The following is a 69,623-nucleotide window of genomic DNA, read 5'->3' on the forward strand; positions in this document are numbered from 1 at the left end:
AATATCAACAAACATACATTCAAGATGGCGGCCGTGGACGGCAGTACGAGCACAATGATTTTATAATAAGACGGAAGCGGGATGGCAGCTTAGCAACGTCCCGATGCAAGAGAGGCGAATGACCTACATTGCTGCCTAGATGCAGACGCTACAGTTTTAATCCGTGTAAGTAGGTATCCGAATTGAGTGAGCTATTATACTCAATTTACAAACAGAAAGCCACTCCGGGATCTGGCAGATTCCTAACAACTATCCACACTTAAAATGCATATAGCGGGTTATCTCAAATACTACGATCAGCTTAAAGATACGCCATTAAAGAAGTCGCTGAGATGCCCTGCAAGGATGAATACAGCGTTCAGAACCACTTAGGAACCCGAGGATCATCTTTTTTGCACAAATAGAGGTAAGAGAGAGAAAGCACTCATACAAACCCGCAGGTTTGTATCATGGATATAAGATTGAGCATAAGGTTTTTACCGCGAGATGTAGATTACTAATTCAAATCCGCATATTTACATATATAGGAGTGCGTCCAGGCACATGGCAAGACCCACCTATATCGCCAGAAATTATTGTACTGCAAGATCACTCAGCAACTGATATCAAGAACTCACGACCAAGTTACTTCTTATTAAGAGGTAAGGTCTAGTAGATATTCAATCCACAATGCGAGTGTAGTACATGTAATAGTCATATTCAGTATTTAATTAAGAATATACCTTTTCAGTAATTGAACTGAACCAATCAGCACGCGAATGATCAACCCAACGCGACAGGAGAAGAGAAAACTGATGGCATGTAACGTACTAGGAGAAACCTAGGTGAGTCCATACGAGTTGATATATTAAGCCCATGAGTTTTTACCTGAATGCAGTTGGTCTACTAGTGGGACACAGCGCTTTTCCCACTGGAGACCACTTTGTTGTAAATAACTATATCATAGTAATATAGTGTTTTTTACCTACAGAACTGGCACATGAGTACAGTCACAGGAGTGAAGGGCCGCTATACCTGACTGGCCCATTACCCCAGGTTAGTGCACAAAGACCAAGTGATCCTTGTAGCAATAAGGTAATATAACAACAGAACCATAGTTAATATACTCAAACAGTATTCTTTTTATTTATATTTACAGAATAGTACTACTCCATATATCTATACCTGAAGAAGGGCTAGTGAGCCTGAAACACGTACTAGCAGATAGGGGACATCCGTCCGTACAATTGAAACAACTCCTATTGAGATATCCGGATTAACAATATTTAAATCACTTACATTTTGGAAATGTGTTTGTAATAGGAAGAAAGTAGCTTCAACACACATGAAATATCTGCTAAATGTAATATTGTTGAACAACAGTGAGAATGTACTTTGAAATTGTATACACAGTAATGCCAATGCTCTGTATGATTAATTTATGAATTAGAAAAGAAACGGTACTCTTTATGGACTTGAATTCCCAATATAAAACTTGTTATGAAAAGATTGCCTTATTTGATGAGAGTATTTAAAGAATCACAACAATTGTATTGGTTAAGTGTGTGCCCTTGTTTGTCCCTCGTTTCACTTCGGGGTACCAGCTTTTTCCTTATCTATCCAATCTGGTAGCACGGATTTAACAAGGAGCACCTGTAAATTATTGTAATCAGGTAGTTATTATTGTTTAACCTATTAAGGTCAAGAGGAAACTGAGTGCACCTCTACACTTCACTATCACTTCTGATAAAGCCGCTAACACAGCTAAGGGTTGGGAATGATGCGGAAAGATGCATATCTAAAACATTGTGGGCTATACAATCGGCGAACAACCCATTAAAATATACCAAATACAGTATGGTAGAACAACGTGCATGGGTCCCCCTAAACTGACCGATGAGGATTGAGACTGTAGATGTTTTCATATGTATTTGCGCTTATTTACAGGAAATAAAAAATTAACACCGGATGGAAAGCGATTAAATTAATGTGACACTGCCATTGGATGTGTACAGCAATTATTGCTGGATTTAATTAAAGAGCATCTAAGAACTATATGTCCAAAGATGTTGTATTATCTGGAAACACTGCAGGAGGTATACAGTCTTATATGTAGCAATCTCCTATGTATCGCAAACATATGACAAGCAGCAGCCACCCGTTAATGAACAGCTACTGGCAAAAGCACAACAAAGGGGTTTTTGGCGATTTAAGCTCACCGGTGGGGTCATCATTGAGACTGAAGGCGGCCAGCATGCAACACAGTTTCTGATGGATACAGGACAGTGGCTGTTTGACAAGGTTCTTCATGAATTTCTGTCAGTCTCGTTTCTCAATGATGCTTGTTTTCTTATCGACGCAGTGAAAGACAATCTGCCTATGAAGTAATTGCTAATAGTGCAAAATTTGTAGCCGAAAGGATCGTCATGCAGCATCTGATAACCCAAACTATTTTAACGTGATTAAAATCTGAATTTAAATTGCTGTTTTAAATGCTAATAAAATCTATTGTATATACCACCTGGTTGTGTCTTTGTGTTCAGCTGTTATGTATGAACATGACTAGGCATGAACCTGTCAAAAATATATTGTGACTGTAAGGAAGGCATGGCATCAACAATAAAACAGACACAAGGGACCACAGTTCAAGGGTGTTTATTGAAATTCAAAAAGGGTTTGCAAAAAACGCCTATCCAACCCTAAATCTATAGATGGGAGCAAGCTACGACCATCAGGTAATAATAATGCAGTCCTAGTGATGTCTTGTCAAAAACCTATTTCAGATCCTTGCCTCAAACACAAATAGTGTGGGGAAAAGTGTTACAAAAAAGAAAGAGATATTCACAAAATGATATGTCAGGATGTTCAGGCCGTTGGCCTGCCTTCCCCACGTTGGCAGCACAGGACAAGGCAGTACACTCAAGCTTAGCACAGTCTCTGGCTTCACCAGCACGATGATACAGTTCAATCATTAGCATCAGGGCCTTATGTGCCCAAGTCTCTTTGCCTCTCAAAGTCTCTTCCTTTAGAGGGCCTGATACGACAAGCAAGCAGTAAGTTATTTTCCTCTAGGGATTTCACAAGTACTCAATTTCTCAGATGATTCCCTATTCAGCTTGGATCCCCCTCAGCTGGGCTCAGATCCTCTTAACAAAATGCTCGTAGAATATTTATGCATCCAATGCTTGTAGGATATTCATGTATCCAATTTCTCGGGTGATTCAGGGCTCAACCCGTATCCCCCTCAGCCGTGCTCATATCCCCTTTAACACAATGTTCAATTAGTCTCCCTCTGCCGGGCTCGGACCAATTTCAATTTTCAATTTAACTTTTAACACAACTTGCTTTAACCAAAAGCTCTCAACTGATCTCCCTCTGCCGGGCTCGGACCAACTTCATCTATTTCAATACAACTTTCTTTCTTTACTAGCATCAAAGACCTTCAATTGTGCACAGGGTTTTCCTTGACCCGTTGCAGGACCCAATTCGATTTTACAATTCCTTTTGCAGTCTTTCTCTTTTTTTTAATCACCTTTCTGTTGGATACCTTACAGAAGCTTTCGAATGAGCACCCACGTGGTGCCGGACCACTCTGTCTAAGGTATTGTATTTTGACTTCAAAGTTCAATCACTCATCTGTTGTACAATTTTGCTCACATTGATTACCAAATACGCCTCATACACTATGCGCTTCAGCTTTCATGATACAATGTTGCCGCTTGCAACTTTGGCTTCAACACAGACCAGTTTGGTATCAGTCTCCCCAACTCACCGGCTGTGCTGACTTCACTGGCGCTGCTTTGTTGCAACAGCCAAGGACAGTACCACCGCAGCAAGCGATTCTCCCTACCTTGACTATCGATGCAGGAGAGCCCCCCGTACCTCTGACACACAATGTAGGATTCTTCAGCCTTGATTCCTGGTCTTACGTTTCCTATTCTCGAAGGTACATGAAAGTAACAGTCTTTCGTTGAAAAGGTCAAGGGCACTTCCCTCCTTGGATCCCCTTCGGTTTTGCCATCTTTCGCCTTGTATTAAACTGCCATCTTGGAACTGCTGCTTCCTCGTGTGCTTTGCCTTGCTCAGAGTGCGCTCTCGTGCTCTGCCTTTTATCCCTGTGGGGAAGTGTAAGGGAAGTCAGGTGTGTGTAATGATCAGTAATTGCCTGACCCTGCCTGACCAGTGTATTGGGACATGCCACTTATACGGCTTGGGTGTTAGTCCGTTTTCACTTATAGTGAGCTGTCTGTGAGAAAGTGTTTGTGTCGGGAAAGGGGGGAGGGTTGAGTTCCCAAGTATCCTACCTGGTAGGGTGGGGTAAAGCTGTTACAGGGAAGGGGATACCGCGCCTTGCCATTCAGTGTCCCCCTCCCCGAAGGCCCCTCACCCAGGTGATCCTCCCGCACTGGTCTACCCCCAGGAACTGGATCCAAAAGCGATGGCCGTGTCCTGACCACCTGGATGACAGATCCCCAGGAACTAGCGGGTGAGACACCTTCAGGTTTCTCACATGACAAAGGGGTGTTAAGCGAGTTAAGATAATATAAAAATGAAAATAAAAAGTGTACATTTGAAACAACACCATAGCGACAGTTCTACTCAGGGCCAGATTCTCAAGTGGGTGTTAATTACCGAAAATGTCCTAAAAAGTGTTAACGACATTTTCTGTAATTAACACCTATTCTGAAGGTGGCACATTCTTCCGAAGTCGGACTGAATGCACCACTTTCAGAATATGGGTGCTGGTTTCTAGGAAGGGCTGAAAACCAACCTAGCAACCGGCACTTTCGTTATCTCTCCTTTTGCATGGGTATTCTTGTGGCACTCCTCCAGTTTCGGAACTGCCTGAAATTGGGGCCGAAGTACGGTACCAAATTGGTGTCGTACAGGAGGAGTGTCACAAGAAGCACATGTATAGGAGGAGTGCCACAAGAAGCACACAGCTGTTTGGGTGTGCAGATGGTGGCAGGTGGGTCCTACACTGCATTTGTTTATCTTTGTTTGCAGAAGAGTGCATACTGCCATCCATGGTTTTACCACCATCTGCACACCCAAACAGCATGTACATTTTTGTTTTCATCTTGGCAGCAGTTTCGTTAAATAACGATTCCCTCGTTATTTAGTGAAAGTGCTGTCGAGACTCTGCAATCCACCTGTTTCCATTAGAAACAGGCAGATTACAGCGAAAGCACTGTCGTGCGAAGATGCCCAAGCCCACATGAGAATAACAGTGGTGCCTGGGCGTCAAGAAATGGCGCAGTATCTGCCCCCGCTTCCAATAAGGCTCCATCGTCGGGGCCCGCCTCCTCACCGGGAACGTCCACTTTCTTAAAAAAAGATTGGTTGCGGGTGATTGTCCCTCGTTCATTGGCCATGGTGACCATGGTCCCCTTCACGTGGGTAACAGTCCACGGCTGGGGTTCATATGGTAGTGGTAGCTTCCCTTCAGGTCGACGATTCCGCACTAACACCGAATCACCCACGGCCACCTCCTTGTCTCGCAAACCTCTCCTCACGCTCTCCTTCATGTTGCGTGCCGCTCGCTCCTCCTGGACTTTTTCGTTGTCGATAACCCAGGGTTCTTGGCCCTCTATCTCGGGTATCAAACCTCTCGGGCAGCGTCCAAACAGCGCTTCGGCTGGGGCTACCCCCGTGGACTGGTGGGGCGTGGTTCTGTATTCCCTTAGGAACTCGACCAATTTCTGCCGTAGATCACTCCCTCCATCGGCAGATATTCTGAACACTTTATTCGGGGTCCGCATCATTCTTTCAGCTTCACCATTCGCCCGAGGCCAGATAGGCGAGACCTTCCGATGTTGGATGCCTTTTTCCTTCAAGTACTCCGCAAGCTGGTTTCCCGTGAATGTGGGTCCATTGTCCGAGCACAACATTTCAGGGAAACCATGCGTGGCAAACATTCTGTCCAACGCCCTGGTGGTGTGTTCAGTCGACCACCCCCAAAAAGTACATACCCCTTCCCGTTGATCCAAAATCAGCGTGGATGGTGCCCCATGGCTTCTCACTCCTTTCCATGGAACTGATGGGCGGAGCCCTCTCAACCGGACTAGCCACTTGGCACGGTAAACACCTTTTCACATACAATTCCACCAGACTTTCCAGATCGGGGAACCATACCTTGGGTCGGAGCCGCGCCTTTGTCTTGGCGACACCTTGGTGCCCCGTATGAGCCAGTTCCAGGACACGGTTCGTCAGGGCTTGTGGAATGACGATTTGCCTTCCCCGCAGCAGTAGTCCATCTTCCGATATCGATAGTTCGTCCCTCACCCTCCAGAGCGCCTGAAGGTCCTTCTGAGCCCTCTGTTCCCGCCTGGAGTTGTTTTGGAGCACCTCCTTCCAGTCACCACTTCTCACGCCGCCTTGACAATCTGGAACACTTCATCCATCGATGACTCCTCGGCCACGGCCACCGTGGATAGAGCCATGGTCATCGCGCTCTCCACCACGTGGCACACCAACTCTTGGCAAACCAACACTTCACTGGGGCCTTCCGCCCGCTCGTGATTTGGGTGGCGTGAGAGGTAGTCCGCTGGATTATTAGTCCCCGGTCTGTAGACTAGCTTGACCCCGTACTCGATGAGTGCTAGCATCCAGCACTCTATCCTTGGGGGAGGCTTTGACGACACGCCCGCCAGGATGGGCAGGAGCGGCTTGTGGTCAGTCGCAACTGTAACTGGCTTGCCCAGAATGTACAGACGAAAGTGGCGACAGCCCCACAGAATGGCCAACGCCTCTCTCTCGATCTGCGAGTAGCGCTTTTCCGTGTCCGTGAGAGCTTTACTCGCATATGCAATGGGGTGCATGTCTCCTCTGTTATCAGCCTGCATAAGAACAGCCCCCAGACCCACCGGGCTGGCATCAACGACAATCTCCGATTCAGCGGTGGGGTCAAAGTATGCCATTGTGTCCCGATCAGACAGAGCTTTCTTGATCTCCTGAAACGCCTCCTGCTCTCTCCTGTCCCACACCCAGACAGCCTCATTCTTGGTCAATGCCCTGAGAGGCTCGGACAGGGACGCCAGCCCTTTGATGAACCGCCCGCAGTAGTTAACCATCCCCAGGAAGCTACGTACCTCCGTGGGGGACTGGGGTGCCGCCGCTTCGCGGATGTCTTTGACCTTTTCAGGATCTGGCGAGACGCCGCTGGCATGGAAGATGAAGCCAAAAAACCCAATCCTGTACTTGAAAAACTTGCATTTATCACGGTGCAAAGTAAATCCCAACTTGCTCAACCTTCGCAGGGTGCGCTCCAGTCTCTTTATGTGTTCTGCCTTGGACTCTGCAAAAACCAAAATGTCATCACTCATATTGAGTACCCCTTTTATGCCAGCCAGCGCACCCCTGATGGCATTTTGAAAAACTTTCGCCGCAGAGGAAATGCCAAAACTCAGGCATTTAAACTGATAGAGACCATCGTGTGTGGTAAATGTTGTAATATACCTGGAATCTGGGTGGAGCTCTAGCTGGTGGTAACCCGACCTCAGATCCAGGTTTGAGAATACTCTGGCCCCTTGTAGTTCCCCCACGATGTCATCAAGGCTCGGTGTCAAATGTCTTTCACGTTTAATGGCGGCCTTCGGGAGGCGCATGTGCACGCAGATGCGTACAGCACCCGGCTGTTTCGGCTTCAGTGCCACTACGATGGGTGAGACCCAGGGCGTCGGCCCCTCCACCCTCTCAGTAATGTCCATTTCGACTAGAAGTTGAAGCTCCTTCTCTACTTGCTCCCTGAGGTGGAACGGGATTCGTTGATGTTTGAGGGCGGTGGGCCGGATGGTGTCATCGATATGAAGACGCACTGGGGGACCCTTCAGCTTGCACACTCCCTGAAAGATACCGATGAACTTGGTCAGCAGTTGGTCAATGTCCACCTGGTACACCTCAAGGGCAAAGTGCACAAGGTCCAACGCCTCTGATGCCGCGCAACTGAGTAGTGAGTGCGGGCTGACGTCTGTGATGAAAAAACGTGCCTGGATGGTCTTGTTTCCTTTGGTGACAGGCGCCACAAACACCCTTTGAATGGGTAGCGGAGTGTCGCCTCCAAAGGTGAAAATCTTTGCCATTGACACATCCAATGGTGGTGGTCCCTTGATTGCCATGTAGTGGTCGGTGGCAAGCACACAGACAGAGGCGCCTGTGTCTATCAGTACCTGTGTCGGGACACCTTGAATGTCAACCACACACTTGGGCTGCATCTTTTTTCGTGCTCCTGTCGCAAGGTTCGAAATGAAAAAAACCTCTTCTTCCTCCTGCTTTTCTTCTGCGATATTTAGTCTCTGGACATCTTGCTCCAGTGTCGCAATACTACGTTGTCTCCTAGGCCCGCCGCCACAGGGCCTTGCCGTTCCTCTTTGCATGGCCACTGTTGCAGGGGCACGCCACATCCTGGCATAATGGCCAGGACCATTGCACCTGCCGCAGGTTCTCGATTTGGCGGGACAGTCGTCGGAGTGGGGCAGATCATATCCGCAGTACTGACAAATGGTCGCTGATCCGTGCGCTGGAGCTGCATACTGGCATTTCTGGCTCCATCACGCTTTCAATGAAGCTTGCCTCCCCACTGCAAATGCCTCTTCAGACTTTCCCGGGCTCACAGCTGCATCCATCTTTGCGCCTCTCGTCTCAGCCAACTCATACACTCTGCCACTGTCTAATATCTGGACAAGAGACAATCCCGGCTCCCGCAGTACCTGTCTGCGCAGTTTACCCAAACTGCACCCCTGAATCACTTGATTGCGGACCATACCCTCTTCATTGTCCCACCTACAAGTGGTAGCCATCTGCCGCAGACGTGCGCAGAACTGATCAAGCGATTCCTCATCCCGCTGTTTCTCACCACAGAATAGAAATCTGTCGAAGTCCACTTTGGATAGAGGAATAAAGTAGTTCTTGAGAGCCGTTTTAACAGTATCATACGTCACCACTTGCAGGTTTAGAGACTCATATATGCGGAGAACGTCCATTCCTGCCGAATAGAGCAGTGTCGCCCTCTTGGCGTCGTCATTGGTCTCTCCGGTCGCTGCAAAATACATGTCCAATTTTTTTATCCACAGCAACCATTATGGGCCCGAATTGTCAAATTCCTGCATTGGTAACAATGAACCCTGTTGTCTGCGCACCACCGTTTGCGTCGCCGATGCTTCTCCATCACTGTCTGTCATCTTCGCCGGTCGCACGGGCACCTCAATGCCGGATTAGAGGCTGCAAACCTGACTCGGACAGATTGTTGATGCACCTGGTCCCACACGCAGAGGTGACACGGTGCTGCGACGATGTTCCAATGCCTGGCTGCCTTCTGTGCTTAGATGGCCATGCAGTCCTCTTGGAACGAAAAACTACGGAAGCTCCAAAATTTGGCGTTCTATCTTCCGTTAGCACGTGGGCAGTGCACAAGCACCCTTGCGGGCCGCTACTGCCTTCTGCACTGAAGATAACGATATCGCCATCGCTCGCGGCGGATTCGGGATGCCCAACGAAGAAAATGCCCGTGGTTGACTCGTCGGTGCGTGTCAAACTGCTCACTCCGTTGGATCCCGCCTCGTCGCCAATTTGGTGGGCGAGCCGGTGCCTTGGGCCGCCCTGTACTAACACGCACACGCACACAATAACTGAGACATGACACATGCGTCCATGCTTTCCAAGGCCCAGGCAGCAACTGCCGCACGGACGTTCTTTATTCAAAACGCGCATGCGCGACCCAAAACGAGGCTTGCGCATGCGCCGTGTACACTGACGACGTCACAGTTGGGTAGACCCTGTCCTGAAATTATGCACAGATTGGAGAGTTTTATATGGCAATGGCAGAAACATAGGGTACCCTACAGGGTTTTGATACTACCCAGAGAGAAGGGGTAAGGGATGCCAGACATGCGTTTATATTATAGAGCAGCACAGTCTTGGGCGCTGATTCCGCACCTGAGAACAGATAAGCATAAACAGTGGGTGCAGATTGAGCACTACCTGCTGAGGCCAGTAACGGGGTAGGAGAGCGAGAGTGGTTGTGGGCACCCTTAAAGGCGATCCCGTGGAAAGTAAATCAGCATTGCATACTGGGCACACTGTGGGCACTTTGGAGAACTAAGAGGGAAATGACAGGAGTTCCGACGTGGCCTTCACAGCTGAGCCACATATGGGCGCCCCTGATACAAGATGGTATTCCGGATCACGCTCGGTTTCAGAAGTGGTATGATGCAGGGCTGGAAATGGTGGGACCAGTAGTGAAGGGTGAGGAGTTTGTAGGCCTGCCTGAGTTGGAAGAGGAGTTGGGTATAAGGTTGTTGTCAGTGTGTAAAAACCTCGGCGTTAATGAGGCCCGAATGGAAAGGGGCCCTACAGAGGGGCTTGACGGCCACCACAGAGATATTGGTAACGGAGGTCACTCTGAAGGGTTTTTCTCCAACCTGTATCAAGCATTGCTAGCGGCCCAGGGGGTGGCATAGAAATGTATAAAAGAAGGTGGGAGAAGGATATGGGGTGGAATTGGGGGCTGAGCAGTGGGAAATGCTATGCGACAATGCTCAAAGAGAGTCGATTGCCTGTCAATACAAACTAACTGCACAGCATTAAGTTATCACATAGGTGTCAGTAGGACCAGGTAAGATTGTCTAAGGCGTATGCAGGAATAGACCCCAAGTGCTGGAGGAGATGTGACCAGAGGGCGGATTATTGCCATATGTGTTGAAGGTGCAGAAGTACTGGAAGGAGGTCCTAGGGTGGATAGAGTCCCTGGACAGCATAGAGAGCATAGGGAGACCTCTTGTCACCAGGTTGGTGTTGTTTGAGGAGCGGAGGAGGCTTCCGCATATGGTTTATTTTCTACTGCTAGCCACGGAAACGTGCCTGCCGGGGCGATGGAAGAGGGCGTTGCTCCTTATGGAGCGACAATGGGCCTTGAAACCCTGGGACAACTATGAGATAGAGCTGCTCACTGGACAGTCACATGACCAGAGGCCATGTGCACTAGAGTGGGTACCCTTTCTCAAAAGGTATGGTCCCAACCAAGGACCCCCAGGATGAATGTGAGGAAGGTTGGGGAGGTGGGAAGAGAGCTGCCTCAGTGTCCATGGAGAGGTAATTGGGGCCATAGCGCCGGACGCATGACCTGCAGTAGTGGTGCAGACCCCATTGCGAAGGAAGACATAACATGTCGCGGTGTGTTTAACTTAGGATAATTGTAATCTGCCGTGTATGCTGCTTTGGGGATGTGGGTGAAGTTAGAGGGTGTGGGGGAAGTAGGGTGTGTTTGTTTTTGTTGGAGGAAGAAAAAATGAAAAGGGCATGTTGTTGGAATATGAAAATATGCTATTTTGACATGTACGTTTGTGCTATGTGACAACTGCCAATAAAAATTTAATTAAAAAAACAAAAAACATACAAACTGGTTTTGTAGGACCGGCGAGTTGTTGAGCCCAGCAGGCAGCCGCGCCCTCCATCAAAAGCAAGAAGAAGTCTTATTCATTATTAAACAAGTGCTCATTTCTTCTATTGCCCAACATTCTTGAACAAAACAAAAGATCAGTTTTGGACCAATATTGACTAACCAGACGCGAGCGAATGACAGCAACTAATAAGCTTGTCTCCGTTTCACAACTCGTTATCATTCCTGAAAGTTATTTTTAAAGTATTGCTATTTAAAATGTTTTACTTTACATTAACAATTGCACGTACCCTCCCAGAGCCGGTTTATTTCACGAGGCTGAGCGCTAGAATCTTTTCATTTAGGCAGCCAAATGTCAAATAACATTCGCAACATTTAAATGAGACTGTTGCCGATTTGCTTTTTCTCATAGACTGTCTGAAGCCTTGGCAATATGATATATTTTCAGCCTGTTCTTTTAGCGTTACGAATTTTGCAAATGATTGTGAATGATTTGCGATGAAGCCATTTTGGCCAGTAGTAAACAGTGACCTGAGGCAGTAACCGGCCTTTTAATTGACCTCAATATCAAGAATTACAAGTGGCTTAAGTCAAAGAGGTGTATTTTCAGGAAAAGAAATACTAAGAGACCACACAATTTTTGCCTTCTCTGTTGTTGAATGTTGGCGACAGTCTGTCTTCGGTCTGTTGACAGAAACCTGCACAGAAAATCTAGAAAAAAGTAACATAAGAGATCTATAGGTGATCTGATTGGAATGAACAGTTTGTGCAAACTGCACACTTCAGGGCAGCTAATTTTGCAAACGTTTAAGGTAAGCAATGTTTGTACTAGATTCTCAATACAGTAATTGAACACAAGCAGGACATGACATGATAAGTTATTCATTACGGGCTTAATACCCAGAGGTTTCTAAGTGCGGACCGGGGATCGAACCTGTGTTGCTCCGTGCTTCCTTGCTTCCAAGGCAAGCACGTTGCCGCTCAGCTATCCTCCTGAGACGCATGGACATGCTTGGCAAATGAGAGCTTGCTCCCCATAAGTCACCATGAACAAGTGGGGTATAATTGTTTACTTCAACCACTAGCACACAAAGGGCTATACCGTAATCAGTGCAATATTGGGAATCTCAAAGCCTTCACCACAGATTCCAAAACTCCCAGACTTCATGTCAGAGCATGTGGAGCTGGGACCTTTTCACAGCATGGGAATATCAGATCCCAGATTTTAACATTCCATCTGATGTTAATACCGCAATGCATGAAAAGAAAATTGACAAACCAACAAATACACTTTAGACACAGTTCAATATCTCAGTTTTTAAAAGCTTAACCATTGCTAAATGCCACACACTGTTCGCAACATACCTCAACACTACTTTATGGAAAGTGATCACGGAAAGTGTTAAATTATGTATGGTGCAGACCTTGCAAGGTGATCGTACAATACATTATTTTCCATACAGTATCATTTTGATGCTCTTTGACCCATTGTCCAGAGGCTGTAAGAGTGCAAATTCCCACACATAACCTGCAGACAGGGGAGCCAAGTAGCTTTCCTCCTCTTCATTATCAGAGGAGCAGTTCTAATGTGTAAAGAATGCTCCCCATTAGTCAGCCAATGCAAACATCTTTGGGGACAATTTCCATCTCTATGGAAGAACCGTATTTTGAATTTGGAGTGCACTTCCTGCAGACACAGCTTGCCAGGTGCAGGCCACCCTCTGATTTGAGAATGAAAAGTATTGGGGTTTCTTTTCGCACCATGAATCAGACCACTTTCAGAAATCAAGGGATGACAAAGAGGAGGATGGGGAGTACTGGAAGTGAGATCAATCTGCATACACATAATATGAATTATGAAATTTGAGTGACGTCACCACCACAAAAGCAATGGGGGGAAACAGACCAAAATAATGAATAAATGTGTAGCCAAGGCATGTGCTATCTCAACCTCAGAAATGAGCAAAATGCAGGTATAGTGGGCACATGTGGGAAAACATTAAGGAAAACGGATATAAAGGGGGTAAGAATGAATCCAGAGCTGAAGTGATGAGACTATTATTTATATCATGTCAGCAATATGATGACTACACATGCACAACTCTCAATTTATCTTCTTCAGAGTGAAGTTGTTTAATGAATATGCAGAACATCAGCTTAATTGTAGCCCAGAAAAATGCATTCCATAGTTTTACGGTGTACAGCGTAGCTTAAAATTTCAAGATACCAAACTTGAATTGACATTCTTCAGGAAGGTTCATGATATCATGTGATATGGCATTTATAACATGCCTATACACAAGTGTTTCAAGGCACGACAAGACAAGGGAGTGGAAACGGTGGGAGGACAAAAAACAGCCATCTTACAAGGCCTAGTGACATTCAGATTGCGCAAGTGCAGGGGAGCAGGTAGGGGAGACGTGCTGGGGGTGTGTGGGAGGATGGACAAGTGCAGCACAAGGAAAAACAGGAAAACAACAAGTAGTGCAGGCAACGGGTGGCAAGTGTGCCTGATAAGTGCAAGAGAGGGGACTGTAGGTTTACAGATAAAGGACACAAGTGCGGGGGTGGCAAGAGGCAGTGCGGGTATGCAGCTGGACAGGCAGGAACCTGGGCCCAAGATCAGAGGGTTGCCAGGTGACCAGTGCATGTAACAAGCAGGAGATCAGCAGGGGAGAGGAAGGCAGAAGCAAAGCGGGAGGTCTTGAGGTGCTTCTGGAACCGGAGATGATTCTGCTCAAGATTCATAGAGGCAGGGAGGCTGTTCCAGAGGGACGCAGCAGCCGAAGAAATATCTGTCCCCAATTGGTTGCTTGGAGAAGCGACTGACCCACAAGGAGTTGGAGTTGGAGGAGCGAAGAGTTTGAGTAGGATGATATTTCGGTAGAGAGAGTTTCAGGTATTGCGGTCCCAGGCAGCCTTGTGACGATGCAGAAGGTCTTGAACTTGATCATTGCCGCTACTGGGAGCAAATTAAGAGATTTCAGTGCTGGAGAGATACGATCCCTGGGCTTGAGGCCAAGGACAAGTCTTGCAGTCCTGATCTGGATAAGTTGTAGAGGATGGCGATTAGAGGCAGGTAGATTTAGAAAGAGGCTGTTGCAGTAGTCCAGCCTAGAGAGAACCAGAGCTCTGGAGACATTGAGCTTCTGGGGGAAAGTGAGGAAGGGAAGAATACCCCTGAGGAGGAGCAGCTGGTAGTTTAACTTCTTAGAGACGTCAGAGATGTGTGGAGAGAAGGAGATTGTTGAGTCGAAGATGATCCCGAGGCTCTTAGTCTCACAGGTAGGAGTAGGAAGGGGGCACAGAGTGGGCGGCCAGAGAGTGAGAGGAAAGGAAGGTGCTGGTCAGCCGATGAGGAGGATCGCCGTCTTAATGGCATTAAGGCAGAGATCATTGGTGGCACACAGCTCCTGGATTGCAGACAGACAATCTGGGATGATAGAGGGAGAAGAGGCAGGTGAGGGGAGCTTCAAAGCGAGCCGAGTGTCATCCACATAGCACTGAAAGTCAGAGCAGAGAGCAGCTATGCGGTGGGCGAGAGGTAGAGAGATAGAGGAGAGGATGGACCGAAGTTGGACCTGGGAGGGTCGGTCAGAAAGAAAGGTGGTCGGCCAGGCCAGGGTCTGATCAATGATACCCAGGTTATCACAGAGCCGGTTGAGCAGGATGGCATGGTGGACAGTATCAAAAGCAGAAAGGAGATCGAGGCGGATGAGGATAGAAGGATGGTTAGTGTCAAGGTTTGAGAGCAGATCTTGACGGATGTTCAGGAGAGCAGTTTCTGTGCCTCTGGCCGCTCTGAAGCCAGACTGGTAGTCATGGAGACAACCAACAGATTCAGTGTGAAGGTTAATCTGGGAGATGGCCAGCTTTTCCAACAGTTTGCCCAGAAAAGGAGTAATAGAGATTGGGCGATAGTTAGCTGGACATGAGGTGTCGGCTGAGGGTTTCCTAAGAAGAGGGTGCACAGGGGAGTGTTTCAGGGGGAGGGGAATGTTCCAGTGGTGAAAGAGTGATTGCAGAAGTTGGCCAAGGCTAGAGCGAGGGTGTCATTATGGTCCCTGATGGTTTTGGATGAACAGGGAAGAATCTATTTTGACAAGACATTCATAGATTGAACAGAGGTAGAGGAAAGGGTAGCGGAAGAAAGAGGCGGAGGACATGATGTCCTGGGTTTTAGAGATGAAATGTGAAGCCAAAGCTGTGCAGAGGGGCTGGGAGGGAACAAGATACTGCAGCAGGATCGGCTAGCTCCTTGCAGATTTTGAAATGATCGGCTGAGTTGTTAGATGCTGCAGAGACGCAGGCTTGGATGTGAGCTCTCTTCTTAGTGTGGACAAAGAGTCAGTACTGCCTTTGGAGCAGGCGGAAGGCCAGTTTGTCAGAGGTTGCACAAGATGCCCGCCATTTCCTCTCAGCCACCATACATTCCGGTTAGGGGTGACGAGATCTGAGTTGTACAAGCGGATCCTCAAGACAGGGGCAAGTACATCAAGAGTGTCAGAGACAGAAGAATGGAGGTTGGAAAGGTCTGTGTCAGGATGTGAGTCAGCCAAAGGTGCAGGAGGGGGAGAGAAAGTGCCGGCAAAAGCCTCAACTGACACACATTTCATGGGTCGGATGACTGAGAAGGTGGGTGGCAGTGCTGGAGTTGGCTCGGCCCGAGGATTAGAGAGAGAGAGATCGGAGGAGAGGAGAAAGTGGTGAGAGGGTTAGAGAGGGGGAGGACCGGGGAGATCAGAACATCCAAGGTGTGTCCTGCAGAGTGAGTCAGGCCAGAGGGAAGAATAGAGAGAGAAAGAGAATCGCAGAGGTCGCGAAAGAGCAGGACGCATCCAGGTGGATGTTGGGTCTCCAAGGAAAGTTGAGTGGTGGAGGCAAGGAGGGAGGAGGAGAGGTGGGAAGGAGGTAACCTGGCAAGGCGGCCGGTAGATAGTAGCCACAGTAAGAGAGCAGCCAGGAGAGAGAGAGAGAGCCTGCAGACCAGGCATTCAAAGGAGTAGACCTGCATAGGAATTATAGAGCCAGAGATCCCCTCTGGGGAGATCAAGGCTACACCCCCACCGGGAGGGTTGCATCTGGGTGTGGAGAGGTTCTTGTAGCCATCAGGGAGGAGAGTGTCAAAGCTTGCGGCAGATCTGGCCGTGTGCCATGTCTCAGTCAGATCGAGAACATCAAGTTCGAGTTCTTCCAGGAGAAGGCAGATGTCAGAGGAGTGTTTTCATCTGACCGAGAGTTCAGAGTGGCAATGTGGAGAAGGTTGCCACCCTTGAAAGACTTCCGTGGAGGGGGGAACAGGTCAGAGGTACGCCCTGCGGAAGTGCAGACGGTGGGCAGAGGGGGAAGGAGGAGAGGGCAAGGTAGCCAAGGAGGAGGATGTAGATGCCAGAGAGGTGGTGGAGGAGGGAGGCAACAAGGCAGCCAGAGAAGAAGTAGAGGAAGCCAAAGAGGTGGCAGAGGGTGGAGGCAGAGGAGCTGGAGAAGGGAAAGAAGGGACAGCAGGAGAAGAAAGGAAATTGATGAGGGGCGGGAAGCGTTTATCCAAAAGGAGGACGTTGGCCTGAGGACCTTGGACAAAAGACGGTGCCATTTGGGTAAACATTAATAAAGGTCTTAGAGGAGTGGAAGGGGGCCAGTAGGGCCTCCCACCGGGTGCAGAGGAGGAAAAAGGAGATAGCACAGAGACCAAATGTGGAGTCCATAGGTCTGGCGAAGGAACGACAAAGAGGATGTAGGTGAGAGTCTGTCTGGAGGAAGAGTTGGTGTAGGTATCAGCGATAGGGAGGCCTCAGTTGGAGACCAGGATATCCCTCTTGAACTTCTTCCTCCCAGACTTAGCAAGAAGGACAGGATAGTCAATAGAGAAGCAGTTGGAATAGATAGGAGAGACAGAGAGCACCATAGAGGATGCAGAGGGAAGGGAGAGGAGGGAAAGGGAGAGAGGGGGAGTGAGGGGTGGGGAACCAAAGGTGGGGGAGGAGACACTAGGAAGTGGGCACAGGAGGAGGGGTGCCAGCAGATGAGACAAGAACAAGACATGAACAAATTAATTTCAATTCACAATGGGGTTGATGAGACAAAAAGAAGAGCAGTCATGTAGATGTGAGTAATAAACCAGTTAAAAGACAAGAAACGACCCAGGGAACCTGAAATAAATAGGAACACAACAGGGGTGGCAGCAATACGATATGAGGGAATGACCAGGCAGAGTGAGGGCTGAGTAACAGCACAATGATCAAGGGAACCTAAAGGAGGAGAGTGAGAAACATCCAGAAATAGGCAGTACAGTATGCAGCAGTCATAGATAGCAGACACAAGAACAGAGCAGTCAAGCAAATAGGGACCTAGAGAAGAAAAGCAGCAGAGCACAGAGAAGTAACTAAGGGGTAAGGGAAGGGTCCTGTATGGGGAAAAGGGCAGGGAGGAGGGGAGTTGGGGGCACAGGGGGAGCAGGGACACATAGAGGATGCGTAGGCGCTAGTGCAGCCAAGCATGGAAGGGCAGCAGAGCACACACGGTTAGGATTGCAAATGAACCATGTGGGCAGAGGACACGCAGGCGCGAGAGTAGCCAAGAATGGAGCGGCGCAGAGCACACGCGATCAAGGATTGCGGATGAACCATGCGAACAGAGGACGTGCAAGCGCAAACGCAGCCAAGAATGGAATGGGCACCGATCACATGCGATCAAGGATTGCGAGAGAACCATGCAGGCAGTGGATGCGCAAGCACAGCCAATGATAGTAGGGGCACAGGGCACACGCAATCAAGGATTGTGAATGAACCACGCCGGCAGAGGACGCACAGGCGCAAGCACAGCCAGGATAGGAGGGGCGCGGAGCACACGCAATCAAGGATTGCCAATGAACCACGCGGGCAGAGGTAGCGCAGGCTGCGAACACAGTCAAGGATGGAAGGGCGCAGAGCACAAGCGATCAAGGATTGCAAATGAATTACGCATGCAGAGGTTTTTCAACAATATCGAAAACATCATGTTCCTTTTAAGAAGGCTACGAAGGGCAGTAGGAATTTACTGATCTATTGTCTCAGTGTGCGGCATGTATAGATTTCTTATAATTCACGCTTGAAGAAAAAGTGTTCAGGGCAGGGGGTCTCAGACTTATTTGGAAAGTTGGACGGGTTGGATTCAAAAGCAACTCTTGCAGACCAACCGCAGGATCTATGAAAATTAAAAGCATAACATAGTGGTGGCCAGTCAACCTTTTAAGCAGTGTGGTAGAAATATTTTCCTGCAAATAAGTGAAAATGAGGCAGTGAAGTGAGCCAGTCAGAAACGACCCTAAAGAATTTGGAGAGGATTCCCCTCCCATCCCCGATTAAAATTAAAAAGTCAATATGTTACATTGTACAGCAGAGGCGTTGGTGGGGGGGGGGGTTTAAGGGGCTATAGCCCCTGGTCTTTTGGTTGTAGCCCCGGATAGAAACTCAGAGGCTAGAACCAAAAGGCTAGCTAGCCCCTAGTCCCGCCAGTCTGGACATAAGCGTAGCCCCCGATCTTTTCCAGACCTAGCAAGACCCCTGTTGTACAGCACACAATTCTAGATAAATTGTATGAAAAGCCATAGGATTTAAACCATTTCTACAGGGGTACATGTGATCAGCTAGTTTAATAATGATTGTTTGTGTCTGGCTTTCTAGTAACGGTGTACACCAGGCACCAATGATACATTATAGGCCATTTCTGTGTTGATTGCACTCAGATTAACTGCCTTCTCGTTTTGTAAATGGTGGGCAATTCTTAAGGGAGGGTGCAGAAACAAATAGCATTTTGACTTTGCTTAAAAGAAAAGAACTTTAATGTTAAGATTACTGTTTATTTCTGTGGGTTTATTGCATTGGGTACATTTTTACTTGCCACTGCGATGTTTACCCTGTTTGAACATGCTGCCCATAGTCCAGTTTCCCCTGTTGGATCTACACAGGATCAGCTAATGGTGAGAGTGCCTCTCTCATATTATAGAAACGCAGGCCACCGCAAAAGAGGAGCCTCCTCTTTGCTCTCCCCAAGTTCTAGGATGATTTCCTGCATTGTGTACCCTGTGTGGGGAGCCTCAAGATGGGGCTTGAAGGGCCTGATCTAGCCCAATGGCCTTATGTTACTTTTGAACCTTAAATAGATATGTTCCACTTATGTGTATGTTGCTAACTTGATGCCAAAGAAAAGATATAGTAAATTATATTGAAAATAAGCTTTGAGCAAATAGCACACACCAGCATTAGATGCAACAGCATCTGCTACCCTAACAATTATTTCTTTCATGAACACAAGTGAGAAAATACTTGAAAATAACATAATAGATCTCATCTTGGAATGTTTAGAGACCCCCTGCCAAAATATTGGACATTATTGAACAAGTCAAATTGTGAAATGGAGTAAGTACTGCGATTATCAGAAGCAGAGCACAGGGAGCCATTGGATTGATGGACAATGTGACCTCTGTATTATTTGAGAGAAGACAGAGTTTTGGTAAAGACTGATTCCATGTTATTGGATAAGGCACCTAACGAGTCAATTCATGTTACAAAGTGCACACATTTCAATGTCATGTTTTAAAAAGCCACAGGTTCCACATCCCAAAAATAATTTATATTCAAAGGTTTGGTAAGTCTTCAGGCAAGATCATATCAACTTCTACAAACATTGATATTATATGTGCCTTGCACACACACACACACACGCATGCATAATACACACACACATGCGCACACACATGCGCATCACACACACACGCATCAGACACATGCACACATGTGCATCATGTGCACTCAAGCGCACACACACACGCACACACACACATGCACACACATACACACTCACCCACACACACACACACCTATCACCCTGACAAACTGTATACTTGCTGCACAATTTATTTTTATTTTTTTCTCATAACAGTATTGCAAAATCAAAAAGTTCCACATGTTTCACTTCCACAATGTAAATTATCCAGGTTTAGCATGCTGCAGTTTTAACACTCAACATTCTTTTGTTCTCCATGAATTGGAAAAGGCTAAATGTAAAATTTGCCAAGGTCACTTCCGAATGTCTGTATTTGTATGCCAAACAGCAATATGAAAGGAAATACATTATTTCTAGCACAGGTTGGAAGTGAATTTGGAAGATTGCTGATTGTGGGGTCATGGAAACACTTAGCAATCTGTGTCACGCCTATGTAGGTACTGTAGGCATGAAAGTTGGCCTTATCGGCATGATGTTTAAGTGTCCTGAAGAATACTGTTTATTGTGAGATGACAGAAACTGGTAGACATCTTTCAGTACAGTGTCATATTTAGGGGTTTTGAACTATTGCATTGGGGTATCAGACGCAGTGAAATGAATGGAAACAGTTTCAGTTGAACAGCATCTATTGCTGCAAACAATTCTCCTAATCTTTCTGGATTAGCGCACACCGAATCAATCACTCTCCTTTTGAAACTAGCTTGCAGCCATGTCACAGCATCACAGCTCAAAGCTTGCTTGGTCTGGAGCTCAATTTGCAAATGCTTTAAAGGATGCATAGAAACCCACATCCACTGTGTATAACACACACCTGCCTTTAAGCAATATACTGAATCAGCTGGCATATGACGGCCCCATCCCCCAGTGCCACAGAACAATTCTTCACAATTAAATAACTGTAGTGTCCACAACAACATCCTGTAGCTCCTGCTGGGGGCTCAATACCACTACCTATAACGCTCCATGATTGGAACCTTGATAACAATGCTGCCTGAGATGTATAACCCATAGTGATAACAAAGCATTGGGATCTGTCGCAGTTCCTTGGGCTCATGGCTTGCCATGGCATCCAAAAATCCCCACCCTCTTGCCGAGGCATTCACAAGGTACTGGTTGCCAAGACCCCTTGCAAAACCAGAATGCCAATCTCCATCTTCGGACTGCCCCATCTATTCACCCGTGTTGAAGCAACCCAAAAGCCATTCTGAATCTGTGGAGGACACCCGCCACCCCCATCATCCTTGGGTCTGGTTGACACCAAAAACATTTGGTGCTTGTTGCCACTCCAAAACAGTCAGCGCTTGTTGGCCCCCAAAGCAGCCTGGGCGTGTTGAATCTGTTGCAGAAAACTCCATAAATCCAACGGCTGACGGTTGTCGGCTGGAACATTCCACATCCATAGTGTCTGGACGCTGTGCCATTCCGCTGTTGAAATACATGTTGTCTATAAATAAAAACAAAAATAATGTAGAATCAGAATAGAACATCTTTTACACAATGAGAATCACTGCATTGTGATATTGAAATATATTTTTAAAACAAGTTTTATTTTCAAACATTAATGGATACTGTGTTATGAATCCCCATGGCCCAATGGTAAACACACTAAAAATCAACCTTTTCAACAGTTTGTGTGAAAGAATCTCGGCTACACCTGTTCATCAAAATGTGTTATCTTTGACAAAAAAAACTCAAATCCCACAGTGCAAGGCCTGCCAAAATTGGAAGTTCACGGCTGGAGTTAAAACTGTATTTTAAAAAGGCTATCCCAGGGTATTACGCTTCTATCTCGCAGATGACAACTAAAGAGCTATGCGCTTAAGCAACCCATTGAAGCTTTCAAATGTGAAAGATGCGGCCTAACAATCTGTGCTTCCCTTGCACACAGAGAATAGACACAAAAGCTTTTTACTGCCTAAGTCCTGTAATTTGTAGCACTTTGCTTACACAAAACAAAACATTTAAAATGTAACACCTACTTGTAAATACAAAATGAGTTCAATAGACCCATTAGGCACTGGCTAAAACATGAACCAATACAGTCGTTGGAACTTGAAAGAACCCCGCTTTTACACAGCGCCAATCACCTCTTCGAAAATATTCAAAAACAATATTCCAGCCACCGCAATACATAACATGGTACATCTTATGTAACCCCCTGGCAATTGCCACCATAAACATTTCAACACTTCAAGCAGTTTGTACTAAAGAATCTCGGCTATGCCTCTTCATCAAAATGAGTGATCTTTAAAAACTAAAGTCCAACAGTGCCTGTTCTGCCAAGATTGGAAGTTCACAAAACCCCTTGCATCCTTCATACACAGCGACCCCTGAGGGTGTTGAATCGGGTCATTAATAGTCTGTGATGAATATTTTGCACACTTAAAATATGGCCTGGGCGCTAAAACAATGCAGTGCAGATGTGCCGGCCTGCAGATATGCTGCCTCACAAAAAGATAATTTTATTCCATGTCTTTCAAGGCTGTGACTTGAACAAGTGCAATAAGGGTTTAATTCGTGAAAGACTTCTAATGCAGTTTTATTTGAAAACTTTGATTGGATTTTTCAAAAACTGGAGTTTTGGGATGGTTTTAAGGGGTGAAGTGGCAACCTTAAAAAAGAAATAAACTGATATCTGATACAGCGACATACAGTTTAACTTGGAAGGCATTATTTGCAGAATATGGAAATGCTTGCCAAGTCTCTTTCAGTGCAATCATAAATGTCTCAGAGAAATTCCACATTTGTCATTTCTCAAGCATAATTGTTGCTATATTGCATCACTGATTTTGTTCCCTCACTCAGGCTCTAGTATGCAGCAGCATCACATGTGCAAGAATATACTAATACCACAGACTTATCACATGGGTATACTAGCTGCCCCTTTGTGACAAGGACAAACAGTGAATCTGCAAAGTTTGAAAAATAAAAAGCCACGGTATTACAGGCCATTTACCACTGCACAAGGCCCCATTAATAAAAGGCTAAGTAGGTTGTAGGTTTGGAAGGTCTGATTTTTCAAAGAGTTCACATTATTTGGAGTAACCCCAACCCCCTTTTTGTACACTTAGAGCATGGTAGACTTAAATAATTGTGCAAGATCACACACTTTGGGTAAACATCGAAACCAGGATTTTAACACATCAAAAATAAAAGGCCCTGTTCATTATCAGTTTCTCCATATGGAACCCCAGTTGGAAAGGGGCAATTAATAGGATGATGACGTCCACAATCAATAAAAGGATTCAAACAATTGCATTATTTAATGGACACATTCATCAATGTAAATTGGAACAAGTCAAGCCCAAAACAATATAGCCTCACACACACACGGCATCAACAAGTGCATTGGTGAAACACTGTACATACATAAGACCCTTTAAAGAGAATGCTCCCTCTATAATTTTGACCTCATCACAAATAAAAATGGTGAAACACGCGCCAATGTTTTGCCACCCAGCGCAGCTTATCATTAGCATTAATAACAACATTGTTTGTAGATCAATCCCTGTGCCGTCCTTTAAAAAACCTTTAAAGCCCATAAACCTCTAGACAGAGTCTTCCAGGGGCTGAACCATCATCGTGCTTCACCCAACTCCGTTTAAGGAAAGGGCACCAACTCCGTTTAAGGAAAGGGCACCGGCTGATCTAAACACATACAACTTTACATACAAAACCCAAAATCGGCCTAACATCTAGATCCTTATAGCCATGTGTTGCAATTGTCTATTTTCTACATGTCAGAATAACAGCCATCCAGTTGTACAGCACAGCTATACAGGGTGCTTTGAAAGGATACATTCAAAAAAATATATAACACCCCCGACCCCCATCTTGGGAGGATAGTTCAGGGGCAACGCGCTCACCTTGGAAGCAAGACAATGCAGAGCAACACAGGTTCAATCCCTGGGTCCGCGCTTTGAAACCTCTGGGTATTAAGCGCGTTATAAATACCCAATTAAAATAAATAAATAAAAGACAATACATGTTTACTTAAAAAATAAAAAGCAGCTCACCTTTTTTTCACTGCAAATCCTTAATTCGATCCGTAAACAAAGGAGCTTGCTCCCAATCAAAGGCCCAGTAGGGGGTCGCAGTCCTCTGACCCGGTCCCACTGAGCAATGATAAATCCAATTAGCTGCTTAGAGTTCCCTCCCCTGCCAGCAACTCCACAGGGACCCACTCGAGATAGCGAAGTTTCCTCTCGATTTGTGCCATTGAACAACATTTTTTCCAGAAGTTGGACGCAAACTGGCTGCCTCGATCAGAGACCAGAACTGATGGGAAGCCATTTAGTTTAACAATACTTTCCAGGAACACTTTCGCTAAACTGGATGCATCTGGGAGACCCTTGGAGGAAGGAAGTTTGCCATCTTTGAGAATAAGTCAATGGGGGTCATTACGAGGTAGCCATGGTGCTAAAAGCACCATGGCTACCTCCAACCTCGTAATATAACCTTCAGATATTGCAGGTTTCTATGGTCCGTGATTACCGTAATGGTGTGCCTGGGCCCTAAGAGATAGTGTCGCCATGCCTTAAAAGAGGATTTAATGGCCAGGAGTTCTTTGTCGGTAATAGCATAATTGATTTCCGGAGGTGGGAACTTTCGCGGCCAGAAGGCCACGGGGTGTAACTGGCCGGTTTCAGGGTCCCTCTGTGAAAGGACAGCCCCCATAGCCATACTGGAAGCATCCGTTTCCACGAAGTAAGGGAGGTCTGGACGAGGGTGTCGCAGGATCGGAGCGGAAGTGAATCTTTGTTTGAGTTCTTGAAAGGCTTTTTCTACTTCTTCGGTCCAATTGAATTTCTTGTTGTTTTTTCGTAATAGTACTGTGATCGGGTGTACAATCTGAGAAAAGTCTGGGGTGAATCGGCGGTAGAAGTTCGCAAAGCCCAGCATGCTTTGGGTCCCTTTCAGTGAAGTTTACCTAGCGCACATCCATTCTGATGCCTCCCGGAGTGAGGATAAAACCAAGGAATTCTACTTCGGTGATGTAAAAAAAGCATTTCTCGAGTTTCCCAAATAAGCGATGTTGACGGAGCTTGGTGAGAACACAGCTAACGTGCTTAACGTGGTCTTGCTTTGAGGCCGAGTACACCACAATGTCATCTATGTAAACCCAGGCGCAAACATCGATTAATTCCCTCAGGACATCATTCATGAAGTATTGGAATGCCGCGGGAGCGTTGCATAGCCCAAAGGGCATTACTTGGTATTCATACAAGCCATATTTGGTACGGAAGGCGGTTTTCCATTCATCTCCTTTACTAACTCGGACCAGATGGTACACTCTTCGAAGGTCCAATTTGGTATAAATATGGGCATCTTTGACTTGATCTAACATTTCAGGAATAAGTGGCAAGGGGTAGCGGTTCTTCACAGTGATCTGGTTTAATGTGCGGTAGTCGATGCAGGTCCTCAAGTCCCCTTCTTTCTTTGGTACGAAGAACAAAGGACTGGCTGCTGGGGACTTAGACGCTTAGACGGGTGGATGAATCCGTTTGCCAGGTACCGGTCTAGATAGGATTTCAGGTGGAGGTTTTCTGGTTCTGAGAGTGCATAGATTCTGCCGAAAGGGATTTGTGCACCTGGAATGAGGTCGATCTGGCAGTCATAAGGTCTGTGCGGTGGTAGTGTATTAGCTTGATCTTTTTGGAACACATCCTGGAAATCTTGGTATTCACTTGGTAGGGTGTTAGTTACTCCAAGTGTTGATGCTGCCGTTTTGGGAATCGCAGGGGTACAGAAGTCAGGTTTCTGTTCTTGGTAACAGCAGGCAGGGGTGCAATCATTGGGGAAGTTCAAATTCCGTGCACGCCTATCAGAAGATTGTGAGCAACCAACCATGGCATCCCTAATATTAGCCGGAACTGAGGTGCCTTGATGAGATCAAACAAAATGGACTCCCGGTGCCCATCCTGGCACAGCAAGGTTACCCCGGCTGTACATTGGGTTACTAGTCCGGAAGCAATTTCTGTCCCATCCACAGTGGTTACCTTGTCCTTGGTTGGCTTTGAACATAAAGGAAGCCCCATCTCTGCTGCCAGTTCTTGATCAATATAATTCCCAACTGCTCAACTGTCTATGTATGCCTCAACGGCGTGCATCCGAGATGGTCGTTGGTGGTTAATTAAGATCACTGGTATTGCAAAGTGCGAGGTCAGTGGCTCTTTCTTCTCACTCGACAAACTGCCCTCTATGTTTTCTGAGCTGGGTAGTTTTCCGACTCCTTAACCTCATCCTTCTCTGTGGCCCCTACTGTTCTCCTTGGAGGTTTCACTGGGCAGTCCTTAAGGAAGTGTCCTGTTTTTCCGCAGTACAAACATAGTTGCTGTTGTCTTCTTTTGTCTCATTCTGTTTTTGTTAATGGGGGTCATATCCCTCCAATTTGCATGGGTTCTACAGTGTTTTCTGGCACACGTGATGCATTGTCCCTTGGTCGAACATACACGGCTCAAGGGTCCATCCTAGACCGATCTGCCTTTCGATCCTGCAATCGGTGATCTAGTTGCACAACCAAGTTGATGAATTCAGTACAGTCTCTGGGTGGGTCAACCACCTGGGCTAGAACGTCCTTCAATTCGCCTTGTAGGCCTCGGTGGTATAACGTGGTTCTTTTGTTTTCCAGTCATCTAGCTTCAGCAACCAGTCTATTGAAGGTGGCAATGTACGTTAATAAGTCTTGATTCCCCTGTCGGAGTGACAAGAGTTTGTAGTCTACTGCTTGTTCTTGGGTATGACGGGCAAACAGTTTTTCCATTTCCCTCTGGAATCCCCCAAAGTCATGTAACAAGGGATCATCATGGGTTACCTGTGGCACCGGCCAGTCCGCTGCGCTACCACTCAGGTATGACAAAACAAAAGCTACCCGAGCTTGGTCGTTGGGGTATGCCCCAAACCTACAAAGAAAGTGAAGAGGACACTGATTCATGAATGCAGCATACTTCCTTGGGTCGCCTAAGAACCGTTCCGGTGGTGCTAGGGGAACTGCTCCGGGTATCATAATTTGCACTGGGGTGGATGATAAGGTGGATGCTTGTGTCATTGGGTTGTTTCCGGGCAAAGGAGTCTGTCCTGCCTGTGATTGTAGGAACTGCCTACCGATCTCTTCAGTGCGATCCTTGGTTACTACTAGATTCCTCCGGAGGGCATTGGTCTCTTGCCTGGCAGATTGAACTTCGGCGCGTAGTTGTCCTAACAATTGAGCCAATTGGTCGATTTCTGATGTCTCCATGGTGCCTAGGTGGATTAGTTATTTGGAGGCTTGGCGTTCTGTTACGCTCACCTGGTATCCACGGGGACACCACTCAGCCCTGGTTGGTTGCCGGAATCTTCTCCCCAATTTCTGGATGGTATCTTCGGAGGCAGTCTAGCCTGATAACACAGGAGGGCTGGGGTCAAGACTGGCCGACTGAAGTAAGTATCCTTCCACCAACCTTTTGGCTTCAGCCCCCTGAGACCTTCTCCTCACCTTGTTGTAGTGTTAGGCGTGCTCTCTGTCCTGCCTTCTTAACAGGGGCGCATTGTCTTCAATGGGCGTGAGCGACCAAGTTACTTCACTGGCGCGTGCCCGTTCAAGTGTCTCTAAGGTAGGTTTTATAGTATAGCGCCGTTATCCTTACCTGCCTTTCATTTGATTAATAATGTTCTTCCTTTCTCCCTAGGTGCGCGGAGCTGTAGCGTGGGGAACTGGCTGGTTTGAGCCCTGCCGGTAAATGATGGCGCGAGATGTGCGCTTTAATGCGGTAAGTAAAGCGCTATGCACAGCACTGCTTTGTCTTGCCTTTGCTAACCTGCGTCCTCTCTTTCTTGCAGGTCACGGTGCTTCTCCAGTGGGTGTGGAACTCCAGAGCTATGCCGATTGGGAGGTGACAAGCCAGGTAAGCTTCTTGTGCTGTTAATAGCTTAGCAATGCCGGAGTATGCCTTTTCTAATGTCTTCTCTTTTTCCTTTTCAGGTCGCTTTGATCCGGTAGGTATGCTATGCCCAGAAGAAGCTGTTCACTGGAGTTGGGAAGCCGATGACAGGATGGAGATTGCAGGTAAGATTCTGCTGATGATGTTCTGAATCTTTCTGGGAATTTCTAGGTAGAGGCTGTTTGCGTGGTCAATAGTATCCGGAATATGATTGTGAGGGTTCTGTGAGGGAAGGAGAGGTAGGGGAGTAATCCTCTGAGTAGTCTTAGGAGGGTGAAGCATTTTTTGGTGATTGTGTTGACTTGCCATTCCAGGGATAGTCTGTTGTCCATGAGTATTCCTAGATTATTTACTATGTCGGTAGACTCCGGTTGCGTTCCCATGCCGGCCGGCCAGTCCAGTTGTGGGTTGCCTGAGTCGATTTCTGCGGGTGAGAGCATTATTTCAATTTTTGCCGGCCGGGTTCAGTTTAAGGTTGTTCATTGTCATCCAATTGTAGATGTCAGTGAGGCAGTTGCTGAGGCAGTTATTTTGTCCCTGGGTTGTGTTCGTTTTCACAATCAGCTGTATGTCGTCTGCGTAGTTGTAGGTGGTTAGTCCATGGGTTCGAATGATTTTCATCAGTGGGCACATGTAGATGTTGAGAAGCAGAGAAGAAAGGATGGATCCCTGTGGGACTCCACAGGATATATTTTTGGTGTTTGAGGTGAACGGTAGTAGGTAGGTTCTTTCGGTTTGTTAGGAATGAGGTAAACCACTTTAGTGCAGATTCCTGTGTGCCACATTCCAAGAGTCTTTTTATTAGTGTTCCGAGGCTGATTGCGTCAAAAACCACTGATATGTCCAATAGTATGAGGGCCGTTTGGGCATCGTCATCTGCGTTTATTTTAAGGTCATCCCATATCGATAGGAGTGCTGATTCATTGTTTCAGCGTATTAAAGTAGGATCTTCTTCACATGGTTCTCCAGGATCTTCGCTGGGTGGGGCAGGTTGGATATTGGTTGGTAGTTGCTCGAGTCTTCTGCCTTTTCAGATTCTGTTTTTTATCAGTGGTTTGATATATGCTGATTTGAAGGCAGAAGGTATGATTCCTCTTTTGAGTGATAGGTTCATTAGGTTCCAGAAGTGTGTCACTGGGGTTCTGTGGTTGAGGATTCCTTTGAAGATGTCAGGGGGACAGGGGTCCCCTGGGGATCCTGCAGGGTTGGTGGCCTTGATCAGTGGGGCAAAGGGTTCCTCTGTGATTGGTTCTAGGCAGGTGAGATTTGCTGTAGTCTGTGTTTTTCGCCTGTGTCTGTTGTTCGGCAGTTGTGGTTGTATTTGCCCGAGTTGTGTTCATGGTCTGCTGAATTGTTTCTATTTCTGATCTCAGGTGGTTGGTGATGTTGTCACAAAGTGCTTGCGTTGGGATTATCGAGTTCTTGCAGGGCGAGTTTATTTTTTGCTTTGAGGACTGTTGATTTATATAGTCCGAGCTGTCTTTGGTATTTTATTTTGTTTTGTCTGTTGTATTGCTCACTCCATTTTATTTGCATTTTTCGGTTGATTTCTTTTAGTTCTTTCAGTTCTTCTGTGAACCATTTTGCTGCTAGATTTTTTGGTGTGGCTTTGAATGGTTTTGCTGGTGACAGGTAGTCTAGGGCCTTGGTGATCCAGGTGTTGAGTATATTTTCTGCTGCGTGTACGGTTGTTTCGTGGGTTATGTTCTGGTTGGAAGGGTTGACTTTAGTAAGGTCTAGGTTCTTCCAGCTTCTTTTTCATTTCTTGCTTGCATGGAGTACTTCCTTTCTCGCTCGTAGGCGGTTTTGGAGTGTGATGTAGAATAGTATAAAATAATGGTTGCTCCGTACCATCAGTGTAGATGGCGCCGATGCGGATAGTCCTTCTCTGCAGAAAATTGCGCGAAAGATGTGTCCGGCATTGTGTAAGGATCCATTTATTATTTGCATGAAATACAATGTTTCCAGGAGTGCGCAGAGAGAGTTCACTGTGGTTTAATTTTCTTTTTCGAACCAAATGTTCAAGTCCCCCAGTATGACTAGGTTGTCGTGATAGGTTGATAAAATGGCGGCAGCAGCTAATTTTGTGCAAAGTTGGGGTTCTAAGATGGTGTCCTGTATATCAGGAGGAATACTATGTTGGTTTGGTCATTCAGTTCGGTCTTGATGAGGAGGGATTCACAGTCTTCTACGTTGGTTGGGATGAGTAAAGATGCTTGGATGTGTTGTTTGTGTATGATTGTAAAAAATAGTGGTTTAACAGAAAATTGGAAACCAAAGTTGGTTTTAGGTGGTCTTCTCACCAGGTGTAGTTTGGTCAATGTCACACAAAAAAGTTCAATCAAAAAGCAATGCTCGTAAGACCTTCTCCACTGAGCCTTTGCAGTGGTTTAAAATACTTTCAGAGTCTTTGGGTTCCTTGGGGTACCCTTCCCGAGTTTCAACTTGTTCAAGTTCCAAACATCACAAAAGAAATATAACACAGTTCCTTTTGAAGCTTCTCTGGGTTCCTTTCCCCAAGCTTCAATCCTTTCAACACTACAGAAGCAATAAGTCTCCAACTTGGTTGTGCCTCTAAGGGTTCCCTTCCCCAAAGCTCGGGCCTGTTTCAGCTTCCAACACAAAATAATTTTGGTCAAAATGAACTTTGGTTTCTTTGTTAGGCCTCTCAGTATTACCTTCCCCAAGCTCAGGCCCCTTTCAGTTTCAAACACCAGTTTAACTTGTCAGGATGTACCTTTCCCTTTTGACATAGTTCTTTCGCACACTCTTACTTGTTGGGTACAATAAGAAACTTTCAAAACTGCCTGGTTCTTTGCTCCTGCTCCTCCTATGCGTGGCCACTCTGATCTGCAACCCCTCTCTTTATTTCTTACACTTCTTTAGACCTTTCACCTTCAGGTGCTTCCTACACCCCTTCTAGTTTTAGCTTTTGCCTGTGCACACTTGCACCTTTCCTTTTCTGTTCCTTTTGTTTCACCATGCTCTCTTTCACTTTCCTTTTCGATCATGCCTCTTGCACACCTCACATCCTTTTGCTTCCCTGTGTACTCTTGCACTATCTGTTTCTTTCTCGTGCTTCACCTGCATGCCTAACACACTGTCCTTTCTTTACCGTGTACGTTTTGCATTTCTCTTCATCGTACACGTGTTACACTCTTGAAACTCTTCACATACCTTTCCTTTGCCTTTCTCTTCTTTTGAGCCACTAGCGCAACTTCCTTTCTTCTATTTCTTTTCTTCTGCTTATTTCTGATACTTTCTGTCATTCGCACACTTTCAAACCTTTCCATTCTGTGCCACTTTAAAATTGTGTCTTTCTCCCGCTCTGCTTCAGTCAAACGCACGCTCCCGAGTTTCCCTCACTCACTGGGTAGCGTTGCATTGACAAGTGGTTCCACTGGATTCACAGGGTTGAGGTCAGGGTCTCACCACTTGCCCGTCAGTCATCCTTGGGAACGCCACACCTCCCAAGGGAACAAGCATTTTACAAAACGCCACCAGCACTATACAGGCTGCCTTTCTCCAGTTCCCTATAGGCACGGCTCCCTAGCCACACTGCAGCCCCTCTTAAACACCAGGACAGCATCTCGACACACCGGTCTCCTCTAGGCTGTTCCTCCTGCTGCTCTCTGCTTCCTGGCTTCTCAGGTCTTCACAGCATTCCCAGGTCACTCACTTCCTTGTGTCAAACCACACTTTTTATAATGAAACAAATAGTCAAGTGGAGTCAGGTGTGAGTGGTCATTATCAAATGCCTGACCCTGCCTGACTTTATTCGTGGGACAACTTGAGTTCTGCCTATGGCAGGCTTCCCTTATTTTCCCCATGTTGTATCTATGGGTAATCTTTACTGCTCCTAGTTGCCTTCTCCTCCTCTCAGTATTTGTTGGAAATGGGGAAGGGGATAGGGTGAGATTGAAAATACCCCATGAAGGCTGCGGGGGAGTAGGTTGGGGTATTGTTGATTAGGTTGATGGCAGGGTATGCTGGTTTTGGCTCGTTCTGGCTGGTGATTTGTGTTGGTGCCCATCCTTTGTTCCATTCTTTGGTGATGTAGGGCGTGTAGAGGGTAATGGATTCTAGTTTGTCCCTGATTCTAGTTGGAGTATTGCCCATGGTGTAGTCCAGGTTGCGCTGGCTTGTCAATGAACGTGATGCATTTGCATCCCGATGGGGTCTCTATTTGTTTTGCTTCTTGCCCTTGGGTTTGTTGTCGGTGGTTTGTCTTTACTTACAAAGCAGTCATATGTGGAGAGGTAGCGAGCGTGCAGTCTGTCTTTGCTCTGTTCTTTGTATGTGTCCTTTGGCCATCTAGCCTCTTCTTCACCCAGTTTTTCGGAGTTGTGAGATCTTGCTGGCCCGTACCTTCCTGCTCGGCTGTGGTTTCCTTATTATTCCTGTTTTCCGTTCTATCTTCTTTGTCTTTCTTGTGGCAAGGCATGGTGCTTGGGTTGTGGGTTGGATTCCTTTCAGTGGGTGTCACCTTTGGATTGGCCTGTTTCCTGGTCCTTGGGGTTCAGTCTTTGCTGTTTGTGGTTAGTTGTTGAGGTTGTGGTTGTTGAACCAGGAGTTGTAAAACCTTGCAGATCGGTCCTTTACTGGTATTTCCTTTGAGACTCTGATGTGGTTTTTGATGTTTATCTTGGGGTCCTTTGGTTGTGGTTGTTGAACCAGGGGTTGCAAACCCTTGCAGTTTGGTCGTTTACTGGTATTTTCTTTGTGGCTCCGATGTAGTTTTTGGTGTTTATCTTGGGGTTCCTTTGGTTGATGTTGTAGGGTCGACTTGGTCTTGTTCTGAGGGTTCAAAGTTGGTAATTCGCCCAGGGTAGTTTCTGCTAAATTAGGTTGTTGGGTTGTTGTGTAGGTTTAGGTGAGTAGCTGTTCAGCACCTCTGAATGGGCCAGCTAGGGTGGTGGATATTAGGGTTGGTATGGGGCATGGTACTGTTAAGGGTTATTAAAACATAGGATGCAGCTGAGAAAGAGGGCGAACTGTGCGACTAGCTAACAGTTGAAGTGGTAGAGACCACATGGTTTGTGTGCAGCGGAAGAGGGATGACCGTTAGGGGTAGGACAGCCCAGCGGATAGGCAAAGTGTGGGATGGGCACACAGCAGTGGGGACGAGGGATAAAACTTGGGGTTGGAGCACCATGCTAGGTGGGGAGATCTGGGTTACAAAGAACCTGCAGTGGGTGGAAGTGTCTTGGTTCGAGACAGAACAATCACTCAAAGGGCACTTGTACCTTAGATACCAATGGATTGGGGGAAGCCTGAGCTGGGAGCACAGCAGCAGCGCTTAGCTTGTGGGTGCTTGTTAATTGGGACAGAAGCCAAAAATGGGGGGCACAATAGTATAAGTGGTGACACCTAGATTTAGGATACATGGCAAGTGGAGGAAAGGCCTAGATTGAAGACAACAATAAAAGTGGTGTAATACCTCGATTTGGGATACCTGGCAAGTGGGTAAATTGAGGACACAATGTCTTGATGTATGAGCGCTTTACAAATACACAATAAATAAATAAATAAAAGTGATGAGACATAGATTTGGGACACCTGGCATTTGGGAGAAAAGCCCAGACCGAGGATACAACAGCAAAAGCGGCAAGACCCAGATTTGGGGTACCTGGCAATTGGGAGAGAGACCTATATTGTAGACAGCTGGCAGGTGGGAGAAAAGCCAATTTTGAGGACACAACAGCAAACAGTAACACCTACGTTTGGGACGCTTGGCAAGTGGGAGACAGTCCTATGTTAAGAACACACCAGTAAAAGCAGTAACACCCAGATTTAGGATACCTGGCAAGTGGGAAAAAAGTCTAGATTGAGGAAACACCAGCAAACGTTAACACCTAGATTTGGGATATCTGGCAAGTGAGACATAGTCCTATGTTGAGGACACAACAATAAAAGTGGTAACTCCAGGATTTGGGATACCTGGCAATTGGGTAGCTTGAGGACACAACAAAAAAAGTGTTAACACCTAGATGTGGGATACTTGGTAAGTGGGGAGAGGCCTATGTTGAGGACACAACAGCAAAAGGGGTAACACCGAGATTTGGGATACCTGGCAATTGAGTAGCTTGGGGACACAACAAAAAAAGTGTTAAGACCTAGATTTGGGATACCTGGTAAGTGGGAGAGAGGCCTATGTTGAGGACATAACAGTAAAAGCGGTAACACCTAGATTTGGGATACCTGTCAAGTGGTAATGCCTAGATTTGGGATATGTGGCAAATGGGAGAGAGTCCTATGTTGAGGACACAACAGTAAAAGTGGTAACAAGTAGATTCGGGATACCTTGCAAGTGGGACAAAAGCATAGATTGAGGACACAACAGCAAACGGTAACACCTAGAATTGGGATACCTGGCAAGTGGAAGAGCGGCCTAGATTGAGGACACAACAACAAATGGTAACACATAGATCTGGTTAAAATGTACCAAAGAGATAGGTGTCCCCCTCATCGTGAATTTAGGAGTGGTGGTCTGCGACACGGACAAATAAGACATGGAGGTGATGAGACAATTAGACAACCCAGACTTCTATCTTAAATAGAGTGGAGACCCGACTGAAAGCATCAGGAAGGAAATCACTTTGATTTCTGCACGTGCCCGTGACATTGGAGTCATAAGCGAAAAAGAATTCCAATTCTTAACAACCAAAGGCACCAGGACCCCTCTTATATACATTTTGCCCAAAATACACAAGGACTGTCTTAATCCTCCGGGCAGGCCCATTGTGTCTCTTTATGGTTCTATTTTAAAACCTGTTGGCCAATTTTTGGATTTTTTCCTTGAACCTTTAGTGGCTAGGTTAGATACCTATTTAGCTGATACTACCGATGCTATTGTACACTTGGAAGGACTACCTTTCAATCCAGATACCAATATGCTGATCACATTGGACGTGGAATCGCTCTATTCAAATATCCCTCAACTAGAGTCTCTTAACATCATGAAGGAATTTCTTGATTCTAGAAGTGTTCCCCAACTTATTCCTAGCAAATTTTTGATTGAGCTCCTCGTAGTAGCCCTAACCAAGAAGTTTTTTCGGTTTAAGGAATATTTCTATCTACAAATTAAGGGTACGGCTATGGGGGCAGCTTTTGTCCCCAACTATACAACCCTATATATGTGGAAATTTGAAGAATCCTTCATTTTAGAGGACTCAAACCCCTACAAGCATGCTGTGGTATTTTACAAACATTATATTGATCATATCATCATCATATGTGACAAGGAAAAAGGGAATTATGAAGAGTTCTTACTATGGATTAACACACTGGACGTCAATTTACAATTTACCATGTCTACCAGCAACCAGTCCATACCATTCCTGGATCTCTTAATTAAGATTGAGGATGGGTATACCATTGTGGCCCTTTACCGCAAGGAGACCGATAGAAAAACTATTCTTCGGTTTGACAGTTATCATTCACAATCCTTATGCAAAAGTATTCCATATGATAAATTTTTAAAGATCAAGACGAAATTGCACTAAAACAGAAGATTTTGGTACTCAAACAGACATCATACAAGACAGGTTATCTCAAAGAGGATACCCGTCCTACTTGCTCAGACAATCTCGTAAGAGGGCCAAGACTCAACATCGGGAGATACTGCTAGTCAGAAATACCAAAGAAAATATCACTAATGCATGACTAGTTTGTGCCATGACCTTCAACACGTATCACATTGCCATCAAAAAAGCTATTTGCAAACATTGGTACCTGTTACAGTTAAATAACCCTACACTTGAACATCCCACTCATGCATTAAAAAAGGCAAGACTTTGAAAGATTGGCTTTCCCAAGCGGATAGAGCTCAAGTGAAAAAAAGCCCCAAGACTATCCCAGCTCTTTGGGAGTCCAAAACCGATTCATGGACATTTCCCTTGTTGCTATTGCCGCCAATGAGAATCAACCACTGCATTTACTTCAGTTATTATGAATCTGAAGTCGTGGTATCTTAAAGATCACACTAAGTGCAATACCAAGAATGTTATTTATGTCATCATTTGTCCTTGTTTGAAATCATATATTGGGAAAAACTCCAGACCCCTAAAACGTAGAATTACGGAACACATAGCAAATATTAAGACTAAATGCATGACATCCCCTTTAGAAGCTCATTTTGTCGAATACAACCACAGTTGTGAAGACCTCAAATGGTGGGCATGTGAACATATAAGAGGAACTGATTCTAATGCAACTGCCACCAGTTCGGCCCTGAGGGAACAATGGTGGATGTAAAACACCCAAAGTTATTACACGGGGCTCAATCAACAGGAAGAATGGCTTCAATGCGCCTAACTCATTATTTACATTAGGGCCCCTCCTGTCTCTCGTTTTGCCCCTCTGTGTGATAATTTTTCCTACTTTTGGGAGTTGCAGAATGTATTAAAGAACAAGCTCTATGACACACTAACCTAAAGTTTATTGTGTTCATAAATTGATGTTCATGTTGATTACTTTTAATGACAACTACTCGAATGTCCAGCCAGAGCACGGGTTTTTGGCCATGACAGATACACCGTCTGAGGATTAATAATATGAACTTGTCAACATTAGCTTGTCAAGTTCAGCCTTGCATATAATTGATTTTGCAAGGTGCAAATTTGCGGACTGCTACTTTGTGCTGTTTTGGCTGCATTCATGGTCACAAATTACATGTTTCTCATTTTAGGAATGTTCTTTAAGCTTTATAGGCTTTGGATTGTCCATTCTGCAAGCCAGGACACGTAGTCAACACACGTAACATATGCCGAGATACATTCAATACGGTCTAGTCCTATTTTTACTACCATGACTAGTACGCGATAGGAAAGTCATGTGTATTGATACTCCCCCTTTTCCGGCCGGCAAGCGCTGATCACACGGATGCGTGCGAACGCCAAGTTGCCTGCCTTTATGCAGCTCCAGACGGAATGGGTAAGCTGCATTGCTCTCCGACTCCACTGTATTACAGTCTGTGTTACTTTAACCCACTTGACTGGACATCTGGTTCAGTTGTCGGGCCTTTTCGTGGATGGCACTTAATGAATTTTCCTGCAGCCACGCTGCGTTTACAGTTCTGCGCTAGACAACTGCAGGTATAGTTCAAACTGGTGCGCTTGAATGAGATAACGGCTTATGTGTTTTGCTGAGACTGATGCAGAATGGGCTGCATCACACAATAGTCTCGAACTTTAAATACCTGCTCTCTAAATATTTGATTTGGTCGCCTTATACGCCCAATACACATGCAGAAGTTTCATATACTTAGAAAACCGAGACATGAAAGGTGTCCTCCTCTTTCATTGTATTCACAATATATGAGATCGGAGTAGACATTATTAGCACTACCTCATTTTGTCTATTCCTTTTTTCTTTAGGTCTCGTATTAAGATCCTTGACGAGCCTGTATTATGAACATAACACATGGGCATCACTTACAACTACAGCCTGTTGGATTTCAACTTTCATTTGGAACTAGATGTCTCTAGACCTCACGGATTTGAGTTGATAGGTGAGTTCTATATTCCCATTTGCCTTTTAGCCTGAAGCTGGTGGGTTTGTCACCTGTGTTTTTCCCCTCTTTTGAACTAGGGATTGTATTTATCCCAGATCTTTTGTCTTTTGTCTCCACAGTAAAACTGCATTGCATCTGTTTTTGGATTGAGCTCGAGTTTTTGAAGAAATTGTTCCAAGACTCCCATGTGGCAGAAACAAGGGTGTTTATTGTTCTCCCCATTGATTTATCGGATTGAACTAGAGACTGGTGGAGTTGGGTGGTTGGCTGGGTCAGCTGATTTAGAGTTCTAACTCTGTTTTTAAAAATTGTTTCCTTTTTAGAATGTATGTTTCCATTTTACCACAAGAATGTTGCCAGAAGAATCTTGTCGCACAAGAATAAGTGGAGACATCTAAGCAGCATCAGTTATTAATTTGAGTGTGTTATTGTCTCATAAATGATGTTTATGATGCCTGTCCTGAGGAAGATGATCATCAGTCCTTCATGACTAGACTTTGTTAATCGTCAATACTACTAAGATTAGGATATTTGGGTGGCATGTTTGACAGTTCTCTTCTGTCCCCGAAACCTGTAATTGACGCATAGCACTTTAATCTTGATTAATTATCTTGCATTTGTCTTTCACTTTGTTAGATACCCTTGAGAATCACAGTCTAACTCTATGTGAACTTTGGATTGCGTGGAGAGAGTTCTGTTCTTCTCACATTATATATTGGTGTCTATTGAACAATCCATTTGCACATTAAATTTCAAGGAATATATGTGTTTTTCTTGATTGTAATGACGTTTTGTGCTTTTTAATAATACCTTATGTTGGGATGAATTAAAGAATTAATATTCAGGTATTTTTTATATCATGTTTACTATATTAATAACATTTGAATACATATTTTGTTTTTTATTTTTCTGACCTGGTTCACTTTCCCATTCACCAGTAGAAGTTTATTACTTGTATTGTTCCATGAGACATAATCCCCCTTGTGCTCTGAACACCTAGATCTGGGGCACCTGGCAAGTGGGACAAATGGCAAGTGGGAGAAAAGCCCTGAATAAGGACACAATAGCAATGCCAGCTACGTCCAACTAGCACAGTGGGCCTAGATGCCAGATATGGCTAACTAACATTGCTGGCATAGATGACAGATATGGTTAACTAACACAGTTGGCCTAGATGCCAGATATGGCTAACTAACACAGTTGGCCTAGATGCCAGATTTGGCTGACTAACACAGTTGGCCTAGATGCCAGATTTGGCTGACTAACACAGTTGGCCTAGATGCCGGATATGGCTAATTAACACAATTGGCCTAATTGCCATATATGGCTAACTAACACAGTTGGCCTAGATGTCAGATATGGCTAACTAACACAGTTGGCCTAGATGCCAGATTTGGCTGACTAACACAGTTGTCCTAGATGCCGGATATGGCTAATTAACACAATTGGCCTAAATGCCAGATATGGCTAACTAACACATTTGGCTTAGATGCCAGATATGGCCGACTAACACAGTTGGCCTAGATGCCAGATATGGCTAATTAACACAGTTGGCCTAGATGCCGGTTATGGCTAATTAACACAATTGGCCTAAATGCCAGATATGGCTAACTAACACAGTTGGCTTAGATGCCAGATATGGCTAACTCACACAGTTGGCATAGAGCCAGATATGGCTAAATAACATGGTTGGTCTAAATGCCAGATATGGCTACCATACAATCATGGGCTATGTGCAGCAGACTGCAAGCTTTTAGGTAATAAGAGTGGTGGGACAGTTCAATGGGCAGCAGTAATGGTTGTTCCCTCTGCCTGGACATGGTTTACTTTTTCAGTCGCTGCTGGTTGACAGCTGCGCTGCAGACTCCACAGGCGAACCCAGACTCTAGCTGCTTCTTCCGGAGCTGTCCTTTGCCTCAGGCCCTTAGCCGGCGTGGCTGCACAGGCAGTGGGCTGCCCTGGATGGTCGCACTAAAGAGGATTCAGGGAGCAAATTGGGTGGTGAGGGGAGGGCTATTGGGGGTAAGTGGACCAAAGCATTGAAGCAGGGGAAGAAGGCAGCTGCAGAATGTGTGAAGCACCAAAAACAGCAAAAGGAAAGGTAGGCACATGGATAAAAATCCAAATAACTGGGGTTTGGAAGCAGGGGCAATCACCCGTCCTCCGGAGCTAAAGTGGAGTACAGGGGTGGCCTCAGTTGTTCGTAAACGTGCACTAGTGGGTGTGGGCACCAATGGGGTGATGGGAGGGCTATGGGGTGGGCAAGTAGACCAAAGCAAGGAAGCGGGGGAGGAAGGCAGCAACAGAGCATGTGAAGCACCAAAAACCACTAAAAGAAAGGTAGGGAGACGGGGAAAAAATTCACAAAATGGGGGTCTGAAAGCAGGGGCAATCAGGCACAACACTCACCTGTACTCTGGAACTAACGTGGAGTACAGGGGTGGCCTCAGTTGTTCTTAAACTTGCACTAGCGAGTGCAGGCACAAATGGGGATGAGGGGGTCTATGGGCTGGGAAAGTGGATCAAAGCAAAGAAGCAGGGGAAGAAGGCAGCTACAGAGCATGTGAAGCACGAAAAACAGCAAAAAGAAAGGTAGGCACACAGAAAAAATTCAAAAAATGGAGGGCAGGAAACAGGGGCAATCCGGCACAACACTAACCTCTACTCTGGAGCTAAAGTTGAGTACAGGGGTGGCATCAGTTGGTCCTAAGCTTGCACTAGTGAGTGCGGGGTGAGGGGAGGGCTACGGGGTGGGCAAGTGGACCAAAGCAAGGAAGCAGGGGAAGAAGGCAGCTACAGAGCGTGTGAAGCACCAAAAACAGCAAAAAGAAAGTAGGCACATGGAGAAATAAAATGCATAAAATGGGGGTCTGGAAGCAGGAGCAATCATGCACAAACCTCTGGAGCTAATGTGGAGTACGGGGGTGGCCTCAGTTGTTCCTAAACTTGCACTAGCGAGTGCGGTGGCGAGGGAAGGGCTATGTGGTGGGCAAGTGGATCAAAGCAAGGAAGCAGGGGAAGAAGGCAGCTGCAGAGCCTGTGAAGTGCCAAAAACAGCACAAAAGAAAGGTAGGCACACAGGAATAAAATGCAAAGTATCGGAGTCTGGAAGCAGGGCAATCATGCACAACACTCACCTGTACTCCGTACCTAAAGTGGAGTACAGGGGTGGCCTCAGTTGTTCCTAAACTTGCACTTGCGAGTGCGGTGGTCAATGGGGGTGAGGGGAGGGCTATGGGGTAGGCAAGTAGACCAAAGCAAGGAAGCAGGTGAAGAATGCAGCTACAGAGCGCCTGAAGTGCCAAAAACACAAAAAAAGGTAAAATAAATGCAAAAAATGGTGGTCTGAAAACTTTTGAAAACTTGATAAGACATCTAATTGAGCAAGGTATGCTGATGTATACAACTCCCACTAATGATTTAAGAAGGAAACATCTGCATATTTATGTTGGGGAAGTTGCAGCACAGGGAAAAATCCCTGAGGGCTGCAATTCGAGCTATAAGAGATCCTTTAAGTTTTCAGCATTGGAAAAAACCCAAAACATCAGTAAAGCTAACCAGGTATATAAAAACTGGTTAGAGGGTCATCGACTTTTAAGGTCTCAACATGACGCTGAATATATGCTATCTATTTTTGTGACTTAAAATGTAAAGTAAGATATTTAGTTCGACTCAGAAATAGAATATATTAAGCTAACCAGATCGGAGTCATCCATATCATTAATTGTCTGCCAAAAAGCAAGCACAGATTTATTTGCCCAGTCCAGTGGTAAAGCCGGGAATAGGATTTGGAAAGCAGATTCCACAGAATGTGATTGGGCTCTTCCCGTTGTTCCTATAGAAATGGAGGAGATCATAAGGAAAATGAGTTCCACAAGGGCCCCTGGTCATAGCAAGTTTTCCAATTTGCTGTTTAAGGGATGCCCTGAGTTATGGGCTGAGATCCTGGCTGTTCCTTTTGACCAGATTGTCTCTTCCTGCCAGTTTGCTACATCTTGGTCTACCGCCTTTGTTCTGCCCATTTTCAAAAATGAGCTGAGATCGGATCAACATAACTACGATCATATCGCAATTCTCGATGCGGACCGCAAGGTCTTCTCTGCCTTGGTGTTAGTTCATCTTTTGAAATGGCAGTTAGAGACGGGCAGGATCTCAAAATGGCAGACAGGGTTTCGTAAATATTTTGGAACCTCTATCAACAGCTTTGTCTTGAAGGGAGTCATTAGTCAGGCATGGTCCTCTAAATATGATTCCATCTTTTTGGCCACTATCGATCTGTCGGCCGCGTTTGACGCGATCCACCATGGCCTCTTATGGACTCATTGGGGTAATCCCTAAAGGACTACTATGTTTGATCATCGGTCGATGTGAAGGATTGAACGTGCAAATTATGATAGACAAACAGGGCTCCCTTTCTCAGAAAATTGGGACATTGCGGGTTGAAAGGCGGGGGTGTGTGCTTGCGCCAAATCTATCCTATCCTATCCATATATGTCAGATGTGGGTGATTCCCTGCCTACTGCTGCTTTTGCTTCTCCCAAAATCTGTAATTTGAAGATCACGTGATTGGCTTACGCAGATGATTTTATTATTTTTGACTGTACACAACTACAGTGCCTAATCACTGCTTTCTGGCATTTTCCAAATGCCCATTCTCTGAAGGTGAATATGGACAAAACTAAAGTAATGCAATGTATTAGGCACAGGACGATTTCAAAATACACTTGACATGTGGAAACAATTCCCATTGAGCAGGTAGACAACTTTGTTTGCTTAAGTTTCCAAATTTTAGCGAAAGCAAATAAAGAGTTAATTAAAGATTGGCTTTGTGATTTTATGAGAGGAAGATTGTGCCCAAGATTTTATATGAATCAGAAATCCAGGCAAGTTGGGTGTTAGATGTTCTATCCTCCTTGGAAAGTTTTATATGGAAAAATCTGTTGAGTTTACCAAAGTGTACACCAATGGCACTGATTCGCTTTGAGCTGGGACAATTATTCCCTTGAGGATAGGTCCAGCTGGACATTTTTTAATTTTTACTATCGAATTTTAAACCCCTTGAAGAATTCCCTCTATGAAGATTTATGCCAAATTCTTGAAAATAAGGGGGATCGCTTTGTTAATGAATTTTTAAAATTCTGCAGCTGTCTTCTCAATCAGATTGGGTTATCTGCAATGGAATTAGCCACAAATCCGGAGAAAGTTAAATCACAGTTGTTCAGATATAATAGGGTTATTACTATGGAGGCGATGCAGAGATGCATGCTTATAGAATCTCTAAGTCACTCGAGTGGTGACTATAAAAAAAGCCTGCATTCTTGCTCCATATTTAACTATTTATCCCCACATATGAACTAGAGGCCATTTCCTCCACTTTCGCTGGAATTATCTACCTACTAGGAAGGTTTTATTTCATCATGGGCAATTGCGTACCGAGCTGGCTATATGCAGGTTTTGTCAGGTGGAAAATGAAAGAGAAACGCTGAAGCACTTTCTGTCCTGCCTTGACAACTAAACGACTTATTTATTTTTAGAAATACATTGATCTATTTTCTCTAAATGATCATGAGCGAATTTGGCAGCTGTGTTTGTCGGGTGGATCGACTGCGATTGTGTTAGCAGTGACACATTCCTTAGATTCGTTGCTGTGTAACCCTTTGGCGTAGGAATATGACCTTTTAGCACCTTATATAGATCTCTTGCTCCCTAACTATTTGTATAGGACATCGCACTCTTAGCACTTTTTGTTTTGTAAGTAGTTGGACATTTGTTAAATTGAGCTGTCCTAGGTGCTTTATGGTTTACCAAATGAAATGGGATAAATTATTTAGACTCGTTGCTGCCAAATATTTGGGCGTAGGAATCTTTGTTTTTTTTTAGCTCTTATTAAGATTTGGAAATGGGCAAAGTGAGTAGTTTTAGTTGATGTTGTAGCAAAATGACATTTCTTATTATTTTGAGAGTGAATTCATTCCTGCTTCTTACTTTGACTATCATGAAATGGAATGTTGCTGCTTTTAGTAAAACGTTCTTAATCCAATTTCAGTAAGAAGTTCTTAGAATAGTTTAAAGTTTTACCTGCTTTGTAAACGTTTAAATATCTTATGTCTATGTTTTTTCTTTCAATTGATGTATTGAATATGTAAGTATGATTTACTTTTTTTTTTAAATGGTTAAAGGTTATTTTATAACCATATAACAATACAAATAAAAAAAGAAGCATGTACCACCCAGCAACCTACTTCGCTTCAGAGACACAGCCACAGCACTAACATCATAGCAAGTATGCACCATGCAACTCCTGTCATGATCTCCAGCAGAGACCACATACCCTGGAAGATATATGTTACTCCGGAGCTGCTGAGTCCCCTGCTGCGCTAGCTCATTGTGTTAACCTGGTGCCCCAGGGCAGTTGCCCACATGTGTTTTCAAATCCGTCTGGTTAGAGTTCTGAGTTGGAACCTTCCCCTAGGTTGTTAGTTAAATGGGTTCAACATGGTGGGGTATTTAACACTGCCGGCTGGGCACGTGCATTGAGGGTAGAGGGGAGCAGGGGGGTAGGGGGAGCAGAGTAATTATGTTGTTTGTTGAGAACTGTATTGGATGGGCGAAAATGAATCACAGCACAGCAGTCACACTGGCAAAACGCCATGAGCACGTAGCTAGTGATACTGTTAGATGGCGCAGCATAGATTGGGGCCGTTGACATGTGGCAATGAAATGGGGTCCATTACGCTGCTCAGCTGAAAGGTTAGGGGCCTCAATAGCAAGGCCTGGAGCATCCAGACGTCTTGGGCATGTCAAGGAGCAACAATAATATTGCTAAAAGAGCCACACTTACGAGGGACACATAACTAGTCCTTTTCTAAGGTGTGGGGTCCCCTTGGTGTTTATATGTCATACTCATCCAGCTCTAGAGGTGTTATTACCCTGATTCATAGGTCAGTCCTGTTTCGGGGTGCTGCGACAGAGATCGACCAGGAAGGAAGATTATTTATTGTATGGATGTCTCTAGTGAACAACAAAAGTAATGCTTGTCAATATCTATGCCCAAATACTGCCAATCTGCTTTTTTTCTCTAATTTAGCAGATCCATGCTTAAAATACAACGAATCCCACACGAATTGGTCAGGGGACTTTAATACTATTTTGGACATGTACCGGGATAGGGTGTAGCAGCAGCCCGAGGGGTTCCACTATGGCTGCACTGGAACTTTCGAGGGGCTATTTCCTTCCTTGGCCTGGTCGATCTCTGGCAGGCACTTCATGGTAAATCTGTGGGATTTTCTTTTTATTCCTCAAATCATGACATGTATTCGAGAATTGGCATGATGTTAACATCCCCTAAATGCCAGATCTAGCTGCCATCTGCTCAAGAGAACCTTCTCTGATCATTCCCCCCTGAAGTGGACTTTTGTACTCCCAGGTCTGGTTTCGCTTCACCTTTCCTGGAATTTGAAGTCTGAGGCTCTGGTGGGTGTTGTGTTCAAGGCAGAGCTGAAATCTGACAGTTCATCCTACTTTACACTGAACACTGGGTCAGTTACACTAGTGGAAACATTAGCAGAGGCATTAAAGGTTTATATCAGAGGGATGTCCATGTGCTTGGAAGGTGGGATACCTAAAACTTATCAGGTGAGAGTTTACGAGCTTAGAAACGGAAATGAAACAAATGGAACACGATCTACAATGCACAAAGGACAGGGCCCTGTAGCAGTCCTTGCGTACTACTCTTGGAAAGTTCAGAGCGACTACTGACAGAGAAATATAATTCCTAGCTAGACCCGCCATGGTGCGCTAGTATGATGAGAGAGAGAGAGGCTGGGTAGGTCTCTTGTGTGGCTATTAAAGGGGAAAAGCGGCAGGTCGGATGTTGTAGCTGTGCTGGTCACACCACACCTGAGCATATATTGGGGGTAAGACACAAAGAAGAAAGGGTGTCCACGGGCTGTGGAACCCTTGCGTGCCCTGCACACTCGGGGTTTCTATCCTGAGACAGAAAATAGATAAAGCCTTATCAGTGTGTTAATTCACAAGAGTGTGATATATTGTTCAATATATAAGTAAATAAACATTTCACCCCTGGGTTAAAGGTAAGTATATAACTTGCATAAAATTGAAACTTCTCAAGTCAATTATTTTCAAACAAATGTTGTTAAGAACTAATTCACTGTTTTATTCACAGGTGCTACTGTCCTTGTGGCTCAGTTACTTATCATAAACCAATTAATTTGTAATTGTCCATGTTTTCACTATATTAACATCATATTGTAAAAAGCAAACAAATAACAGTCTCTGTGATGTTTACTAAGGGTACAGAGAAACTCAACGCATTTACGGAAATGTTTTCCCTTCATCAGGAGTGAATACTTGGTATTTGCATGGTATGCACCAATTGATAACATTCTTAAATCCTTTACTTCTTTAATCTTCCTGGGTATATAAAGGAAATAACAACAATGAGATTGTATCTTGTGAATATCTTGTTGAGAAGTTAACTATAGCTATTCATATGTCTACCAATAGTACAGTATCCTACCTCACATTGGTGCCCCAAGGTGTGAATGTGTGTTTAGTTTTCTTTCTCATATATTGGGGGTATTCCATGACTACTATACTATCAGAAACCTTGTTTTACACTGGTTCAGGTCCTACCTCGCCAACCGCCAGCAGTTTGTTCAGATGGACTCCTCTAGATCGCCAATGCTACGCATCACCTGTGGAGTCCCGCAGGTTTCCATCCTCTCCCCAGTGATCTTCAATCTATACATGGAGCCTCTGGGAGCCCTTCTAGCCACACACAACATCCACATCCACCAATACGCCGACGACCCACAGTTATACCTCAAGATCGACTCCATCAAGGACATCCATAGGCTCAAAACCTGCCTCTCACTGATCCAGTCGTGGATGTCCAGTGCATACTCGAAGCTCAACCCCTCCAAGACTGAATTCCTATTTCTCACCAACAACACTGAACACCCATACATACAGACCTGGATATCAACCATTATCTCTTAGAGCTTCATACCCGAGCTCACCTCCTGCGTCAAGTCCCTCAGGTTCCACATCAGCAAACACCTCTCATTCAAGACACAAATAGCTAAGAAAACTCACACAGCTTGCTATCAGCTCTCCCTCATGTGTAAAGTCAAGCCCTTCAATGCACTCCTTGAAGACCTATTGTCATCCTCCCATGTGCCCCTGAGAGGTGTCCTACACACGGCTGCACGCCACATCAATGGTCTACGCAGATACGACCACATCACCACAGTCATCATCAACCTTCACCGGCTCCCACTGTACACACAAATCACCTTCAAGTCTTGCTGCATTATCTATAAGGCAGTCGCCCTCAAGTCAGCCAGCTACCTCTCGCAGAAACTCAGCATATCCGGCTGACAGCGCACCACCAGAGGCCAGGACACGTGCAGACTTGAGATCTGCCACTGCAAAAAGGAAAGGACCAGAATACATGCATTACCTGCCTACGCCCAAAGGCTATGGAACCTCCTCCCCAAATGCATTAGACGCAACCCCATGTTTCTACAATGCAAAAAAGAACTGAAGACCCACCTCTTCAAGGATTCTCTCCCCCTCAACACCTAGGCCATCACATCACCCCTCGCGCCACCTGACTCGCTATACGCCATCCACCCCTCTCCTCCCCACCACCTGGTAAAGCTGTTCCCTTCCTCTGTGCCCCTCTTTAAGCTACCCTCTGCTGTATATCTGTTCTATTTTTACCTTGGAAGAAGGCTTGGTTATGCATCTGTATTGTTGTACACATTAGTAAAGCGCTCCGTTGCTTTTCGAAGCTAAGTCCACACTCAATAAATGCCATAATAGCAATAATACAAAATAGTAATTATATAGGAATAAAGATGTCGGATCCCTAGAAGAGATTTCACGACACCTTGCAGGTTCCAGCCCTAAATTAATTGATAGGGAGACTAAACCCATGCTGAATGTCCCAGATTGTATACCTTGTCATAGATTGCTTTTAACAGCAACTGCATTTTAAAGGAATTTTGTTTGAGCTGATATTACATTTTAAATCGTTTTTTATCAATTGTGTGTACTATATAGTGTTCTGCCTACGTCTAAAAATAACTCTTTTGTGTCTCTCGTGCTTTATTGCCTTAATATCTTGGTGGCGATTTGAATCAGAGCCAGCTGCTCTGCACGCACACCGTAGCCATAAGAATTACAATTACCATCAGTATTGTACTTCTACGGGACTACAAGTTCGCAATCCAGTCACGAACGCGCTGGCGCGAACAATGCAAGCCGGTCTGTGCCGGTCAGTGTAAGGTAAGTGAAGGAGCTAATCTTTGATCTCTTCACATCCTATTACTCGCATTCATGTCTTCTGTGCAGGAATTATGGGCCTTCAAGAAGTGTTACAGGCTATAGAGCTTCCCAGAACGAAGCTGGACGCTAACTGTCTCCAGCCTATGCAAAGTATGAGTGAACCTCTGATAGTTAGGCAACATGTTAGAACATTGCCATCGGAGGCTCCTCCTATGAGGCAGTGCTGTGCTATACTACAGTGTGGTGGGGGGAATTCTCCTCTTTCCACTTTGCACAGTGCTTGCTCACATGTAAATATGTGCTGTCTAGAACAAAGGGAGAGAGTAGCACATGAAAGAGGGGGGGAGGACAAAGATGTTTCATAATATCCTCGGACATAGAGGCACGTATAATAACGGTACTACGCAGGAAGCGTATTCTGTTTCTGAAGATTCACCGGAGGCCCTAGACTCGAAGGCCCTGTCCTTGTTGGGTGCTCACGGGAATGAGACTTTAGAGGCAGAGAAAACGCTGGGAGGTAATTTGAAATGTTTACTGCTTAACACTAGATCTCTCATTAAATATGCCCTGGAGGTGGCCATTTACATTGGGGAGAACAATATTGATGTATGCGCCTTAACTGAAACTTGGGGCTATAGCGCGACGGGTCCGTTGGTGGGTTTGGTAATTCCATAAGGTTACAATATTTTATGTCAGAACAGAGTAGAAGGTAGAGGAGGTGGGGTTGCAATGAATTTTAAACTTGAGCTGAAAATCTGGGAAGTCAAGACCATTGCGCTTCCAGATAGAGAACTATTAATAAGTAAAATTGGCATTAATGATGAGACCACCATTAATGTACTCTTATTATATAGAGCTCCATTAGCCAGGAAGGATTTTCCCTTTATGCTGAGCAATCTTCTACTCCCATTCCTTAAACATCATTCCAAATTCATCAAAATGGGGTATTTTAATTTTTGCTCAGGATGTGAAGATGATCCCATAGTGGCGGCATTGGAGGATGCTTTGACTTTGCTGGGTTTACAGCAACAGGTCAGAAATCCCACACATGACAAGGGGCACACCCTTGATTGGGTGGCCTCTCACAAGCTAGATGTTATGGAGCCTGACATACTCTTATGCCCGTGGTCAGATCACCGCTGTATTCACTTCCTGATTCATAATCCATCTGTGACTAGGAAACCGGCCAACAGGATTGAACCTACCATGGCCAGAAACTGAAAATAAATTACTATGGAAGCTTTAATGCCACTGCTTGAGTCAGCGGCTCGAAAAATCTGACTAACAGATGACTTGCAAGACACGACTAATCTACTTCTACGTACATGTCAGGAAACTCTGGGCAGTTTAGCCCCACTTAAGAAACTATAAATATCAGACTTGCATAATGGAAACAAATGGTTTAACACGGAACTCCACAAGTTGAAATCAGTAAAATTGAAACTGCTTTACAATTGGAGGAAAAACCAGGACCATCAAAACCTGATAAGATAAAGAACTGCAGCTAAGGACTACAAGAGTGTGCTACTACTGGCAAAAAAGGAAATGTTTAATGAAAATTTCTAAGGCCGGCTCTGAGAGCAAGGAATTGTTTAAGATCCTTAGCAAACAAGAAATTCTTAAGGGGCTATATAAGGAAATCATCGGTAAAGATGAGGACTGGTGTAAAAAAAAAAACTGGATGCCATGGTAGGGAAATTAGTGAATATTAAAAAAAGTTATTGAGGAGCAGAAGCTGATGTGTAATCAATCATTAGATTGTTCAGCACGGCAGACACACTTCAATGCAGGTTCTCAGGTGGAGTTTAAAGCCTCTCCGATTTCAGAATTGGAACTGCTAAAGGTAATCACGAAGCTAAAGACCTCCATAAGTAGTGGTGGCCCCGGTTCATCAATGATTATTAAAAACTGTCTGACTCCGCTCCTACCAGCTATATGTACATTTGTAAATGTCTCCTTTGCTGAAAACCATGTCCCGGATAGTATAAAAAAGGTGTGGATTCTACCCTTAAAGAAGCCGGGTCTATGTCCGCTGACGGTTACCAACTATAGACCGATCACTAATACCCCGTTCCTGTTAAAGATATTAGAAAGGGTTGCCTATAGTCAAATCTCTGACTATCTTAACCAATATCAGATTCTGAACAAATTTCAATCTGGATTCACACAGCACCATGGTACGGAAACTGCTTTACTTGATTTGAAAGCAAAACTTCTGGATACCATGCATAGGGGCCAAGCATCCTTACTTATGATCTTGGATCTTTCCGCAGCCTTCGACCTGGTGGATCACTCTATATTGACTACCAGGTTGAGGGAAGTGGCTAACTTTTCCAGGGATGCAGCACATTGGATAGCTTCTTTTGTGAGTAACAGGCAATGCAGAGTGGTGGGTGGAGATGCAGAGGCTAAACCCTTTACTTTACTACATGGGGTGCAACTATCGCAGACTGCAAAATTGAGGTTCAGAGCAAAGTTAAAACTCTGGGCGTTATTTTGGACCGGAACATGAATATGAGGTCACAGATTAGTGGCTTGGTTTCGACATCTACTTACTATATCAAACTACTTGCATCAATCCAGCCTTGTATTTCACAAAAGAATGCTGAAAGAATTGCTCGAGCATTAATCGGTTCAAAAATTGATTATTGTTGCAACCTGCTTATCGGCAGCCAGCAAGCAGAGTTTGATCACATTCAGGTGATACAAAACAGCGCGGTAAGGGTGGTCACTGGGCTGAAATGGAGTGACCATATTTCAGATGCAAGGCGAGGTCTGCATTGTAAGGGCCAGAATTCAGTTCCGGCTACTGAGATTACACAAAAATGCTGATTGGGACTGGACACCAGGGGGCGCACGGATGAACTTGCTCTCTGTGTGAGCTCTTCCTCAGAGGTCCAAGAAGTGGCATGAGCCCCCACATCTAGACCCCCCCCCCGCAGCTAAGAAAGCAGTCAGAGCTGTCAGAAGGTCCCCCCCACCCACACTGGAGAAAACCTGAAAGAAATCAGCCACGGAGTGACCCAGAAATCGTTGTGAGAATGTGACGACACCTGAGACTATTTTTACCCAAAACCGAAACTTGGACAGACGCATGTTCTGGTGCGGGATTAGATCACTGAATATTGCTTCCACGCCGCAGGACTTCACCGGTACACACTGGGGACCCAACCCGGCTGTTCACTAAACACTTATATAAGGCAAAGGGAGGCGGACTTGCGCACACGGAAGTGGACGCATCTGAACAGTGAGCAGTGGGTTCCCAGCGGCTCCGGGGGTGCGCTTTTACAACGCCCCTGACCCTGCACCGCCCCTCCGGCGCTGAGAGAATCATCAGAGGTGTCCGCCGGACACCAGCGGTCTGAAGTGCTGCCGCGCTCGGGAGATCGTGGAAATACCTGAACTTCTATCCCCCCAAAGACACGCAGGGTCCTCACAGGTACCCGTGGTGCAGCTGGCCGGGACTCGCAAGCTGTACGAGAAGCATATAATGAAACAGTCAGGCCCATGTGTGGAGCGTAACATCGAGAGGTGACGCCGGACTGCGGGCGCAACGGCTAGATTCAAGCCGGCAACGAGGGTACGACCACCCCAGCAAACCGTGAGTGCAGGCTGCCGGTTATTGCCCGATACTACTAAATACTGCCAGACATAGTATTGCCAACCCCCAAAAGAAAAGGCCCTGGAAATACTGGGCACACAGCATTGCGATTCTGAATAAGGCTGCCTAAGTGAAAAGAGCACCTACCCCGAACAATCTTTGAACCCAAGAGGAGCTCCGGAGCACAAGATAAGAGGTCACAGTTAACACCTAATAAATCCGAAAGGGACAGAAGCATTTGCCTCACATTAGACTTCCCCAGACAAGCTTGGGAGTATTTGGCTGGTACTCCCACTGACCTCAGTGCTGAGCACACACACAGGTCCCTGCTCTCATACACGTGAGTGATGGTGAACAGAAACAAAGACCCTCCACACGGAAACATCATTCAAGCGGTTCCTTTCCGCGCAATTCCACATACCCACAGGGGGGAAACCCGTGGTTCCCATCTGAGGTTCCTCTCCCTCCCCCGCTACCAAAGGACCCCATTGCCCCCGCTTGAAACTCTGCTTTGGCCCTGGCACCCGTAGTCCTAACTACCTCTCAATGATTTCCTCCCAATGATCTGATCTTCAGCTGGACCAAACGCAGATCAGTCCCATCAGTAGTCCCATTGCTCCACAGAGAGCGTTCTCTCGCAGAGGACCCAGATCACGATCGACATTTCACAACTTGCCAGCCCCAGCGACCGTGTTGCCGATGACGCCCTTTGCCCCTATTGCCTCTGCTGAAAATGAACGGCAACCCTTGCACACAATACGAACCACACACCCACGCTGATGCTTACAGCGTGGATCACAGCTGAGCCTTACCGCCACACACGGGAGCCCCTGGCCAACGGAGCGGCCGATACAAGGAGAGCGGCCTCCACAGGATGGGTGGAAGAAGAACCCATGACTAATGAGAAAGTGGACGCGGGTAGGTGAAACAGGGAGAATTCACCCCTCTTAGAATCTAAGTACCTGGAGGTGCATGAACTCTGAAATCATGCTGGAGTGTACCTGAATACAGTCCCTCACGACCACGGTTAGGGATTGCATAATTACCTACGGGCACGGGAGCAGGGAAGACCTGAAGCGGGAAGAGGAAAAGAGTACCAGTAGACATAACCTGTAAGAAAACACACCACATTTGCAGTTATCCACATGAGGAACTCTTCTAGCCCCCTCAAATCACAAGGAGGACTAAGCTCCACTCTCAATCCGCGGTCTCTTCTCCTAGGTTGGTGTACACAGACCCACTCGACCAAGGTGGAAGTCTTCCTGCCAGCCCTATGACAATGTGCTGAATTTGGCCCCCCACTTCAAAGAAGCAAACCTCAGCACTCCGAACAGCCTGGTACCAGCGCCCGATAGGCCTGTTAAAGGGTGCGCAACGCATCTACCCAATCCATGGACCCTCCACTCCAATCATAAGGACTACCTAAGCTCCACAACGGAACTGAATGTACCAAGGGGTTGGGCCCTCGCAGAAAAACAGAGAGGCTTGGGCCTCCCTTGGGCCTACAAACCAACCAACTAAGAACAGAAGAAGAGGGCCACCGGGCACGAAAAGAGAGTACCCGCAACCCACACACAGATCGCTACCACAGGAGACCTGCCCAGATAAATATACACCAACGAAACCTGGCGAGAAGAAACACTCTAGCCGCACAGCAGTGGTGTACGGAACACAAAGCGCACCACTGAATCAGATCCCAAATCAGCATCTAGCATGGCGACATCGGGAACAGAAGCTGCCACAACGAACAGCGACGTAGCGGCCCTTCTTTCTGAAATGAAGAGTAGGAGAGCAGACATCGGAGGCAAAATTGACAGGATCACGAACAGAATAGACAAGCTTAAAGAAAGGCTGGAGGGAGTGGAGACTAACCAAACCTCACTAAACACACTGGAATCCCAAATAGACCAGAGGCTTACGGACTTCGAGACAAGAGAAGAAGAATATCGTCTGAAAATCGATGATTTGAAAAACGGCGAATGATGTAACAATCTAAGAATCTTTGGAATACCAGCAAGGGAAGGGGAAACAGAGCAAGACTTGAAAAAATCCCTCCATGCCATTCTCAAAGTATTTTTCGAGGACAATACAGTAGACAAACCCAAAATAGACCGTATACACAGAGCTGGTGGACCTCCAGGTGGTCCGAAGACAGTACTCGTGAGATTCCACAATTACTCGGACAGAGCGAGAATACTAGATAAAGCCAAAAACACCCCCAAATAGTTTATGACACGGCCAATGTGATGATCTTCCAGGACCTGTCCTCACTCACCCTAGCCATGCGAAGGAAAGGCATACCACTGAACAAATGGCTTAAAAAAAAAGGAATCCGATATCGGTGGGGATACACATTTGAACATGCAGGAAGCACCGTTAGAAGCACAGTTAGACTCCAAGCAGAAAAGGACATACGAAACTGTATAGCGGACCTAGTAGGCCACCTCCCCAATGAACAGAATCCGGATGAAAGACCCTGTGATGACCAACAATGGAAATTACAAGGTCCCAGATGTAGGAAAATCACAGGATCAAGGATATACAGGAGAATGAACACATCACTTGGTATGGAACAGTAAGAGTGGTAAACATCGAACAGAAGGGGTTTGGGGAAGCACCTCCTCGGAGAACATTGAAGCTCAGAGAACCACAGATAAATAACCCAGCGGATGCCAGTATTGATTCCCAGATGAGTAATGGGTCAAGCATCGACATGGTGACTCAAACCGTTTGAACCTAGTCACGACACTAACCGTTGAGTGTTTACCAGGAAGGTGGGCTTCACACAAATAATTGGCAGAAAACAGAAACACTTCCGGAAATGAACACATGCGAGGGGGGGAGGAGGGTAAGGGGGGTTCACAGTTATTAGAGATGTTTAAAATTTGGACCGTGGGTTGCAGGTTCCGCACTGGTAGTCTGAGGCTGGCTGGGTGAGATGTTCCAGTTAGATCGGATGCCAAAGGGGAGGGAGAGAGGGGGAGAGGGATGGAGGGAGGGAGGGGGAGGATGGGGAAAGGAAACAAGCAGAATCGGGGGGCTCTACAGAAGGGAGCAAAGATACAGAGCAACTAAAGGTCCATAGGTGCGTGAGATCTCTACATACTGATGAAAACGAACGGGAGTACAATGATGGCACCACCCCCAGTTAACGCACATGAGCTGCTCAGGATTGCCACGCTGAATGTGAAGGGCTTAAACTCACCAAACAAAAGATCTCTGGTGTGCAGAGAATTCAAGAGAGCGTGCCTAGACATGCTATTTTTACAGGAAACAAAATATATAAAGGGAGAAGAATGAAAAGTTTTACATACAGAATGGGTTTAGAATACTGGCGCTCCGGCCCCTTGAGAAAGGCTGGCATAGGCATATTGATAAGGCAAGGGTTAAACCTGGAGGTCTCCAAGACATGGACCGATCAGGAAGGGAGGGTCATCTTATTGGTGGGCAGAATCCACAATATTACTCTTACCTTAACCACACTATACTCCCCTAATACAGGTCAGACCCGCTTTTTGAAGCGTACTGTCCCAAAGATAATGCTAGAGGCTGCTGGACATACCATCCTAGGAGGGGACTTCAATCTATGGGATAATCGCACCATAGACAGACAGGCAGGCAACACAGATGCAGCCCCTCTACCAGACGGAGGCTCTGCGGAGGTGATAGAGATGTTGCAAATCTATGGTTTACATGATACCTGGCGGCTCTTACACCCTCGGGAAAAAAGATTCACTTTCTATTCAGCCCCACACTTAATATACACTAGGATAGACTACATACACTTAACAAAGGACATTCTTGAAGTCACCGACACAGCTGACATAATCCCAATCTCATGGTCCGACCATGACTTGGTAACGGTCAGCATTAGTTTGGACACCCTACCTTCCAAAAATACAAAATGGCGATGTAATGAATCACTTTGGAAAGGCGCAATTTTCTGTACTGAAATGACCCACGAAATTGAAGAATATTTCAAAATAAATGACACGGGTGACATCTCAAAGAGAACGGTTTGGAAGGCAGGGAAGGCAACATGGAGGGGCGTCTTAATTAGGGAGGGGGGCGGCCAAAAAGAGGGAAAGGACCATAATAGAGAAAAGGTTGAGGAATGAAATCACACAGCTAGATTCAATAGCGTGGAATAATGACACGGATAGGGCTGTTAAAGTCGCAGGGGCAATGCAGAAAAGGGAAGAATTAAAACACTTACAGGAAGGCCTAGTGGTCCGCAAACTCCAATTTTTCAAACAGAAACATTATGAAAAGGGAGATAAGGCTGATGCCTTACTTGCGGCCAGACTACAGGGACAACGGGCAGAAAGGTGGGTCAAGGCTATTGAATGGAGAATGGAACGCAGATATCGGACCCCGGAGGGATCTCTGAGGCATTTGCGAAATTCTATGAACGCCTCTACACATCAGAAATAGGACAAGCCCAGGAGCAGATAGACCAATACCTAGAGGGATTAGACATGCAGAGACTCCCCCAAGACACAGCAGAAGGGATAGACTCACCAATCACAGCAGAGAAAGTTGAAAGAGCAATTAAACGACTTCCACAAGGGAAAACACCCAGAAATGATGGCTACACTGCAGGGTTTTACAAAACCTTCATAACCCCCTCCTTCCCTTCATGGTAGAGCTATTCAATGACATCGTGCAAACAGGATTTGCCCCTGAATCCTTCTCCCAGGCTTTGATCTCCGTAATTCCAAAAGAAGGAAAGGACCCCAAAAATTGTGGCTCCTACCGTCCTATCTCCCTTATTAATATAGATATGAAAATATACACTTGAGTTCTTGCTGCCAGGTTGGAAACTCATATGCCCTCCAAAATCCACTCAGTTCAAGTAGGATTGACAATAAGATGACAGGGAGCGGACACGATGAGGAAAACATTACACCTCATTCATGAGCCACAGAAAATGCTGGATAACCCAGCGCTCTTGTCCTTAGATGCTGGGAAAGCATTTGACAGAGTGGAATGGAACTTCTTGGAAGCAGTCCTGACCAACATTGGAATAGGTCCAACCCTACGTAGAGGAATCAAGGTAGTATACACAGCTCCAAAGGCCTCAGTAATGGTAAATTCCGAATACTCAAGGTGGTTCGACTTAAGTAGAGGAATGAGACAGGGCTGCCCACTGTCTTCTATCATATTCACCCTATCAGTAAAACCTCTTGCACAAGTCCTCAGGGCGGATCCCAGAGTAGAAGGCCTCGGGACAGCTGGTAGAGAATACAAAATAACCCTCTAAGCAGATGGTATACTAATTCACGTTTAAAATCCCCTCACGACAATACCAAGGGCATACTACTGATCGAAAAATATGGTTCCCTCTCAGGCTTCAAAATTAACAAGACAAAATCAGTAGTATTCCCACTGAAGGAACTCACCCCTGCGGACACTTGCACCCTCTCTGCACTCGGATTGGTAATGGAAAGCAACGTTCTCCGATACTTAGGTATAAACCTTACACAAATATTTGAGCATTTATGTGAGGCAAACTTTCCCCAACTCTTGGCAGGCTTCCATAGCGACCTAGCAAAATGGCAAAAACTCATGATCTCCTGGATGGGGAGACTGAATGCAATTAAGATGGTCTGCCTGCCGAGGGTCTTATACCCATTCCAAATGCTCCCCATAAAAATCGCAGACACACTCTATAAGGAAGAAAAAAGAGCGATCGTTGGATTCCTATGGCTAGGGAAAAAAACAAGAATATTTTACGACACCTTCACCCTGCCCAAAGAAAAAGGCGGCATAGGTCACCCAGACCTGTGACAGCACTACAAGGCAGTGTAATTGAGAATACTAATCCCACACCTGAGGGAAAAGAAGGAACTACAATGGGTACATTTAGATAACCATAACTTGACCCCGGTGACACTAGGGCAATGGCTATGGGGTCCCAGACGCAAACTCACACGCAGACTACGGACCCACCCGATACTAGGTACAATATGGGATATTTGGAGAGAGGGTGCAGGCCTGAGAGGAGTCACTATGTGGCCCTCCCCACTGAGCCACATATGGTCCGCAGGTATAAGAGAGGAAATCCACAATCATCCTAGATTCCAATCATGGTACGATACGGGCTTGGAAAGGGTTGGGCAACTATGGAGAAACGGGACATACATCACGATTGCTGAACGCGAGGAAGCACTGGGGATCCACCCACTACCAGCCCTCCTCTTCCTACAACTAAAGGATACCCTCATGAAGAAAGAATGGGCCAGAAAATTCAAGGAGAGCTCACCCCCTTTGAAAAGCTTTTAGACACGATGTCTGAGACAAAGGGCGTGATATCTTGCATGTATAAAACACTGCTGGAGGCGGGCAGGGGCTCGACTGATAATCTCAAACACAAATGGGAAAGGGACCTGGGCATAGAGCTAGACCCAAGCAAATGGAATATCATTTGTGGGGGAGCGGCCCAGGTATCAATAGCAGCACAATATAAACTCCACGCCATTAAGATCCTCCATAGGTGGCAATACGACCCCCATAGATTGCCTAAAATGTACATTTGGAAGAGAAAAAAAATGCCGATTGGAACTTATGCCCTCCTACCTAAGGGATCGGTTGGTTAGGAAACATAATGTGAGAGCCTTAAGATCAAATAGCACAAATGAACTAACTATTCCTCGCTGCAATTCTAATAAAGCTCTTACGGGATTGTTTATGCCGCCCTTAGAGCTGGGAATGCCCACCCAGATGATCTTAGGGACATAAAGTCAATTGAAACGTTCAAAAAGAAACTTAAAACACTTCTCTTCTGTTAGATATGCGCCCCCATTCAACTGTTTCCACTGATAATATCCTATTGAAACAATGTGAATGTAATTTCTGCCCCACTAGCGTTAGGAGCTGCTTTTTGTGTGTTTCTTAGTCGGCGCCCGTAAGCCTTCGGGTAATTGGAGTGCGATACAAATGCATATACAATACAATACAATATCAACAGCAGAGATAATTGAGGCAATAAATTCCCTAGCCACAGCGAGACCCCCAGGGAGCGATGGCCTAACTGCTGAATTTTACAAGGAATATGCAACAAAGCTGGCCCCACAGCTTCAGAAAGTGTTGAAGGAAGGGGGGTGCTATTGCACTTGGGAGGATATGGCCGCCTAAAGTGGAAGCTCCGGGCTGGGGATTACATCCTTGCTGACAACTACGGCTGCACGGCAAATTTCTCCAAGGACAACCTGAGGGATCACTGCTCACACCCTCCTCCAGCTATCATCCAACTTGGGGAGCACAGCTTGGCTTCTACCTGGAGATATTACTGTTTGGAAGCGACCAGGCTGCGGTATCCGGCTCTCGGCTCCAGCGACTTCGGCCCATGCCGAGTGGCCGCTCCGCGGCTTTGCGGCCTGCTGTCGGGGAGGGGCATAGCTGCTGCATGGTCCCAGCTCACTCGTGGGACACTGGCGTCCGGCAGCTGTCGTCCGGCCCGTGTGTCTGGTGAGCACCCTTCCCTCCGCTCCTGCTCCTCTACAGGGTCTGTGTTGGCCTGGGTCCCGGACCGCTGCCAGGAACCACTCCGTGGGTGGTGGGCTGCTTGCGCTGCGGCAGCCCCTCTGACTTGTGCCCCACGCCGGAGCAACACCAGAGACTCCATCCCTGAGGCGCTCCGACACGGAGAGTCCCGTGCCCGTTGCTGTCCCTGGTGGTGTACTCCTGTAGGGGATCGTCCCTGCTTCCCCTGGCTACAACTCTCGACATCCCTTCTGCAGGGCAGCGTTGTCGAGGCTGCCTCGCCGAGGTAGCCCTCCAGTGGCCACATGCCTGCATATCAGATCTGCACGGCAGTGGGCTGAACCCGCCTGTAGTCAGCTCCTTCTTGCACTACCCTGAGGCCAGGGGTTACTCCACACCACATGGGAGGACATAATGCAGTCGAATGCAACTAACATCAACGGGTGCTAACGCTATCGTTACTGCACCATTGCCTTTACACGACCTTACCACTGGAAACTGGCCCTCTTAATACACGTGTTTTGGATTCCCAAGTGGAGGACTGCTGAATTGAATCCCTTCTGTTGCTGCTCTACTAACCCTGCCTGTGTGCATGCATCCTGCTGCTGGGGTGACCGGACCTGCTTCAACCTAAGGGTCCCTGCTAAAGCCAACACGCAGTGGAAAGTATAACGCTGTGTGTCTCGCAATACTACTGTTCTTTGTTGTGATAAGACCACCTGCAGGGCACATCAGCTCCCGCAAAAATAGACACAAGGCCCCTCACCACGCTGTATCCTCCTAGGAACTGCACTCCCAACCAGCTCACAATCTAAATCCCACTTGGTGGTCTTCTCAAAGTTGCTGAGCCTGAGTTTTTTCGATTTTTATTTATTTATTTTTATTTTTTTCCCCTTTTTTGTACAATAACCTTAGTTGGGACTGCTGTACCCCGAGCCCCTGACAGGAAGCCAGAACTATAACCTAATTCGAAGTTGGGCTCACATCCTTTGATAGTGCAGGAGCTATTGACTGACAGTTCCCTGAATCTACTGGCTCTTGATCACGTATCTCGTATCCCCCGATTCACATCTTCATTGGACCCGAGGGATGTTAGGCAAAATTCTGTGCAGTGCCCTTAGGGACCACTACACACAATTAAGACTACAGGTGGCAATACAAGTTTTACCTTTGGTACAAGCCTGTACTACTAGGTTATAGTGGTAGCAGTAGCGGAGCAGCCAGGCTTATCTCAATTGTATATGAGCAGTAGCAGAGATTACACAAAGGGACCACAATTACTGTGACTCAAGCAAACACTGACTCAAGGTTTCAGGTAAAAAATATATGTACATTTATTTTTAAACCATTTGTTATTAACACAACACTTCTATTAATTCAAAAGCCACACGTAAAATATACTACAGCTAACCAATTCACTTTGTACGGTATTTTTCGAGGTAAGTACTCTGTGTTTGAATGGACCGGTGTTATGAAACAGAACATGTTACCGTGAATACAATTGCAATCACTTTTTGACAGTTCGGTCTACTAGATAAACGCGTATCCGTGGCAAGAAATGCTACCGGGTTAAAAACACACTTAGCACCCAAAATACCCAGAGAGAGTTGGGGGCAATAATCACAGGCAATATGTTGGTTAGGCAGACAGAATCGAAGACCACACATAGACAGTTCAAGTGTCAAGGGGCCGGAGCCAAAGTCAAGTGACACCGGGTGCCTGTTGTCGAGGATCACACAGTCGGACAGTTCGAGATTCAACGTTGCCAACAATACTTTGATATTGTCAATGTTCGGAAGCAAAAGTTATAAGAAGGAGGGAAAAGTAAGGACAAGCCTTAAAGTAGAGAAATATGGATGTCACCCAAAATTCCTCAAACAGGACACAGTACCTTTCTCAAAGAACAAAGCTGGTGCCACGGCAGTTGTTCCTGGTGGTTTGCCGCAGACCCACACTTTCCTGAAGCTTCAGCACGAAGAACGATGATGAGGGGGTCTGCACCACACAGGGAGGAGGCCGGCAGCAGCGACAATGAATAAAAGGTGCGCTCCTTTAAAAACAGGAGAGGTTCTTCAGGTGGCTATCCGGACCACTACAGCAGTGTGCAGCGATTTCGACCACAAAGGCGACCTGTGGCTGAAGAAGATAAGCTAGTTATCCCCCCCACCAGGCTCAAGGGAAGAAGACTCCGGACTGGATCTCCTCTTAGTCGTTGAAGGGTAGATAGCTCAGGACTGCAGCAGGGCTTCACCGGTACGGGGTAGTTGCAGCAGTCGACCTCTCCTCCGCTTCTCGTCAGTTCCTTGTAGTTCCAGTGGCGACTCTCTGACTTCCAGCCCAAGAGACCTGCCTTTTATGCGCAAAAACCCCCATTCACACAGCCTGGCTGTCAATCACACAGCAGGGGAGTTGTCGAGCCCGGACAGCCACCTCAGCCAATCATGAAAAAGTTTGACTTGAGTTTCCTAGGATACCCTGTGCAGGTGGTGACTACACCCCTCCCTCACATTCAGCCCACCTAGAGACCCAAGCGTCCTGGGGAGGGCTTCCAGGTAGACGCCCGCCAAAAGACAGTGAACAAAGAAGGCAAACCTGGTTTGCCGCGCAAAGTAAAACACAAGAAGGGTTTTAACAAAAAGAAATGGCGAATAAGCCACACCGGAGCCAAAAGAAAACGTATTTGGTCAAGCGGGTTAAGTTCGAGGCTAACACAATAGCCTACAATATTACCACGGTTATATAAGATAACCGCGGTAGAAAATTAGGGTAGATACCACTGCCACCAGCCATGTCTAAATGTTAAAAAGAGCAAAACAATGCTCTGTAAGGTACAGATAAAAAGAGTTAAGAGTTAACCCTTCCAGCACTCCATGTAAGATGGTGTGTACTGGATCTGTAGTTAAATTTGACTAATTAAAGTTAATGGTAACTTTACCCTTTTCTGGGGGACGGTAGTCGCCGCAGAAATGGAGTCGGGGGAGTCTGAACGACAACCCCATGCCACTGCACAGAAGGTGCTGTGTGAGACACACAAAGAGGGGGGCTACTGAAGTGGTGTACTCCAGAGCCCACAATCACAAAAACAGGTCAAAACACATAGCAAAATACCAGTAAGAGTGGGGGAAAGCTCACACTCTTACCAAGTGGAAAGTGGAAAGAAACAACTCCAGAGATCCAGCAAAGCTGCTGAGGGACTCACTAGGTAGGAGAAATTAGCCATGAAATGAGAATTTTCCCTAACAAGGGGTTGCGCCAGGAATTATCTTCACTCTTCTTCTTCTATCTGATCATCGACTTGGGACCCTGCAGATACCATGACCAAGGGCACAGGCAAGAAACAGAGCTCCATCAGCATGTTTGCAAAAGCGCCATCTGTTGTTACCGATGATACCTCTGAGTCAGCACCTACCACATCAACACCCTCTGACTCCACGGAGTCGCAGAAAATGTATGCACGAAGGATTCACTGCCCTTCACTCCAAGCTAGACGACATGAATGGAACCATATCGTCTATCAAGGCTCACATGGAAAAAATTGACAACTGAGCCCAACACGCCCTGACGGCGTAGCCAAAGCCAGGAGTGCCTCCGCGCCCATCATTGCCAGGGTCCTAAATTACTGCGACCGTGATACACTCCTCGGGGTTGCAAGAGCCAAAGGTGAACTCTTCCTGGGATCCGCCAGAATGCACCTATATCCAGATTTTTCAACAACTGTCCAACAGGAGCGAAAGTCTTTCTTGGCAGCCAAGAGGAGATTGCGAGATCTAGGGGTCAAATACTCAATGTTATATCCAGCCAAGCTTCGGATCGAACACTCTAATGAGGTCTTCTTTTTCACTATTCTGGAGGAAGCCTCTAGGTTCATTGACAAACACTTCCCCGGATGACCACACCTGTTTGTATAAGTATAACCATGCTTAGCTGATTACCAAGTGATGCACAACAGCCCCAAGCCCTGATGTTCTTAGGTCCTTCAGGCAGTCTCCATTATGACTGACCTTCTTATCTGATAGTATTTCAGTCTCATCTTCATGTGGACTATGTTCTTATCTACCTTTTAAGCCAAGCACCATGAAAATCCTGAAGTAGTACCCAGTTCCGCGCATTGCCACCAGGCCAGTGCGCAGGCCCCCAGGCGTTGATGCCATTGTTTTGGGTTTTGTTGGACCAGGTTTGGGGGTTCATTCCTCTGATTGGGGGAGGGATGTGGGTGGGGGCAGGAGGAGAGGGGAGTTATGTTAAAAAATGCTTGACATGTAGGAAAGTAGTGGAGTATGTTAATATGCAAGGACTTTCCACGGCCTGGTAAGGGGCACAACTGCTGGATCCAGAACCCGGATCTCCAACTGCTGATCTTACATTTTACAATGTTTCCGTTTATTTACTACCTTAATCACCAATAACGACTTATTCCAATGGTTGACAATGATCTATCGTTCATGAGTTGGAATGTATGAGGGTTGGGTACACAAGAAAATGCGTCATCTGCAACTCCATGCCGAAAGACATGGGACTAAAATCCTTTTTTTACAGGACACGCATGCACGCACGCGCTGAGCAATGTCAAAATGTGCTGAAGCGTGCGGACCCCAAAGGTATTATACAGATTACTCCACCCAAAATCGAGGGGTTATACTCTGATCCATAGGTGTGTCCACTTCCAGTGTAAGGCCTCTCATGTTGACCCCCAGGGTAGATACATACTGCTTTTTGGCACCCTGCAACACAGGGAAGTTCTGTTGCTTAATATTTACAGGCCTTATGTGGATGACCCTGAGTTTTACTTACATTTGGCTTCCCTCCTAGCAGGCTTCCCTCTTGTTCCAATCATATGGGGTGGCGATTTTAACACTATACTTGATGTGAACCTTGACAGATCGGGTTCCAAGCCCCGCCAACTCTCCAAAGCAGCCTATACAATCCTCCAATTACTGCCCCAGTTGTCCATATTGGATGTGTGGAGACTGATATACCGCGATTCTCGCTCATGCTCCGTCTACTCCTCGGTGCACGATTCGCACTCACGGATTGACAGGTGGTTGGTATCGGACACACTGGTCAGAAATGTCTCGCACCTGTCGGTCCTCTCCAGGACACTCGCCGATCACTCCCCGGTGACCATTTCCCTAGATTGGGGGCCAGATTTCAATAAAACTCCGCAGTGGAGGATGAAACCACATTCCCTACTTGACACGGCCTTCAGGTCGGAGATGGAATCGGCCACAGATGATTACTTTGACCTAAATACGGGATCTGCCACCTCACAGGCCCCCTCTGGGAGGCATTCAAAGCCTTTATCAGAGGCATCACTATATCCGAAGAGAATGGGATCCTTAAAGTGATTCGGAGAGACCTCCATGGAAGCAAATGCCGCAGGACGTCAACTTTGAATTCCGGTCGTTCTATGAGTCCCTTTACTCTAAAGCTGACAGCGGCACCGTTGACGAGGTAGATGCGTTTCTAGATAACCTCCCCCTCACGGTCCTCTCTGCTGACACCAGCAACTCTCTGGAGACGCCGACCATGGCCGAGGAGATCTCTAAGGCTACTGACTCATTCTCCCCTGGCAAAGCACCAGGCTCAGACAGTCTTCCGATCGAATTTTATCAACAATACAAATCCCGTTTAATCCCCCATCTTCCGGCGCTCTGGGATGAGTCCCGTGGGACTGGTAGATTGCCCCTGCCCTTCCGTGAGGCCATAATAACTGTTCTCCTTAAACCCGGCATACCCTCTAACCAATGTGGATCGTATTGTCCCCTCTATCTCATCAACTGTGATATTAAGATCTATGCCAAATTACTGGTCCTACGGTTGGCACCGTATATGACACATATTACTCATCCGGACCAGGCGGGATTCATCCCTGGTCGCTCCACCTCCCTTAATCTCAGATGCTTGTTCAATATTATTAGTAGAATCAACCCAAAGGTTCAGGCGGTAGCTGCCTCACTAGATATGCAAAAGGCATTTGATTCCGTGTCATGGTCTTATCTATGGCGGGTCCTCAAAAAGTGTAACTTTGGTCCCCATTTCCGCTCTTGGGTAGTGCTTCTTTACTCTGACCCGGTAGCTAGGGTCTGTACTGAGGACAGATTGCTCTCCCCTTTTTCGGGTTGCCAGGGGCACCAGACAGGGCTGCCCCTTCTCTCCCCTGATCTTTGCCATAGCCATGGAGCCCTTTGCAGACATGATGCGCCAGTCCCATGCACACAGAGGTCTCTGAACAGCGGGTCAATCAGATATTATCTCCTTATATGCTGACCACGCCTTACTGTATATCCGATCCCCTGCCTCCAACCTTGCCCCAATTCTTACGGACGTTCTACATTTTGGACATATCTCAGGCCTCAAGCTGAATTGCTCTAAATCCACCCTGTTTCCTTTAACTGAAGTCATGGTCCCCCCTGACCTGGAGGGTTTCACCTGGCCTCAATCAAAGATCACTTACCTAGGTTTTGAGGTGGCACGCCACTTCGATGCCCTGTATGAGGAAAACTACGGAAAATACCTATCTTTGCTCGCAGAAAAGGCTTCAGGCTGGGCGAGACTCCTAATCTCCCTGACAGGCAGGATCGGAATCCTGAAGATGATCGTGCTTCCTTAGCTGCTATATCGGTTCACTAATTTACCCTTGTGGCCTGGAGAGGGCTTCTTTCATGCACTGACCCGTACGGTTATTTCATTCTTGTGGCACTCTGACCTAAGCTTCGAACATTGACCACCCCCATTGACTGTGGTGGATTTGCTGCTCCCGATTTTTCCAAATATTGGATCGTTGCCCAGGCCCAATTTGCCTCACATTGGTTCAATACCTCAGACCCCCCCACACGTTAGACTCAAACAGCTGGAGGTCAAGGGACAAGATGACCGATCTCTAATTCTTGCACCTATACGTCCCGGGCGTAACTCTCACAACCCTGTAGCCAGCACATCGCTCGCCCTCGCCAAGATCTGGAAACTGGCCAACACACCCTATCCATTCCACTGTCAGCTTCCCCTGTGGAATTTCCTCCCGGGATCCCGCATATCCCTTCACCCATGGCGTACCGGTGGGCTGAAGCGGGCTATGAATCAATCCGAGATGTTTTCATCTAGGCTAACTTCCTTGAGTGGCTGGATCTCCCATTGACATTACGACGGAAACCGGCTGCGTGGCTTCAATATTCTAGCCTCCGCTGTCTCCTTAAACTTAGATACCCCGAATTTCCCACGATACCCCCCGATGATCCCATTGTTGCTCAGCTATGTAATGCTGTTGCCTTCAAGATGAAGATTTCCAGATTATATGCACTGCTACAAAATAAATCTGTTCCTTTATTTGATAAACTAAAACACTTGTGGGCAGATGACCTAGGGGTGGAGATGACGGACCAACAATGGAATCATATGTGCGCACGTACACATAAAGTGTCCTTCAACTCTCGATTTAAATAAATCCAATTTAAAATCGTACGCGGTTGTGACGGTGCGACATACATACATATGATCTGGTCCTGCCCCCACATAGCTCAGTTCTGGGAAATGGTTTGCTCGACTATGTCCGCAGTCCTTGACCACAAGATCACCCCCTCCACACTGCAATGCCTATTTCACGATTTTCCTGGACAGGGGCGAGATTCCAAGAGACTTGCAGGACTATGCATGCTTCTCGCTACACGCTGCATCCTGCTATGCTGGCTCTGTCCCAGAGCACCCTCACACACACAATGGCTCAGATCTGTAACATGGACCTCAGACACTGAGGAAACTTGGTCTAGCCAGCAGCCACAGCATTCTAGGCCCAGGAACGTATGGTCACTGTTTCGTTCCTATATGGACGCTATAAATGCGGACTCAGATGATGCTCTTTCCACACCCTCGTCTCCCACCACTAGTGCTTCCTAAATTGTTTTTTTGTTCACGGACCATGATCACCCTTATTGCTCCCTAACTGTTTTCAATTTTATGTATATAATACCAAATTCTTTTCTTCATTACTTGTATACTCCATTGTCATGTCATGTTGTATTGCACGCTTCTTCTCTGTGTTGTCAAGCTAATAAATAAAAGTTAAAAAAAAAAGAAAGTTCTGGAGGAAGGTCTGCAGCTGGGTTGTCTGCCTGAGTCTATGAATGAAGCTTGTATTACAATCCTGCTCAATCCCGACATGGACCCTGTGAGCTGCTCCTCCTACAGACCAATATCACTCTTAATCATAGATACAAAGATTTTAGCCAAGGTACTGGCGAGACATTTGTTGAACTCGGTCACATTGTCTATACATTTGGATCAGTCTGAGGTCCTTCCTGGGAGGTCAGCAGCCCACAATTTTAGGCGGTTATTTGCAGTACAAGAGACCTGAATGTGCAGCAGACGCAGTCTTTTGGGACGCTGAAAAGCCCTTCGACTCCTTATCATGGCAGTAGTTGTTCGCAGTGCGGCGGAAAATGGCCATGTACAAGTATTTTATATAATGTCTAAAACTGTTATATTCAGCAACTGCGGCCAAAATAGGTGCCATTGGCGAAAGCTCTCCATCTTTCCAGTTGTGTTGGGGGACGAGGCAGGGATGACCCCTGTCCCCAATACTACTTCAGGTGGCTATGGAACCGCTGGCGATCAGGATTAGGAGTCCCCATGCTGGGAAGGGTCTAGCTCTGGAGGGACGCAGGGAGATCATTTCCCTTTATGCTGATGGCATTTTACTATACCTGAAGAACCCAAGGCACACCCGTACGCAGGAGATTGCCCGCTTTGGGGTACACGCTGGGTTATATATTAACTGGTCAGAGTCCATAATCTTCCCTCTAAATGAAGCCACCACAGCGCCAGAAAATATAGAGAAATATAAGTGGGAACAAGAGTTGGTAAAGTACCTTGCAATAACAATCAGCAGAAGCCATTCCCGTCTGCTAACTCAGAGCCACAATCACTTTTTAGACTCACTGGAACCCAGAATTGATATGTGGAAGGCTCTTCCTCTTTCACTAAACAGAATAATATTGCTAGCTGAAATGGTAACTGTACAAACATGTTTGTATTACTTACAAAATATCCTGGTCGGGATGAGCAGGGAGTTCTTTATAGTGTCTTCGGACTGGTCACGGAGGCTTCCCCATGTTAGATGGGAAATGCTATCCAGACCTTAGGGACAGGGTGGTTTGTGGGCGCCGGGTATGTAACTCATCACCATCATATAACTTTATTTCAGCTTATAGCCATAAAGGTTTCACAATAACAGTTCATACAATGCAATATGAACACATTAGAGGCATTGGCACAGATATATGGCGTGGGACAGAATACTCTTAGGAACCAGTATCATTTTATCAGGTGCAGTCGCTGCACAATCTTTGTGAGACCACTACCGACATTAATGCCCATGGATCGCGGTGGGCCAACAGGCCTTTTCACCAATTTGAACAGCGGTCACTGCGGTCAATACCAACCCCTGTGGTTTTCCCCAGAAGTATGGGCGTATTATGATTGCGCTATTTGCCAGGGAGTGACATGGACTGATGGCCTCCAATACACCCCTGGCTACTTTGATGTCACAGAACTTTATCTCAATGGAGTCTGAGTCCTCCTCCTCCATTTCGGAGGTCCTAATACAGTCTAGAATCTGCTCCCTATGTACAAAATGCCAGCCCCCCAACGAGTGGAGCCAACGAAGACATTTGTTCTGCAGTGCCTCCCTCGGTTTGTGCCGCCTTACAGTCAATTTAGGTACTCTATGCAAAAATACAGTCCGTGGCGATGAAGACCCAATGGGCCTAGTAGATTTTTTAGGTGGACTTAACGACACTTGGGCCAGTGCACTGGTTGTCTTTACAGGTGACCTGTTAGTCCTAATAGTTCTGTTACCCTCCAAGCTACTGGTCTGTCTCGGCGGAAGAGAAGTTGGTGAATATGGGGGTCCTGTGTGATTGGAGCAGGTGATGTTAATCTGCAAGGAGGTTCTTTTCCCCTAAGGACACGTGCATTGTTGGTTTTGGCTCCATGCCTGTCACAAGACCCTTTTGCTTCCTTTCTTCTCTCAGTGGGTTTGGTGTGAAGTTCTTGAACAGAAGGCCCTGCTGGCCTTGGGAAAGTTGGCTTGGTCATAGACTTTTCCTCACCCCAAGAGCTGGGGTGAACTTCCCAATTTCAGCACTCCTTCCCATAACTCCTATTAGGGACAAAATCAAGTTCTTCATTGACAATAGTTCAGAAGGCACCAAGCTGCAACTACATGGGCACTCCTTTGCCCCAGGGCTCCCCTCCCCCACTTGCCCAGGCGTTGCACCAGCCGCTCCCTTTATGTTTGCTGATTGACCTGTTGAGATGTCTTGGCAAGACCTTGTTGACTGACCCAAATGCTTGAACCAGGCTCCCCTCAAACTTACTACCCACACTGGTAGCTGGGGTGAACTTCCCAATTTCAGCACTCCTTCCCATAACTCCTATTAGGGACAAAATCAAGTTCTTCATTGACAATAGTTCAGAAGGCACCAAGCTGCAACTACATGGGCACTCCTTTGCCCCAGGGCTCCCCTCCCCCACTTGCCCAGGCGTTGCACCAGCCGCTCCCTTTATGTTTGCTGATTGACCTGTTGAGATGTCTTGGCAAGACCTTGTTGACTGACCCAAATGCTTGAACCAGGCTCCCCTCAAACTTACTACCCACAC

At 46.2% G+C, this 69,623-nt stretch overlaps 1 long non-coding RNA gene across 1 annotated transcript; it reads right to left on the minus strand.

Annotated features, from left to right (window-relative positions):
• Window positions 1–20,252: 20,252 nt before the first annotated feature.
• On the minus strand, window positions 20,253–59,235 carry LOC138515510 (uncharacterized). The gene is made up of 2 exons (XR_011282038.1): window positions 58,765–59,235; window positions 20,253–21,581 (listed from the first exon to the last, which is right to left on the minus strand). It is a non-coding gene; the product is annotated as an uncharacterized lncRNA (long non-coding RNA).
• Window positions 59,236–69,623: the final 10,388 nt, after the last annotated feature.

This window comes from Ambystoma mexicanum, chromosome 6q, assembly GCF_040938575.1.
Source record: "Ambystoma mexicanum isolate Mex_15411 chromosome 6q, UKY_AmexF1_1, whole genome shotgun sequence".
NCBI lineage: Eukaryota > Metazoa > Chordata > Amphibia > Caudata > Ambystomatidae > Ambystoma > Ambystoma mexicanum.